This window comes from Saccoglossus kowalevskii, chromosome 1, assembly GCF_978046115.1.
Source record: "Saccoglossus kowalevskii chromosome 1, keSacKowa6.1, whole genome shotgun sequence".
NCBI classification, from domain to species: Eukaryota; Metazoa; Hemichordata; class Enteropneusta; family Harrimaniidae; genus Saccoglossus; species Saccoglossus kowalevskii.
The window spans coordinates 21,426,107-21,498,195 of NC_140641.1; the positions used below are offsets into that span (position 1 = coordinate 21,426,107).

Here is a 72,089-nt window from a genome sequence, read left to right on the forward strand (position 1 = left end):
GTACTAATTGGTGAATATAATTAAAATGAATGAATTGAGTTGGTTGGTCCGTTTTACGCCCAGTTTTCCACTAGGAAGTCCCCGTACCTCGTTTCCATGTCTTGCAGAATGGAGACCGCCGAGTGTTTAAAGTTCGAATGAGTGATTCAATGGACAATTTCCTCCCTATTCGTTACAGGCAGTTTCAAAAACCTGACAAATTTGCCTTTAGAAATCTCCTTGTTAAGTTGAGTCAGTGTGAAATGCCTGCTTTTTATTCCCCAATCGTTTTAGGGCTTTGTTGCTACCTCTCGTGACTGAACACAGACACACCGCACTCTTGTTGTTTTTTTCTATTTGTTTGTTGAGATTGGTTTCTTTCCTCCGATGTTTTTGCAACATAAACCACCTTTGTCAGTTTCACCATAGACCTAATTTACATGAAAGCCGATGTTTGTGTAGGCAGACCTTAGCCTCTTTGTTGGAACAATGGCTGGGCCGCTGCAAAACCAACTATCATCTACGTTTGTGGAGTTTTTTCTATAGTACCAATGTTGCAATATTTTCTTTACATTAAACTCGAGGCGAGTCTTGTTAAAATTAGCATGTGAAACTCTTTGATAGCGCGGCAAACGTCGGACTTGTACTCTTTTCTTTTAAGCCCCGCTTGTAACGTCATCACCAATTTCTCATATTTGCATACTATATACATGATCACAATCTTCGTCGCATGCAAAATAAAAAAAAAAAACTTAGTTTATTTTCTAATTCTCAATGTAAATAGACGTCGCCAAATTGTTTAATTCATTTTTCTAACTTTTAATTTCAAATAACAAAGTACTGACAATTATTTTCAGTTTTATAACATTATAGAAAAGTACTCTGTTCCGTCACGGTTTCGTCCATTCCAGAACAACTTCACTGATAACATTAAAGTACTACTAAAACGTTTAAAACAGACCCTAACATATGTTGTTCGGAATATGTTGTAAATTTAAGGTCCTGACTCGAGAGATTCGGTCGCTCTCGAGCTTTGGCCCGATTTTAATATCTGGCTGTCAATTTACACTGATGGCGCACATATGCTCAACGGGGATTTCACGATAAAAACGGGGTGTTATAAACAATCCTTATTTGGGGTATCTAATCGGGTGCGATTTTAATTCCCTCGTGTGACAGGGGGATAAAACAAGGATAAAATACATCTGATATTTCAAGGCAGTTAATGTTAGAAATTGACAAAATGGCTCATTTTGGGGGATAATTGTTCAAAAATATAAATAATTATATCAGTGTGGCTTCATTTAGATGAAAAATAAAAAAAAACGAACGTAATTATCGGTGCGTAAAAAAATAACGGTATCAGATGTGTTGAACTGCTCATTGGCAGTCGGTGGTGAGAGATGCGAGTGAAACTGACTCGGTCACGTATTTTGAATTCCCGCAGAAAACACATAAATAAATACGAATACGCTGGATTACACATATTCGCTTAAAAACTGGACGATCTCTATCTGGACACTGGAACCAGTGACCTGATAAATGTGATTGTAGTTTAGTGCCGCGTTTTGCAAGCGAAAAAAAATGGTGTACTAGTGTAAAACGAAAAAAAAATCGTGATGGGTTGATGTGACAGTCTGTCATGTGGAGCTTGACATGGACGACTGCTTGTCATATTATCTGTTTGAATGGCAGCGCACGGCATCGATGGTGATTCTCACCGCTGATTGGCTGGTTTGTCTGAAAAGGCCATGTGCATCTCTGAGCGTTCATGTTTTGATTCGTACCATCATCACCGCACTGTATTTCCCGGGCCTTAACTACTAATTACCTTTCAATACTCGTATTTACCACAATTAGCGACTGACTGGTTTAATTGGAGAGAAGATGATGGTATAATAAGTCATTTTTAGTCGGAGCAGTAAATAATTTTTCGACTGTTCACTTCAATTTTTTTTCCTCGTTTTTTTTTTTTTTTTTTTAAATTGTACTGCTAATCCACGCCACACAAGATTGCTAGCAAAATAAGTGTTGACATAGTGGTCGGTATGCTACCACGATGCTACAGCATGGCGATACGCAACAGGTGGTTGAAATGATATTAAAACGCACTCTTTAAATTTACGGAGTCAAATCCAACATTTAAATAAAAAGTCTTTAGTGGAGTTGAGAAAATATTACTCACCTCAAACAATCAAACATTTTAATGCAAAAAAAAGAAGATATATCCATACTGGTGCAACTTAGCCCAAATCGTTCGTACATCATGAGTACTAGTATATATTCCGTGTACGATTTTTGGCGGGTATAATGTGTAAAAAGTTCAGAAATATGACGTATTTTTCAGTCATGTATTGTTTCCAGTGGGTGATTGATTGTTGTAGTCGTACGTTTCTCTAAAAAAGAAATCAACCGTATTGTGCACAGATAAAACAATCAATGAAAACGAATCTCCCGAAAACACACACCGACTGTGAACTCCATTCGATTACGTCATTTTAAAAAAAGAAGGTATAAATGTATTTATATGTGATAATTCTGTCTGGCGAATTCATTGGACGCGTTTTATAAATACATGTCACGTGAGTGAACGATAGGATTTCCCGCCACATTATATGGAGCTATTGTGGGTAATATGTTGAACCGATGTTTTGCTGTTGGTTTATGGGATTTTGCTCGACAACACAATGTCGATGCTAGTTCAGTTTCACAATAACTGGTGATCACGTTATTGTGTGCTATAGTCACTGTACAAACACTGGACACTTTTAAATAGCCATGCTTGCGATTGTTGTCTTTTTTAACCATAAGCACATCGGATCCAATATAGAACCGATTACGAGATTCCGAGATATGCTGCTGACAATAAGTTCGGTTTACTCTTGTACCCGATTAGTTTGTTTTGGGGGCACTCAATTGCCGGCGTCTGTGTACAGCAACAGTTTTCACAGTACACAGTGCCCGGCCTCCACACGTTTCTCTCCGTATTTTCAGCCAATGAATCGAGGTTCAAACTGTTAAAAAGTTCCATCCTGCATAGTTTCTGGCGAGATTTTGGGACTTTGCCAAGACGCCTCTTTTTTTGTGTGTGTGGAACGTTTGTTCAAGATCGTTTTTTTTTCTCAAACTAAAACCCAGCATTTCCTTCCTCAGTTTGAGTAGTTGATTTCGCGTTAATTGGGGCAGGTGATTAGCAAATCCAGTGCCCTCCGGGGTCACTCAGACCTTGACAATTTGAAAACAGCTCGGCGTGTCGGCACCGAATTGTGCGAAGGACTCTGAAACTGCCGTTTGTTTTTGCCCTCATTTACGCATCCAAATATTTACTGCCTTGCGTTTTTTCACAAAGAATGGCCTCTAGCTAATAAAAGTTTGGCTTGCAGGGTAATGAAAAAGAAAAACATTTGACAATATGCAGATTTTTCGTCAAATTAAGTAGGTGACGTCATGAGAGTTGTTTGTTAGATGTCAGTTTATAGCGACGTTAGTGTAAATGTTCGAAACTTGGTTAGCTCGGATAAAGCAATGGGTAAAATGGTCACTGGGGAAAGAATGGGGGAAAATCTATTACCCCCTTGGCGGTGCATATTGCGTTGGCGTCGAATATTTGCCTGTGACACCATGCATGTACACAACTTGGCCTGGTTGGCACGAACTGGGATAAAACTGGAAAACAAAAATAGACCCCAACTATTCGGGATAAGATGATTGAATGACAGCCAGACGTATGTCCGTAAACTTTCCATCAAAGGTTCACAACTAGCCGTCAGGTATTCTCTGTCGGGCGATTATAGCGGACCTCTATTCTTTTTGGGGTGACCCGTTGATAACGGAGGTTTTGTCTCACTTTCCGGCTTGGATAATGCCATCCTTTGCTTGCCCATCAGTCCTATAGTAAATCACTCAATCGAAAACTTAAGCATTGGGAAATTCCTTTCAGCGCCTACAGATTGGGGGTCGGGACAACAATTGTAGATGTGGTCCTTACTTGGGTGTGGAGGAGCGCTCTGCGAGAACGTTAAGGCACCATGATGGCCTTCTAAATGTTTTATTATTGTGTTTATATATATATATATATATATATATATATATATGTATATATATATGTATATATATATATATATATATATATATGTATATATATATATGTATATATATATATGTATATATATATATATGTATATATATATATATATATTAAATTCGACTAGTGCTGTTATCGCAGTTGTGTGCTGAATGTTTCAGATATACTTGGCGGTAATCAAGGTTCGGCCTATGCGCATTGGTTTAATGGTGTATCATGGCGTGCAGTAAAAGTATCCAAATAGGAAACGATTCCGACACGCTCTCTCACTTTCTACCTTTTCTAAACATAGATCTCATCTCCCATTCCCACTTTCTCTGTTTTCACTCTCTCGATCGATCTGGTTTGGTTTGGTTTAGGTGTACGTGTCGGGTAAAAACCATGTTCTTGTCGCGACAACTCACGTGGGACTGATGTGCACTTAAAACAAGTCGTTTATTAATTTTCCCCGTGATTTCCACAGACTGGGCGGATGATTACTAACGCAATTTCCCGCCACGCCAAGGGGATTTTCTCATCGTTTGCAGTTTGTTGATCTGCGTTGCAGATGAGAATTGATTACACTAATCTGTGTATGCCCTGGTTATGGAGTAGGTGGAGTCCACTTTTTTCATATTTGGCAGCTAATTAACGCTGTTGTCGCATTTCTTGTATTTTGACGCTGAATCGCGGCGGCCAGGTAATGACACATTGTTCTTCTGCTCGGTTGGGGGGCGCCACCTACATTAACAACACTGTGTATTATTTTTTTTTAATTGTGGGAAGCTGAACTGAAGCGAACGAGGACTTTGGTGTCGATATTTCCCAACTGGGTGAAACTTTAACGCCCGTGCAATTTGAAGTTGTATTAAAATTATGGTCTACCTATAATTCCCACTGAAATAACACATTTATTAGTTTTACCAGAGTAAGGCGGGGCCTGATTAACCAGGTCTCCATTTCAAGTGTATTTTATCCCTCGTCCAAACTTTGATGGCATTGAAAACGTTTATAGTAAATCCTGTGCAAGCATAGCGCTAACAATGTGGTGTATTTATTTTGAAGCTGTGTGACTGAGATTGTGTGAAAACTTAGTCATGACAATTATATTCATATGGTCTGGGGTGGCTCACTGAAAAAAAAATGCTGCGTTTATTAATGTATAAATGTGATATGAACTACTCGCAAAAGTGCACCAAGTTCATGAGAACATGGGGGAAACAAATTGTTTATTTTTAAGTTCAAGTGTGAACGTTGCCCTCTGCGTCCACAAGGCTGCCAAATGTTTGACATTCTTCCACTCACTCATGCAAAGAAATGTACAAGTGTCAATCTGACGGGGCTCGACGCGCTAAAATGTTCCTATGAATATGGAAACAACATTAACACGGCCTGTACGGTAAATCTAATTAACGTCGAGAAAAGAGTTTCATTTTTGTTTTGTATGTACCCCTAGTAGAACAAAGAGGGGGCTGTTGTCACGTTTTTCTCGGAGTCGGTTGCTAATGTGAACACGGCGCTAATGAATTCGGTGGAAGCCATTAACACTCCTAAGACGCGCGTAACTCCATTCCCAGGGCGGAAACAAAAGTGTTTTTGACAGTTTTTTTTTTCCTCCCAAGAATTAAGATACCTAGTCTATACAGGTCATTTAATGTTTTCTAAAATAGTCTCCCTAATATATACATATATATATACATACATATATACAGCCCGAAAATAAATAAATAATATTGAAGAAAAAAAAAATATTATCATATATGTGTATACTAGCAGAATAAGTTAAAGTAGAAATGCATCTAAACTAAACCGGGTCGGCAGCCGCCGTAGAGTCCAACAATCACATCGTCGTTTGTATGCACCAGCTCTTACCGCAGCCCACGAACACGGGGACTAACTAAAATAACTACGCACTATGACTGCGCGTGGATTTTTATACTACGGTAGTTTTATTATGTTATTGTTGTCCTTTAGGTTTTTTTTCACCCGCGTGAATTGACTTCTGTGTGACGAGCGACTGTTTAAAACAATACATGTATCCTTGTGTGCTCGGATTTCCATTATAGTATTGCGGAGTATTGATGTATTACAACAGTAGTGAACAACACAGATTTGCTGCCCGATAGTTATAGGACAATACAACGTAGAATGCTCTGTACTCGATAATGTACAATTTATTACAATATTATTTGCCACGCTTTGTATATGTCGCATAAAACATTAAGTTCTTATGCACATAGCGGCGATTATTGGAGGACGGGCCTAGACAAAAATGTTTCCAACCCCTATAACTGGTCTTTAGTTACCTAATTTTCTACTTCTTTTTAAGGGACTTCGTTCTGGAGGGGGGATTTCATACAAACATTTCTGCTCTTTCAGCAAGGCAATGGTGGTTTATTTGAGGTGTTGAAAAGCGAGAATATGGAATGAATACTAATCGCCGTAAAGGCGGGGTCTCGCTGTGTACGGTTCCTGCTCGTATTTCACCCGTCCTGTTTGTTCTGCGATGTTCTGCACACTGAATAAGATAGCGACCCTGTCCATGCCCCGACTTTTTACTACGACAGAGCGACACGTTATATACTATTAGTTTAGATGTTCCAGCATGCAATCTCTGACGCAACGAGCGGAACCCATCTTTTCCTATTTTTTGTTTTAGCTTTATTTACACACAACCTCGAATAGAGTTAGGCGTACTAGGATGGTAAAAAAAAAAAAAAAAACTTTAAAAAAAATCTGCATTTTGCCCCTCCACATTCTAACGTAGACTGAGATGACAGCTAGAAGTACGCTTAATTGCATAGCCCATCTCCCGGGCTACGGTTGCACAAAGCAGAATCAGCTATTTTTCATTAGTGTCCGTTGATTGGCACGTGGACTGGATGTCAGTCAAACAACACGTCGGGTAAACACCTGCAGCTGGAAGTATTTTTAATCAGAATTGAAATGACAGCTCGCTTCCTTCATTGGGGTGATTATCCAGTAATTGACACTTTTGACTGGCCAACTCGCGTTTTGATTGGCTGCTGGGATAATAAAATGTAAAATGGTGACGCCTAGTCCCGCCCCCGTGGCTTAGCAACTCGCCAATTGTCACCTGGCTACGTCATCTGTCATTTAGCTAACACAGCTAAATAACAATCTATCAGAGCTGTCAACATACTCGTCGCTGATTGGTTGCCCCATCGCCTCTGCCAATCAATAACACATGGACGTGATAGGCAAACGAGCCCAAAAATAACCAGTCTTTCTGTCGGAGTAGACGCTAGCTCGACTCGCTCTGCCTTCTTACAACAAACATTATCTGCTGTTCCAACCTCTTCTACAACACCATTATCTACGTGGTAGCAGCAACATATATTAATTGTATACTATGATGGAACAAACGGACTTGAAGCAGGTTTCCATGATGGGCTCAGGTCAGATTTGCAGTTCGAACCCGACTACTCCAACCTCCAGTTCCGCCAACAAAATGCTGGGACCTGACCGTGTCAAACGTCCGATGAATGCCTTCATGGTGTGGTCCCGTGGACAGCGACGTAAGATGGCGCAGGAGAACCCCAAAATGCATAACTCTGAGATTAGTAAACGACTTGGGGCCGAATGGAAGTTGCTGTCGGAGGCTGAGAAGCGACCATTTATCGACGAGGCCAAGCGACTTCGGGCCGTACACATGAAGGAACACCCCGATTACAAATACCGACCAAGACGCAAGACGAAGACACTTATGAAGAAAGATAAGTATGGACTCCCCGGTATGATTTCACCCGGTGGTGGGGCTCCTGTTCAACGGGCCGTCGATGGTATGCAGTATCCACTCAATGGTTACATGAATGGTGGCTACCCAATGATGCAACCAGACCAACTGTCAGCGCACACATATCAACCCCATAGCCTCGCTAGCGCTCAATCACAAATGGCGCAGGCTAATGGCGGACTTCACCCGCGCTATGACATGCCAAGTCAAATTTACACACCTATGTGTACAGCCGGCTCCTATGTCAACCCGCCGACGAGTTACACTATGACAGCACCTTACACAACACAACACAACCAAATGCACCAGTCTCCGGCAGCGGTGGGAATCTCCAAATCAGAACCAATGGTGAGTGCGGCGACGGCGGCAGCAGTAGCAGCGAACCGAGGAAGGAGCTGTCCGGGCGATTTGAGAGAAATGATTTCCATGTACCTACCGGGTGATGCCAACGACCCAAATGCTCGTCAACACAGCAATGCCATGGTGGCACACCAAGAACAATATTCACAGAATCCGTCAGGAGTCGGGGTAAACGGTACGGTCCCCCTTACGCATATGTAATAACTTTATTTTCAAACTTGTCAAAAGTCACATGCCTTTCTATATAGACTGTTTTTTTTACCAAGGGAGCTCCTGCTTATTTCACTCAATTCATTGCCGCTCACCTTTGTACCCGAAATCACAACTTGGGGTATGTTGTATAAATAACTTTAATAGCTCTGTTTGATCGAGCGAGCGACTGACTTCGGCCACGAAGTTGAACATAATTTTTTGTAAAAGTCCCGAGGAAGGAAAAACTTATTGTAGATTAGAAGTACTTTAAAAAACACAGGTGAATATTTTGTAACAAAACATTGAAAAATCCAAAGGATGCAGTCAGTCACAAATGTTTATCTTGCGAACCATACTCGTCCTTATTGTAAAAAAGATGTTGAGACCGTTTTTTTATTATTTAAATGTACGTTTCGTATAGAATTCATTTTTTTTGTTTTAAACTCTGACAGCTACTTTGCCTACGCACCACTTAACGTCGCGCGGTTTGATACTTTTGAGTCCGCGCAGAAACAGTTTTGAGTCCAGTTTGTCATGTTCCAATTTCGCTCTAAGTAATTTATAGCAAGTTTTCTTTGGACCATCCATATTTCTTTTTACGTGGAAAAAATGTCTTTGAGTTAGGTTATTTTCCTACAAATGCTGTTCAGTTGTCTTAGACTATTCACTTTACTTGTCATCTTATTTTTTTGAAGTCTTATATTTTAGGCTTTTGTACAAGCCGGTATTTGTATATATATATATGCACACAGTTCTAACCAATGTTCTTATGCCAGATTGACGAGTTTCGTTTTGGAAAAGAAAAGATAAATAAATTAAAGTTTCAAAGGATATGCAATTGTTGTTGTTCCAATTCTTTGCAGTCTGAATATCAGAGGGCTTTACTCTGACTTGATATACAGTGGCGGTGAACGCGCCTGGCAAAACAAGGTTAACTATTTGCTAACTTGTTACCAACCTCTGTAGATCAGTTCGTGTAAAGCTGTCTTTTGTGGACACGCAACTGATGTTCTCCCGCCCCGAATGGCTATAAAGTAGCCTCAATTCCCTTCTCAGTATGAATACTTTATCCCAATAATTTAGGTTGAATTTGATTGACCACACTACCCACTAAATGTGTGTGCATATAGTATTCATTCGCATCGTGGCTGTTGTGAAAGTTTAGGCTTGCCAGAAAATCCCATTTTTTTTTTTTACAAAAAAAAAAAAAGAAGCACATCGTGGTTCGGATGGAATGTCCATCACTATTTTGATGATAACTTGTCGGCCCCATTGATTGGCTACGGTCATGTCATTTATATTAAGTCCCTCCCCTTCAAGATTCTATCACTTTCCCTCGTCAGAGACGTTCTTGAAGCAGATCAAGTTGGGGTTTCGTCTAAAATGCGAAATTTGAACATGATAAATGGTGAAATCTTTAATGAAATAATACGAGTAAAAACCACAAACCCATTCGAGCAAGTGAGTTCATTTGTTCCTTTTAATAGAGCATTGTGATAAGGGGGAATTCCCAATCAAAACAATGTGATAAAACTGTTTCTGCACGGTTATCGAAGTATCAACAGGGCAAGATAGGTTCGGGCAATGGCAGGGCTCGTTCGGCGATTCGAATTTTAATAGCAAAACCACTTTCTCCTAAACAAAATACATTTATTTTTACGAGTTGCGTCAATCGACTGACTTCCCTTTCCTTTAAGGTGCGGGGGTTGTTAGGACGGGTTAGCAACCTTTTATTTAAACTTGTAACACCGACGCACGTAATTTTCTAGTTTGTCGTGTTTCTGGTCCTAACATAAGTGTAGTACTGTTAGGTTATCGGCCTAAACGTACATTTATTTCGGCTCCGCTGTTCATGCAAGGAGACACCCGGTTTGTTGTACCAACGCGGTCACCGGGGCTCGGCCTTGGTACTGACACAAACTGGTGGTGTCGATCAACAAACGCCCGCCATATTTGTTAGTATGATTATGCGACTGCTGGACAGTGTTAACGCTGGAATCCCAAATAATAATTCATGACGAGTCCTGGTTAAGAGTAAGCTCATAATTCCCTCCGTCATGTGGAGCCATCGACCAACTACCTGTTGATCGTCCGAGTTCACTGTACGCTCTGCCACTGTCAACGACTGATTACTACAACCAATGAGTAGTCTTGGCGTGTCAACCAAATTTTAGTTGTGATTAACGACCTTCTTTCAGTGTATTCCAATTCGTTTTAATGCTTGAAAATTCCACCGTATTCCCCCGCACTTAAACAGCATATGTTCCCACCGTAAAATGTACGCTGTTGTCGTTTTAATCGTCGAAACTGCCAGTACCATGCGGTCTGTGGCAACGTGTAAAAAATGGTTTCGACCCTCGAGTAGCGTAATTCTGCGTGTTCTCATCTTTGCACACATTTTACACTGCTGTTTACAGTTTTAGCTTCGAGCTTAACATACTTTTCTAAATCCCTACACTCTCGACCACGCATTTCCACTCATTAAACAACATTAAGTAACGCGAAATAATTTCATACTTAATTATATTTAATCGCCGCGATGGTGGAAAACAATCCCAACAGCTTTAGTCTAGTGTTTGCACTAAGTTGACCGAACTAGGACAGGTATTAGTTCCAGCCCGTGTTATTGACAGACAACCGCCAAATAGCGTGTGGTACTCCCTATCTGTGCCGAGCCGAGGCAATGACGCACGTTTCAAACATTAAAAAACGTGTTAATTGAAAGTCTCATCTACGATAAATCGCGTAGCTATCATCGAAACTGTCAAAAATACTACGACCTGTAGTTTGTAGTATTTGTCCATTTAATTATGACTGGCATGGTGATCACATGAGCTACCATTTGCTGTTTTCCATCACACCTAACTTCGTTAGTTAGAGTCGGGGATCCCGACCCGTTGTAATTTCCGTTCCCCTTTGTATAGTAGTCGAGTCTATGTCCAACGTCGTGTTTCGGTTGTTGTTGTTTTTTTCGGGAATTCCACCGTCCCGCCAGTGAATGATCTTCCAGCATATCATACGCATGCTTAAAAAAGTATTAGACCAAGTCACGCTTGGTTATTCCTGCTGAAACCTCCCTGGTTTGGTGAGCGTCGGAGACAAAAGCTCAGCTCATTGTGGCAGAGGTCTTTTATTCCGTCATTGTTAACAACGTACTTCGCTGGCTATCGGTTTGTGTGTGTTACACTCTATCGTGCGAGTACCCCACTCCTTGTGTTATGGTATATAGGTATATATATATATATATATGTGTCTACGAATTTTGTGGACTTCGACCTCCCCATGCGTCTTTGTGTCAACTCGAAAAAAAACACGATAATGATCGAAAATTGCCGATCGCTGCGTTGTTAGTGTTGATAAACACAGCCGACATTTTGCGGTAGTCATTTCTCTCGCGTAATTGACGAGGCTAGGAAATGAATGGAGGCTTTTTGGTCCGTGTCATCAGCCATTATACTATGCATATTTATTAATACACCCAATTTATTCCCACGTAATTCTTTTTTTAAAGGCTCCAACGAAAACAGGATTTTTACTCGGAAGCTTTGTAACGAGAGCGAAACGCTCAGTGACAATATGTTCTAGGAGGAAACTAGTTTATCGACTCGGGGACTAGTTTTGAGTCTAAAAGAGCAGAAAAATAATAACCAGAGTCAGTTAAGCCTGGGGCAGTTTATGATTTCGCGCCTATGTATAAAAGGTAGACGAATCGACGGATTGCCCATTAAAATACATTCACTCGGCATTTAGGGCCAAGTTTAGTTCATAATCACTGATATGGCTAACTCCCTTTATAGGGCAACATAGCTTTGATATTTTATCGCCCACAACCTTTGCCGCGTTTAGCAATCTACAGCTCGAAAAATGTTCGATCGGGCTTGCTTTATCGGGTTATTTTCTTTCTGTGAGAAAGCGTGTCGACCTCAAAACACATGAAGCCTGTACGCTCCTCAAGCGACGTGGAAATTTGCATATTAGAAATGTAAATAACAAGCCTAAACATGCTCTGCGTGACAGGCTGTGTTAAAACTGACCTCAAAAAAAAAAAATTTAATAACATATAAAATTCACCCTTGTTACATGGAGAAATTCTACAACGCAAATTCTTAAATTATTAACGAAAACTATGTTAACGAGAAAACGAAGCTATTTGCCTATAATATCGCAAAAGCACGTGGTCATTATCAAATTATGCGTGTTTTTTTTCTTCAAAAATACAGAATAAACTAAAATGCATCGCAGAAGCTGCGTCTCTCCGCGCATTAAAACATTTGAGTTATCTGGAGTGAATATTTGTATATAGTCCATGCATTAATGATAACACTGTTAATATATCCAGTTTGATTAGTTGTATAGCTAAAACATATGCCAGGAATGAAAGAAACTGTTTAATAGTTGACGAGTTGGAAATAGCACCGTGAATTCATAACGATATTACTACAGGCACCGTATACCGAACGTATTTATTTTTAATAACGATTCTATTTTTGTATTTATTTTTAAAGTATACTACTAGATACACAAGTTTAAATGCGAAAATTCAGTAATGCCGTAGCGGTGAGGTGAGTGTACAATGTGTGTATGTTGGGAGGAGGCGGCGGGGGGGGGGGGGACTGGGGCTTGGGTATCAGCTGTTCCACAAATCGCTGTTTTTAATGAATGTAAAAACTACTCATTTCACATAGGGATCCCCAACGCGCGAAAAATTGACCACCTGGTGAGCGCTGAAACGGTGTAGGTAATTTTGTAGATAAAATGGTGAATTTTTCCTTCCAGTTCCCGTCACTAATTAGCGTGTTTTCGCTCCATTGTCCATGATAAGTGGGATTTTAACGTCCAAATTGCAATTGTTTGCCGACTGGAACATTTACACTTGAACCCTGGGCTTTCATTTTCTTAGCGGGGCTCCGATTGACTTGATTTATCCTGGTGCGAAATTGGATAATAATCTTGTTCCCCAGATTTTGTGTGTGGAGTTGCTGTCATCATGACCTTTCAAGACAAGCCTAAAATATAACATATTGGTCAGGGCAACCGTGCAGGTTGACCATATTTTAACGTGTTCATGTGAGCTCGTGTGTTAGTTTAATGTTTTTAAAACATTGCCTGCCCTGCAGTGATGTTATCCATACTAGGTCCAACTATAGCCAGTGCGCATGACCCCGTCATCAATGTCGGCCGTCTTTGTTGTGCATTGACGAACCAGTGATATATAGAATTCACAAAACAAATATTTTTAGAAGTTTTAATGGAGATTTTTAGTTTTCTATAATAGTGATTATCGGAGGTACCCGGAGCTATCTTCACATCAAGCGCGGGACTTTTAACAGTGAATAACTTGACCCTAATTAGCATAAGATTGCCTCGTTTGCATAACAGATGAAGTCTGTGAAGTGATACTTGCTCTACTTTTCGCTAAGAAACTATTATTGAAAGAAATGACCCGGCAACTGAGTATAGTGAGTGATTTCGAAAACATTAGAAATGCTAGGGGAATGGTATGTTTTGAGCATAGATCTGTTGCTCGTTAACAAATGTTGGAATTTCAATATTATTTTTAGTTCGTATATTTCCGTTCGGGTTTGAGGTTTGTAGACCGAGACGTGTTTTAGTTTACTTAGCTTAGTTACGACCTTCCTACCTTTTAAAACTGCTTTTAAATGTTTAGGCGTTCGGAGTGACCGTTGTAACGGCACAATATTGACGATCTAAATCGCACAGACAGGCAGACAGTCAACCAGTACGGCAGCTATTGGTAGTAGTATTAGGTAGCAGTCAATGGGAGTGACGCGTTGTACACAACTGATAAATAGGAAAATGGATAGTGTCCCCAATACCCTTTTGTAAACACAAATCATTATCGTATAGTAGAATAGCCACTGGTTTCTTTCTCTCTCTCTCTCTTCGCCTCTACTATCATCGCACTCCACTCCAATAATATTCATTTAAAAAGCTAAAGTGGTTTAAGAGTAAACTCAAATATCTTCTTATTCATTCACTCACTTCAAGTTCTCGTGGAACTCCACTTTTAATCATATTATTATCATCCTCATGATCACCAACCCTCTTTGCTTTCATCATTTGCATTCGCTCCCCCTGAACTTAGCACTTCATGTTGAACGTTATGCATGTGCACATTTTTTTTACGAGAAAGGGGAGGGGTATTTTTTTCTCCCCGTATGTGTATCTTTGTTTTCGTTAGAAACTAGAGACCTTAAAAGCATTTCCCACCTGTTAGATATGCGATGTGAGATCGGTCCTTATCCTAGGATTCAAAGGGAAGTTGGTCGGTACGATCATAGAAGCCGCTATTATTGGAAGAACCAACATAATGTTTTATTATGCCCCCATTACCCGGTTATAAGACCGACCACGTCCCTTCTCCCAACTGAATATTGGATAAATATTTTATTTTATATTTTGTTATTTATCATCCATCATCGGTTTTAATTTTGGTAATAGGCTTGGATATCATCGGCTGTTTCTTTATTCATTTTAATTTACGTGATGGCCAACCTTGTTTTTTTTTTCGTTGACAATTTTTCGCGCATTTAATATTGATCATGATAATTATATTGTTTTCTGCAGGTGTCTCTCACTACGACCACGAATTAAAATGAAGGGACACACAGTATGAGGATGAACGAACAGTCAAGCCCCCTGGATGAGAGCGTATATAAATGTATGCAGTTGTTTACACTACGTGTTAACCCTTTGAACGCAAAAGTTTACTTTTGTTACTTTTTCGCAAAATAAACCTGCATATATTTTGTAAATGAGCAATATTTGTAGATATTAACGGAAGTTTTTGTCTAAAATTAACAAAATATACATAACAATGTGTAAAATGACGGGGAAATGGCGGCGTTCAAAAGGTTAAAATGGCCGAACTATAGGTCACAGGGTTGTGTTCGGTGTGTGTGTGTTTTCAGAATCATATTTAAAACTATTGCGGCCCACAATTAGTTTTTCTAGCTACAGACGTACGCTCACGCAGTAATTTTGTATAATATTTAGCCTTAATATGATAACCCTTCGACTGCCATTGTATATTGTCATCTTTCACTAATTAAACCCGCTTGAAATTTTCGAAAGTTCGTAAAACAATTTAGACCTTCGGCTAATGAGAAATTTTGTCTATCTGTTCCAAAATTAACAAAGATTTTGTAAATATACATAAAATATGTCAAATGATTCACCCACATTTTGGTGAAAAACAAAATGGCGCTCGAAGGGTTAATTGTGTACAGATTAGAACGTTTTTAACACGTGACTTTCAGCCGAATTGGTCAATCCTGATTTTACCATTTGGGCCACACATACTTGTACATAGTTGCATTGCTATTTTTTTTATATTCAAAGTCGTGGTTATTTTTGTAGTGCCTTGAATTTCTAGACTTGCCTTTTATTGGGCGTTTACCTTTTTTATTGTCAAGGTGATGTTTTTTTAAAGCCCATAAGCTCCTGATCTGGTACAGCAAATTCATTTATTTTAGTCGGTCTATCATATTTTAGAATTTTTAAACAAAATCTAACAAAAGTACCTTTTATTTGATATATTTCTCAAGAGAGGAGCGAGAATTGCATTTTTATTGAATATATATTTTTGTTTTTTTTATTAAAGATGCCTGTCAACGTTCATTTTTAGAACGTTGGAATACAAAAACCTTAAACGACAATTTTCTCTGAAAATTTATTAAACTCATTTAACTCTGACAGGCTGACACATTCGTGCACCAACTGATTTGTACTATATTTGTTGAACGTTCGAAGTAAACTTACCTTGTTATTATTATGTAAAAGCATCATTAGAAGTCTTGCATGTCATTTGTTTATCACGTGATCAAACCCCCCTCCAGCATGGTATTTACCTTGTTACGTCATGATTCAGATTACCTATCGCGGTGGCGTGCACACGTATCATTCCTGCTTTTATTTTTATATATTCCAAAAAAAAACTCGATATACCATTATGATTAAGAAAAACGTTGACTGGCGTGCTTTTGTTGTTTACTACACTTTGAAACCAGACGAAATGCCGACAGTTTTGTTTAGTAGCGTCAAAAGATTGGAATGCGTACGTATGCAATATCACCCACCCGGTCAATATTTTGCATGACCCTTCAATACCAATCACCACACAACACAACACCCCCCTTCTTTCCATAATGACTGCCCTTGTCCATGCTCCCTCTCCTCGCATCGCTGATGATAGCATGTATTTTTTATCGAATTGACAGTACATAACCCGTTCATATGAGCTTGTTTTTAGTACATCTCGGATACAAAACTTTCAAATTAATGCTTGCTCTCAAGATGGTTATTTTAATGTAAAAGTCGACCGGCTGTCCATCTAACCGTCCCCTTGTCGTGTTATTTAATTAATTCGGGGTTTTTTTAGCGAGAGAGAGGAGAGACGTAGAAATGTATCATCTAATTGCCAAAGCTTTATTTTCCCCGCAGTTAAATAGCCCAAGGGAATTTTAATATGGACGAAATACGACGTTATTGGTGTCAGCGGCGTTATTTGCTCGGAACTTTGCAATGTACGAGTACGTGTGTGAGTTTAAATCAATACTCCAGAACACGTTCATCGCGCATCTATAATCATATCTGTAAAAAAAATTGAAGAAAAGGTGTTGATTTCACTTTAAATAGGCTTGTTTAGTTTTCCGGCAGCAACTTGTCACAGCAAGAGATGCTGATAACAGGTTGTGTCCCCATCGCATCAACACATATAAACACTGTTGTTATTGAATCGTTTCCTAACTGAGCTGGGAGGTTTTAGTTTTTGGTGAAAACAGACTAAGCGAAACTGGCCAACAGTTCGTGGAGTGCTAATGGCCGGGGACGCCTTTATCAGGGAGGAGTATTGTTGTTCTGTTGAATGCAACGCTGTCTTATTAGCGGACAGACCCCCACTGCGTGGCTAGTAGCAACATGAACACCCAGGGTGCAGACTGAAAACTATGAATGGTGGCACCTATTGGGCAAGTTGTCCAACAACCACCCGTAACGCGACATTCCATGCCATATTTCTAGAATGAAAGGGGGAAAAAATTAGGCACTACATTATGTCAAAAACGTGATGCTTTATCCCCATCCCCCACGTGGACGGACTAAAATCATGTTTTTCCCCTGCCTTGTTTCACGTGACCCTGGTAGCAACGCACTGGGAGAGAACAGCGATTTATATTCGTTTGAATTCTCCTATTATCAAATTATATACAACAATGAAAATGTGCTGTCAATCTCGCCCGAGAAACACAAATTATGGTCGCCAGCAGTACGACCTGCCTATTTCTAATTGCATTGATGGCAACCACCGGGAGCGACCCACTCTTATAACGCGCATTCGCAAATTATCGCCAAAGTTACGTGAAAGTTACTAAACTATTTCAAATGAGTTTCCTGAAACTAGCCTTCAGCGATATTATGTTTTTATAATTGTATATTCACGGATTACTATTATATTTACTTTTTTCTACTATGACTTTCCTCTTGCTTTCGTCGTAAACAAATAAGTAAAGTGTCGTTTGGCTTGGATACTTGGAAAAACACTATCGTTGCGCATTCAAGGCCTATGTGCCGATTTGTTAATTAGTAAACTTAATTGGCTAAGACGGGACGTGTTTTTTCACCCCATTGCTTAGATTGGTATTTCAGCAAAAAAAAAAAACGTAGCTTAAAAAATAAAGCAATAATAAAGGTTTTTTTTTTGTCAAACCAGGTGGTTGTTATTGGCGCTGGCAAGAAAGCTAGTTAATCAAGAATAAAAAAAAAACGTGTAATTTCACCGTATTTAAACACAGCCCGGCACCGTCGTCGTACCGCCCAATTAAGCTATACACCGAAACTTTTCTTGGTACACAAGTATTTCTTTTTGTATCATCGTTAATTTCTATAGTGTGTGGAGAATTGTTACACTTTCTATGACCAGTTTATATTGTGCTCTGAGAAAGGCGCATTTTTATGGAAATCCTCCACTCAATAGTGTTTTTGGTTGCTTTCAACCGCTGGAACACGCGCCACATTGTGTTCTTTTTTCACTTCTGAATTTGCCATCGTTCGAAAGGGCTGCCAGCAACAACATTTCTTTGGTGTTTCTTTTTGTTTGTCAGTTGATTAACGTTCACGCAGTTTGTAGGAAGTGTTTCCAAACGTCTCCGTCCCTAGTTTGTTTAAAGTCTTGGCGATCATGATTCGTGCTTTGTGTCGACGACTCTCAAACGAGGATCCGGCACCTAGCCCAGTCCCCGGTCCGATACGGGACTGTGGGCGCATATTGCTCATCTACAGACAAAATTGGAGGACTGGGCGGTGAGGACAAGTTTATTTGACTGCTATACTCAAGAGGGAGGACATTAAGGTAAAGGGGTTCGTTTACCAGATTGGAATCTCCGTATTGGCGCAGATTGCCACAAACAAGATGGCGACCACTTGGGAGTAAGTGAACGAGTCATCGAAACCTTGAGGTAAATAGCAAACGAAAACATCTTATGTTTGCATTAGTGATTCAAAGTGAAGGGAAAATTACAACCCAGAGCGGCGAGTGAGTAGTGGAATGCTCGTGTGTTTTTGTTGTTGTTTTTATCCTCGTATAAATTATGGTTGCGAAGATGTACACATTTTATTTTAATATTGTGCTGGTCGAACTGTTTTTGGTTGCCTTTATGAACACCTAATCAAGTTTGATGAGCGGACTGGATTTGTTGTCCACCCAGTGGCCACTGATTCGTTGAATTCTTGTGAAGCGAAGCGAAGCGTAACGAGAGGCCCTGATTTCAACCCTCTTATGAAAAGGTGCGCATACACAGTGAAAACAAAACAACCGATCACTTGTAAAGAAACTGTGAGAAAGTCCAGAGAATGGAAGCGCCGAAACTTTGGTACGTGTTAGATCTGTGTTCCCCTCCCCTGCCATTACTGGCCGGTTTATTAAACCAGGACGCTTAATAAATGCGTACAAAAGCTATAGAACCCGTTGGTATTGACTGACATGTAGACAGGCATGCAGGCAAGGAGAGGCAGTCGGCACGATCGGCAGGTTCACATTTTACTTGCATAACTGGTCTTGAAAGTTGGTCGTATTATGCTTGTTACTCTTTTTAACCAATCGTCGCCATGCCTTTTTTCATACTCGTTTGTTTGGTATCGGAACTCCCCTCAGTGAGACTTCCCCAGCATATCTCGTATGTGGGCACAATCTAAAACATGGGTGGGCGTGCGGGGGGGGGGGGTATCAATTGCTAACTTAATTCAACATAACACGTCGTCTGCTACCAAAACTTTCAACCTACCATCCACGGGAGATGCCCACGTCCATGCTCGATTCTTTAAGACAGGGAACCTAAACATCGTCCCTGTTCGAGATGTTAATAATCCTCCCACATAAGTTGAAATTAAATTATAACTTTTTTATTATAATTTTAAGTGTAATAAAACGTGTTCATTCTCGCTGATATTGACGTGGCTTCGAGAGTGAACCCCTGGGTGATGTCGGCGACGAGGTAAACAACCCCCAACCTAAATTAATGTAATTTGCTCGAATTAGAGACAAGTACCATCGCGCCATTCAATTTAGAATGAAAATAAAAACCGATACCACCACCAGATATGTTCTAGACACGTATTCTTTTAACACCGTCGTTTAAGATTAAATATCATTCCTACCAGTGGCACCATGTAACTCTCGTAACTGACTTTGCGAAACAATAACAGTTCTCTGGAAACAAGGAAAGAATTAAAATGAACTTAAACACAGACAAAATTCGTCAATTTTAATCTTCATATACACCAATTAATTATATTAATAGGGTTGTTGTTCCACTCACGTTCGAGATGTGTAGGTATGACGTCAGCAGTGAGGTATGTTGGAAAGTAATACCACACTGCCCATGAGCAAACGGACACGCTCCTCTTCAAAAGTAAATATCGAAATTTTAGGGAACCACTTGAAAGTGGGCGCTACCCCGAAAAGTCTCAAACACGTCGACATCACCACTGGCGAAATACTGAATCACTTGTAACGAGATGGATGACTCGAGAGTTGTTGTCACTTTTTTTGGGTGTGTTCCGGTTGAAAACAAGCCGTTTTTAGCCGACGCGATGTGTCGTCACCCCTATCACTGATTAGACTACAGCGAATAATACAGCGGTTGAAACCACGTGGTCTTGGGTGGTACGCGGTGAGACGCTACTGGAATGTCAATGATTACCTGTGTAAAGCGTAGTCGGCCGGCATCTTTGAGAGAGGTAGAGAGAGAGAGAAAAAACAACCTACCGCACTACGAGCTCTCTGAATCGAAACATAGATGATGATTTCGTTTCACCAATGACAATACACACACAAAATTGTATTTAGATTCTTTTTTTGGAAGAACCTTTCGACCCGCGTGTTTAATGAAATACCTTTTCAAGACATTGTACATTGACGAGAATTGGCTTTGACTTCATTTCCCCCTCTGCATGAGGGTAGTTTTACTAACACAGGAGGAGACCCGAAACTCTGAGATGGTCTCCATGTCAACCGAATTGACATCATTGTTTTCGATTTCACTTCAATAAGTTCGTCTTGATTTCTTTCTTTAGCTGCATGTAGCTTCGACATCCCGATAGAACCACCGTCTGAATGCACTTCCATGATTTGTCAAAGCCATTCTACAAGACGAGGAGGGGGGGGGGGGCAACATGCACGCATCTATTGTTGGACATGCTCCCATTCCCGCCAACTTGTTTTCAAACATTTGACATAATGTTGTTTCCTCGTAACCTTTCCGGAGAGTTTATATCTCCAACAGCAACTCCTTGTTCGAACACTTTTGGGTTTCGTTGCTCGCCGGAAACAGTTTACTCTCCATGGTCGCCATTTTACACATGACAGGAAGTCACTGAGATTGCATATTTTGTCTCTGAGTCAGTCTTCCTCAGTCATGTTATTAGCGGAGTTCACCGACTTCACTCGCCCCTATATCTCTCCCACACTTTTTCAGTGTTATTATTAATTACCCATTCCAATCAGCGAGGATAACGAGTCAGAAATTTAGTGCTTAGTTTATCTCAGATTTTGATCGACGTCACGTAGACACGTCAAACGTGCCTCGTCTGCATGCAATGGAACCCTCAGCTGTGGGTTCCCGCCAAATTTTAAACAAAAATAAAACATAAAAACGTCGTCTGCGTAAAATTATCCCGCCCATGAATGTATTTTAATGAAGTTACATAAATGATAGTTCAAACAAATGGAAACTTTTTTTTTCGAGTCTGAAAATTTCAACTTTGTGTTATGAATTTAACTCTTCAATTCGTTTAAAAAAAACAAAAACACGACGTATATGCATGAACATGACTTGGATCTGTAAGCGCCGCTCTTCACATTTTCGGTCCTATAACAGTGACACTTTTTTCCCTTCGATAAAAACGCATCAAATTTAATCGCTGAGGTGACGTCAGTGGTTGGGCGCTAAAATTCTCGCTGGTTGTTAAAGAAAACAAGAAAAATTCTTAACACGCTATACCGTGCCTGCCCAAGTTTGCCCCAGGCCACTTTGAAAGAAAAACCACCGATCCCGTTTTGTTAGATTCTACTCTCTCTTTTCATAACATCTTGTAAAGCGCTAAATTGTGAATGCATGTTGATTTTTGTCAGACAAAACGCATCGCCGATATCGACACATTATCGTAATGCGAGATCCGACCGCCGTTTCGAGATACGAGTACTGTACAGTAAATGTATTACTAGTACATGGCGGTAGCTGACAAACTCAATATATGCTCGTCAACGCAAAAAATAAACAATAATAAGAAAAAGAATTCATTCCAAATCCTAAGCTACACCCAAATACGCGAATATGACGCCACGTTTGAATGTGGATATTCCGCAAACATTTTACCAATTTCTCCTCCAGCTGCCTAGAAACGCCGGTACATGTTTTCTCTGTTGCATGACGACATTTGCCAAGCCAGAAATATCTGTGTTTTCAGTAAATGTGTTCATCACAATAATTGGAGAATACCCGGACAAGATTGGCGTATGATACTGTTATCCGCATTGTCAATGAAATTATATTGGGAATTATTCCGTTCGCTGACGTTGTTTGTAAATGTCGGGCATCCTGATCTTGCTAGCCTGAACGGGTGACGTTGTAAAAACAATAATGAAGGCTGGACAGATTGGCATTACTACAACGACAAGGCAACATATCAATGTGAGATTATATACATACATCAAAAACACACAACAAAAAAACAATAAAAAAAAACATTGAAACCAGTTCATGCCGTCGTTTACACGTAATCAAAAAATGAACGAATATCCCAACACATCGCGATCATTGCGACAAAGCATAAACAAAAATCACCGAATGACTTTATTTTCAACATTTATTCGGTTGACCTAAACATTTTTGAAGCAGGATCATTTCCATCGCAGTGAGTTGTTGAGAGCAGGAGGAAGTTAGGACGTCATTCAATCAGACTCTGCCCAATAATAATCACGGTGTTCGCAATTACGCGGGAAAATCACAAGCGGTAATTTCTGAAAATGTTTTTGGCAGAGAGATAGTTTTGGCTTGTTAGTCTAGTTTACCCTAATTGCTGGTATTTTACGGCATAAACCTTTGGGTAATCGGAGCCCAATAATGACAACGATAGAGGAGCTCAAAAATCGGAAATAGCTCTCTTCGACCGTCATCAATATTATTTGAGAATTAGCAGTCCCTATGTCCTTATTAACCGGCCTGACTTGCAGCTATGTCAGTGAGCGAGTAATGTTCCAATCTCATCAAGTTCGTAGTATCAAAACACGACAATGTGTCAATTCGGCACCCTGTTTGTTCCCAGGCGTGTGTACCCACGCGTGTTGTTGGTGGTGTCATGGAGGAGGGGGTGATGGCATGTAAACAGAATTCCGCCTGGAATTATCTCTGCAAATTCACTCACTACCTTGGATCACGTGTTTAATCAAATTGTTACCTTATATCTTGAATAAAACGGGGGAATCGTATATTCTTTAAGAGTATTAACGATAATATAGCGGGACAGACTGATGACTTCTCTCCCCGATTACCGATCCAATCTCTGTCGCATCCCACGTCCGAATTTCTCAAATTGAAAACAGTATATGACCTCGGCGACAATATTATTAACTGCGGAAATAATATTAGAAATGATTCAGAAGTTGGAGCGTTCAAACAAATTTGACGCGTGTTTTGTCTTTATACATGATCCATCGCGTTTTACATTAATTTTGAAAATTTACTCGACGAGATCTCTCATCTTCTTTACCTAATTTATTCCACGAAACTGAAACTAGATTAGCGCCGATTAAATTTAAAAACCCTTTCCTTTTGGAATTAGTTCATTACCTTTTCGTTCATTTTATCATTTATTTTGCAGTCTCCTGTCTTTTCCAACCATCCCCACCACCATACAAATACTACTTGAAATATGTGGCAGCCGACCTTGTTTGATGAGGCGATCATCACCGCAGCCAGGAAAATGCTTGCCTTGTCACCGAGATATGATTTATGGCCGTTCAATATTTTATTGTTACATGCACCGGTACAACCGTACCTTTAAAAAAATTCACATCAAACACCACAAGTAGGAGTAAAACCAACATCGTTTTTTTGCTCACTTTGGGATAAATATGTTTGAACTTTAAATAATAAAAAAAAAAACGTTAATGTTTGAGTATGATGCTGTGTGCGTAGTACAGAAGCCATGGCAGATGCGTAAGGGCGGTGGCAGGCCGTAAAGCTTAACACGTGGGGAATGTGGATTTTTTTTCCTATTAGCATGTAGTATCTCCGGCTATCTATGCTCCTGCGTCGGTAGATGACGACGCGAAAAATTCACAGCATGCTCACCAAACCGCTATATGTACATACATGCATACATCTGTTTGCTTAGCAATTTTGCGACCATACCGCGCTTGATTTTAAACGATATCAATGTTTTCAATTTATTTTCCGTATTCTTCGACACAATTAACTCGAACGCGAACGCTATGAGGCTTATTGTCTTATAATTGGGGCGAAGGAACACATGGTTCGGGGGCACCGTAACAGTTGTTGACTGGGTGACAGACGGGACTTCTGTATTACGGCAGCAGGAACCCTACCCGATTACGCTTGTAAATTGTCTCAAATCGCTTTAATTGCATTGTCATGGAAAACAGACTACAACCCTTACGTAACATTTGTCTATTATCTCTTGATGGTGATGATTTTGGTTATTGACAAATAATATCCCAAAATACACGTAACATTTGACACGGTTCCAATCTTGTGACAATTGGTAACACGCCCATAAGCTTGGTTTTCTCTCTCGCCACGTCAGTCTCTCCTACTTCAATCTCCCAGTCATACTTATCTTGGGAATTATTGATAGTGAAAGTACATTTCATTAAAAAGTTGTCCATAACATATTGATAAAGCATGTGTAGGGAGACATGTTTGAGTGGCTGTGTGTATTTATCCTACAGACAGGACGTTCGAGTCGAACTTGGTGCGTTGGGTATCATCATGTATTGATTCCTCGTATTAAATTCTATCATAATCTCTCTCTCCCCCAAATCAAACATACAAACGAACACCAAAATATCTACATGAAGTGTTAAATTGTACGCGACCGTGACGAATCTTGTGTAAAGTTTTCAACAGTATTCAACTATCAAAATTATGAAATTAAAATGTACACCTCTAACAGGGGCAGACTACTCAACATTTGTGCCATATTAAACCAGGGACGTACCAACGTCAATTCCAAGTTCGACCCATTCCCACACATGATGGCCGCGTATGTGGGGGCCGGGATTCCTCTAGATGAATGTCAAGTCGTAGTGGAGGGTACTTACATAAGGCAACATATAAAATAGTGGGAAAAGTAGCAATGTCTGTATTGTGAGAAACTCTTCTATTTACCGTAACCTGAAGTAGTTTCCACGTGGATTGGACTTCTCAAAAGCCGCATAGAAATCGAATGACAAAGACGCGTCATAATAAGGGGGGGGGGTCTACGAAACTGGTACATGCATTGCACATTCAATGCGAGCGTTGTTTTTAAAACTGAGAAGGGATTATGCACTTCTTAATAGATTAAATCTAAATACTATTTCGGATTTAGAAGAAAGGTGGGAAACCTACGTGTAACAGTCGACGGCACGTCCGTGTACGTTATTGGCACCGCTAGTCTATCTTTTCACATCGAGTTCCGTTCTCATCCCGGGGGATTCTATTGTTTCAGGGGGGGGTCATTGAAAACAGACTATTGACTAATTGACCATTGATTTCTTGAGAGGTGTTAATCCATTTCCCACGGCATCTTTACGTTAAAACAAAACATGGTGTACAGCGAAAAACAAAACGTGTGTATCTATCTATCTATCTATATATATACAATTGACAACACGGTGAACGAGGAGGAATAGGTTTCCACTGCAATATTGCCCATCATCATCAGTGGGTCCGCTTCCGCAATCGTTTTTAAAAAATAAAACATGGGAATCGAGAGTTAAGCCATAAATGGACGAGAAAAGTAATTCATCGCAATTGTGCGAAATACATCTAAATCCAACATAAGCTTGGTTAAATCCACCCTAGATTAAAAGGATAGATTTTGATGAGTTCGATTGGCTCTCCCATAATCTGTCAATCGGTACAAATCTCCCTGTAGCCAGGGCCACTAAGAACATGAACGTTTCATTGCGACGCCTGCGATACACATTAAATAATGTATCCCCCAATAACGTCTTACGGCGTTTACTATAGTTCACTCATTTCTTTTTTCGACTCCTTCGACAGGGTGTGTTGTAATGTATAGACGTACGTTGTTTTCGAATACATAATGCATGAACTACAATCATTACTACAGTTCTACCACTCAGCTCCGACATATTTATTTGTGTATCTATGTGTTTACTTAATTATTATTATTATTAATATTATTAGTATTTGAAACTGAAATACTTGTTCGGATGCTACTTCAAGACACAATAACGTTATATTATTATGCCGTCCATTTTCTTCTCTTTCTTTCTTTCAAGTGAAATATTATCAGTTTAGCTAATTAGTTGAATATGAATATCTTGGCTAGGGTTGATTTATTTGTCACAATTGCGGGTAACTATGGCAATACTGCGGAGTATATATACTGTAACCGTACGCCATGCACACATCTACACACGCTCCAATCTCCTTTTCACTTCTCGCCGAATTCAACTAAATTGGAAAATATACTACCTCTGGTGGCTCAGATTTCGTGTTTCTCTTATGTTAGTAACGGAATGTATAGTCATGGTCAAGGAGAGAGTCGAATTCTTTGTGGAATATCGTTTTCAGGGCTCTATTTACCTTAGAGTTTTTTTTTTTTTTTATATCACCGGCGTTTGTTTTTGCCTACATGTGTTTCGCTTCTGCTTCAACCTCCAGCACGCATAACGTTCACTGGGGACATCTGTAACTTATATACCGTTCGCAAGCTTCCAAGTCCTTGGAGAATTCAATGCATTCACGGGGCTCCTGTCTCTTGTTCTTGTGGGCGTTTTTTCTAACCAGAAAGCGTATTTGTCAGATTACGCTGTGCGTCCTCGTTTGTACGTATCTCTCTCTCTCTCTCTCTCTCTCTCTATATATATATATAATGTGTGTGTGTGTGTGACAGTGGACAAAATTAGCAATGCTTCGATAGGCAGATGGCTGTGTACTGGCAACATGCTATATCTGTATACAAGACGCAACGAGCTTTTCTTTTCTCTGTCGTTTTTCTTTTTATAGGGGTCCGAACACAACAACTTTTCTAATGCCCAATTTCGGGTTACAAATGAGTACTTTTTATATCGTGTCAAAAAGACCACAACAAATCTGGCATCCCATACAACCTTTTGTTGTGCTCGCTACCACACTCTGCTACTCTTGCGTGCATGCCCACACTCTCGCTCGGCAGGCAACGGAGAACAATTAAGGGAGGGCGAAAACGCGGAGGGAAGGGGGGTGGGGTGAAAAGGACTTATTTGAACAATCGTGTTGACATTATGGTCTCCGCGTTAAAATACGTACTTAATTAACTATTTCAAATGTTTATTAAAAATGAATGAAAATAATAAATAATAAACTGAAAACATATGATTGGAAGTATGGTGAACATGTTCACACACGTACGGCTTTGCTGCTACAAAGTCTGAAACACTAAAATAATTGTTATTTTCAAAGTCGTTCTTTATATTTTAAGAGATTTAATTGCCCTGTTTTAATGAAAGAATACATCAATAATACGGTTCTTTTAATGAGCAATTTTTAAATATGTCAAACTCATTTCTTTTTGTCGCTCATTAAAACCTCCATGTTGGGTTTCATTACTCTGGCTTGTTGGTTTGCTCCTCCCCTCTTTTATTTTATAATTTAATTGAAACATACATCTGGGAGCTTCAAAGTTCTGATATATTGTTTTGACTCGGCTAACTGGGCGTTTTGTATGGCATAGGAAACAATGAAACAAAATAATAAAATAAAAAAAAAACATGTCCCGCCCGGACAAACCAATTCAATAAAAAATCCTTGTTCATTTTTTGAATGCAAATTAAGAAACAACTCCCGATCTGTAACTTGATCGGTCTCTGGAATACCGTTCGCAATGTATGTACTTCCGCGAGTGGAGGGGGGGGGGGGTATTTGCTGAGTCCGAAGAGAACACACAGTCCTGGCGATGTGTTGTTCCAATTGAAGTGTTCGTGTCTCTATTGACCGAAGCAACCGTTCTTAGTTAAATATTAGGAAACGCGGTAAAAGCCCTTGCCACTTGAAACTATGTTGGAAATGTTGACTGTAACCCACCGTGTCAACTGAAACACACACACACACACAAAAAACAGACGGAATATGAAAAGGAGTGTTGCGAGGGCCAGCGACTGACATGTCGGCGATTGATAGTCCACTGAAAATCATAAGTCATATCTGGAATATTAATATCACCATGTGAAAATTGTCACTTATAATTGCTTGCAGGCGAAAATCGATGGCATCAACCTTTGGCAGCACAAAATACTAAAATTCACACATCGATTTTTCTGACTTTAGCAGGGGCAGCTGTCTACGACGGCCTATCTAATTAATACATTGAGACTCGTGGTGTAAAAACTGTCATCACTGTACTCCTATAGCGTCGTTCCCAGTTGCTTCTGACAACGCCACGGAATTGTATCGCATCCTACCTTCGGATTGACTGTTATTAAGATGAACCGGCCATATTATCACTCACAGAATTGCCAACCTTTTCATAAAATACATCTTTCAAAGTTGAGATTTGATACTCTGCCTTTCATGTAACGTACTTTTTGCTGAAATAGTGAAATAGTTCAAACCATTTAGCGTGGCTCACAGAAAAAAAAAGTGGAACCTTAAAATAACTGGTACCATGTGAACGGAGAATATAGCATGCCATGAATTGCGTGCTCACCACCAATTCCCAACACGACAGCCTCGTTAATTTTGATTTACATAATGATAAATTACAATCAAATTAAATTGAATTAACTAATTAATCAATCAAAGAGCACTGGAACTGGGATTGGTAGGTAGATGCAAACATCACCTTTTTGTGTTGTTACTGAAAAACTCGTGTTGCCGTTCCGTGACACGGGAGACTTTATTCCACCTTTGGGGACTGGGGAAATCAAATCAGGGCATATTTAACTATTTTGTGCGTATACAACACTGAATAGAAATGAACATTTCCTCCTCGCCTTCAGCATCGCGTTTCTTTTGTTTTGGTCGGTTTGTATATGAGGCGTGTATTATAATATTATAAACCACAAAGGTTTGACACAACCCAAATGTGCAATACTTAGTTAAATAAATATGTCTTTTGAAGATAACTAACATAGATAGTATGTAATACTTGTTTAAAGAAACCGGCTATATGCCAATACTTTAAATGGTCAAACGTGTTTCCCAGGCCAGTTATGCCAAACAAACACTCGTTTCGCAATGGGCATTTACTCAACGTGCGGAATACAAATTGACTATGCGTATTTTTTTTTTTGTTGAAAATTTAAAAAAGAAAATGAAATAGAATACCTCAACCAGCCAAAACGTGTTTTCAATTAATTCATATTTTTCGTGAGTTCAAAACGAATTTAAAATATTTTAATATCACTTACTCTTAAAGGTTTAACAACCGTGACTCGTTTTCAAACTGTGCATATTTTTCACGACTTTCAAATATCTTAATATTATATAGTCAATGTTATCACAATATATTTTTCGCGAGTTACAAACAAGTATAGTTATTTTAGGTCTATATTTTGTCTGTCATTGATATGAAATTATTAACGTTTTTAAGACATTCCCCATTTGAATATCTATTTGATCAGAGACTCGTAGATACCTGCCCGTTATCGGGATACATTCACCGTCAGTCAGGCAATCTTTACACGTTTTGTGTTGTATACCTCTTGTTTCCGTAGTAGTTTCATCATATGCCAAAATGGGATCTTATCTCGAGCCATTACGCAATTTGCCTGATTTGTCTAAACACACGTCACGTGATTGGGAGAGAATTTGAACTGTTACACTACTTCGCAATGGGGCGTAGTAGACCCGTTTTGTGAACGTTCTCGTGAAATAATGTAACATGTTTGGGTCACATGTTTTCGTAACACGTTACTTGTATTTTTTCTAAACATGGGTCCCCCTTTTTTGTTACTACTACAGAAAAATCGACAAAGGCTTCCTGCATGCTCGTCTTTTCACTGTATTTATCTGAAGAGGAAACCAGCCTTATTTATTTCTTGTTTGCATTGGTACCTTTCAGACTATGAGTGAAAATTACCAAGGCGGGCTGCCTCGTTGAATACTTGCAATTCAAAGGGGTGCTAGCTTCAGCACACACCAAACAATGATGGAGAACGAGCTCTTCTATTACAACAGTTCTGTTTCTTTTTACTTGTATTATCTATCCTGTGCGGAGCAGGGCTTTCAAACCAACGGGGCGCACGTGCCGTGGAAAAACATCTAACCGAAAGAATCTCAAAGTTGTCATCAGCCAATTGCGATCCATTTGCATGTGAGTCGCGTCCGTCATCACTGGTCGCCAACTTTTGCTTTCTCTTCCAGTGATTCTAGCGACACTTGGAAGTGAATAGCAGTGACAAGCAGAACTTGTTGAGTATGACAGCTGAAGCATCGATGTGCTCCCCATTCAACCAATGAGTTGAGTTCGCGGTGTTATTTGCTTTTCGCTTTACATAGTTCGCCTGTTAGCGTCCACGCCAAATTGCCGAGGTTATAGAGGTCACTGCGCCCAGTATTCACACCCGCTTACAAATGGGCCCAGTCTATCGGCGTTTCACTTCCGTCGCGTTTTGGAACATCGAACTTTCTGTTTCGGAGTTTTTCGAGAGCACAGGAAAGCCCAATGTAACGGAAAACATTCGGGGAACGATTAATCGCTAGTTTTACTGTCACCAAACACCCGCATTCCACCTTCGGGACAAGTCGGAATTACGTTCAACTCGACTCCTCCCTTTTAAATTGGAGAGCGTAAAATAGATCTTTGTGTCGAAAAACAACTGGGGAATAACAAGATGGCGTTGGGCGAATCGGTTCGACGTTGAAAAATAAAAGTCGGCGCAACAATTGGGTGGAGTCCCTATAAGTAACCAGACTCAACTGCTTGAATTCTAGAAAGTGATTTAAGAATGCCATGAATTATTTAACATTGAACGAGAATAGAACTTGAGGACCATTATATGAGAACATCTAGTATGCATTAATTATAGCCAACCAAGCTTTTGGCCCGCCCTGGATGTCCTTCAAAAAGGTTTCCTTGCAGCAGAACCGTGTAATTATCTCTGCGATCAATCGAGTGTCCAAACTCCCTAACCAAGAATATGTATTCAAAATTAGCCCACACCCGCAGTTGCTGAACAAGCTGATTACAAATCTCCTGATAGGGTAGGAGGGCGGCAAAAGCATCTCGCCTTTTTCGGCGTTCCACTCGCGGTAAACCAGGTGTACTGGTTGCAAGCACCGGAGCAAATAACCTCCCCCCCCCCCCCCCAAACGCATCTTTTCAGACGCTGGCTGACAGACAGTGTACGGGCGGGCACACTTTAATAACTTCAAACATTTTCAGATCTCCGTTCGGTTCACTGGTGGTAATTAACCGTGCTGGCAAAATTCCTACTCAGTGAAACGAATAATGTATTGTTCTTGACCATTGAATGGTCCTTTCCTCGTCGGAGATTACTCGGCAATGCATCGCATAAGTCGCAGAGAGTTATACGCGCTCAAACTCTCGTGCCGACGGGATTCCCATTGCTGTTCAATTGCATAGAGTAAACTTTGAACAGTAGCGAGAAGGCGCTGGCACGGTGATGTGTTACAGGCAAGCGGCTGTACTGCTATACGCATTAATATTTAAACCCCATTTTGTTGAGTCAGTAATGGGACAAGTTTGTGGAGTGTCGAGAATTAAAACAGCGCCAACTTTGAAATGCCTTATAAATAGAACAGTGAAACATCTGAGGCTTCGATCCATGATTCCTGTGGGCACGGGACATAATACAAGCCTGAAAAGTAGGAGGGGAGGGGTGGCTGTTTATCCATGTCTGGTTACTAAACTTAAAGTTTTGTAATAGTAGTTGAATATACGCTAAATTTCAATCCAATGACTGGGCGAACGCCGGCAATTGGGTTTTCTTTTAAATGGTGATTCCCTCGCCCACCCGAGACCCAACTTGCAACCGCACCATATGCACCGTTTTTAAGTCATTTAAATTATTCAGAACTGAACAAACATCCCTAAAAGTAAGATGCTACCTTAAAAAAAAGTAACGGTATGTTCGTGCTTTCGCTATTGGCGTGACAACACTTTATGATGAAGACAACTCCCATCCTTTCGTCGGATCCTGCCCAGACAACAGTAGTCAATTAAATGCTGGTAAACACGTCTAAAACATTCAGTTCGTCTGAAAACTGAAAAAAATTAACAACCAAAATGTGAATAATTGCATCAATTGTGGTATGTCTTGTATATACCCTCCATGGCACTCCACCCCACATTTAACACCGTGACTGAATGTTTAAATACTCCCGTTAACGATGAGCTTACACTAAATTTTCTCGCTTATATTTATCCCCGCATTCACAAGCATATAAAATAGACTAACGACAATGTTGTTATATTTGTGTGTATTAGTACATGTATAAATCTTGTACATATATAATTATAAACATTACACGGTAACACTAGGTAGCAGTCGAGAGGTGCCTCACTGGTTCATAGATGCGCTCAGGAACACATGTCGTGAATTTACGTTTTACAGTAGAAAGCCTGCGTCACTGAGACTGCAATATAACAAGGTTTTTGTTGGCTACTTTTAATTTTAACATGAAAGTAAAGTGTTTTAATTAATGAGTATCAAATTGGAGTCCTGTTAGAACACGTCTTCGCCCGTATTTATTCTAAGTGACACGGGGTACCAATTATTAAAATTACATCAATTGGTGCTCCCATGTGTTGACAGTGAGATGGTGTGAATATTTCCACGGCGGCGCTTAAAGAGTTTGGACCCCAATCATCTTAGTTTCGCGACATATTAACGAATTTTTGCCTTTTAGTTGATTTTATCGATGTCTGGCTCATTTAATATTTAAATACTTCAAACCTATCACATGTCGTAGTACAATGCCACTTTACTCACTTAATATGGGCCGTTGTTTGTGGACTCTATATCGACCCATTGTGGGCGCACATTAAACCAAGGGAATCTATAGACATTTAATTGTTGCCTGCTAGTATTTTAAAACTCTCACATCGAGGCTAGCATACTTTTAGAGTGGCGTTCACGCACGTGTCAGTCATATTCACTTTCTGCGCTTGGCAAACTTGTGTCGTGAGAAAGATGTAAAAAAAAAAACAAAAAAAAAAAACGTACGAAAACAGACCACTATGACATATAGCGTTCATCGGTATTGCTTCTTACTTTAATGAAAGTTTGTCATTTTTACCCGCACTAATATTTACTCGTTATTTCCTGCCGAAGGTGAAAAGTTTTACACAAACTATGGGAAGTAAAAACAATTTCTCTACGTTTGTTTGCTAACACACAGAATAAAAGAGCGGAGGAAATTGTGTCGGCAAACTTCAAAACGCAAGCTCCACCAATCGATCGGGTGAAGTTTGTTCTGTAGAAGTACGCACGCGATGTTTTTGCTTAATGGGGACTTAATGTAAGCCAGACAGCACGGGGGCTACCTACGTAATACCAGTAGCACTTAGAGTGACGATTACCTAGAAGAATCGTAAATTCCTCCACTTTTCGGACACCATTTTTTCAGATCTTGAAATACCGATGGATCGACAAGGCCAGGTGCGCTTTGTATGTGTTTTTACACAGAGAGAACGTTAGCGAGCACATTTTGCGGCCGTTTTAAAGCTACCAAGTAGTTGTTAGAAAGGTGATTTTGTTTTTCCCCTATTACTTTTCGGATGCCGCTTTTGCCTGCGGACATTTGTTCAAGCCTGTTCGATTCAGTCCCGCTTCCCACTGCCCCGACAGAGAACTACATATGTCGCATATATGGACGCTACTGGAGCATATAGAAGCGACAAGTGAAGATGTTTTCGCAATAAGATAGTTAGCTGAAACGAAAAGAATATTTAGTGTCGGGGTTGATGTCAGTGTGTGATATTCGGCGAGATTGCGTTGGCGGAGACCTCGACTCCCACGTTATGCGCATATTACCGTAATTACTGATACAAGAAGACAATCTCACTACAACTTTCAAGACCCTATCGCGTCGTTGATTTTTGTTGTCGATGTCCCAGGTAGCGCTGAAGGGTGAAAGCGTTCGAATCTCCAAATAAATTGATGTCGATGCTACCGCCGTAAGTGGTTCCCCCATTTTACTTAATTAGTTGTTCCACCTTCCGGCAATGGTCCGGCTATGCATCCACACCAGCTAGACTATTGTCGCACGCTAACACGTATGTAAATGTAAAAGTAGCCTGGGGCGTAAAAACGATCTATGCCTCGTTGTAACGTCAGTATAAAGTTTAAAATGTGAAAGTAGCGAAGTGTTTTCAGTCGTCACTTATAAGCCACCGTAGAAGTGGTCGATATGTTCCCCGTCTTGTGAATTTTAAAACGCAATTGACAAATAATTGGGCTACTATACTACGTGTTGCTGTTGTGTATATGCGATGATTGTTATGACGTCATAATAGGACTTATACTTGTTACGGGCAACATGCAATGTTTTTTTTTTTTACACCCACCACTGCGCCTAACCCATAATGCGCATGCGTCCGATCGATTTTCATTCGGGGGCTTTCAGTTACCACTGAATAAATTGATGTAGTTCAGTTTGTACTAATTTCGTTGGTTGTCGTGTCGATACATGTACGGTTCCATGTGCCTCGCTGTGGGGGCATGCAACGTTTGATATTAAAGTTTACGGCACAGTACACAGGTACAGTGACAATGTTTAAACCGACTGGTCCCAGTCCACCGTGAAATAATTGGTATAATCCGGTGAATCCATATGTCTCCGCGCCTTAAGAGAGGGAACGGCCGGGGAAGGTGTGTGGGGGGGGGGTAACACAAATATTTTTATTATCGTTAACTGTTATCATTGATACTGTTTAATAAATTCATACCCATACTTATACACAATTCGCGGTGGACCCCCTCATAATGTCGGTACACGCTTACTTAAACGGATGGGGTTGAACTGGACTCCGCAAAGACGTTTATTTACTTATTGGTGTATGCAATATTTTTTTCCCTGCCTGGCATCTGTCTTGCTAAGTATAGTTGCGGCTCCGCGATCAAAGGGAATAGTTTAAACATGTAATGCAGGGCCGATGAAAGGCATGGTTCGATGGTGTTGGTGCCCTCTTTTGAATGGGTGATGAGTTCTGTCGTATGCAGCGGTCCCTCTCTTTGGTCGCGTTAAATGCTTATGTGCATTTCCTTTCGAAGTCCGCCAAGCGTTGTGCCAACGTGACAAACATACAATGCCCCTTGTTACAATGTTACAACTGCAATTCAATAAAAATACTAACCACTCCGTTATCTTTTATTTATGTCTTGTAGATCGGTTGCGTTTTCTCCAGATGATGGGTTCGCCTTATGATGAATAGAAGATGGAGGCAGAAAAAAAAACGCGACATTTGATTTTCAAGTTCCGTCGAGACCGCGGTTGGATATATTTTCTATCGTAAATAAATACGGATTTTGCTGGGTGGTATCGTTTCGGTACACAGAGAAACGGACCCACGTAGGATGGGGAAAAACGAGCTCCACCACACCTGTACGTAATGGGACAGCTTGAGTGGTTAAGAGTGGGCCGGGGTCAAAGGTGACGACGATTGACGCTACCGTGTTACACGCGCGGGTGTAGTATATCAGCTGCCCCGACCGAGTTTGATCCGAGTCTGAGTCTTGACGTATCACTCCTGTGACGTCAATCACACATCCAATAAACTTGATGCAGTGGCGAGGTGAGAGCTGTCCCCCACTACACAACGCACCGACACTACCAAGGGAAATCAAGTCAGAAACTCTTGTCGTCGGCCGCTGTGTAATGTACTCATCACGTTTCTGTGAGTTGATAAAAATATGAATATTAATGAGAATTGGGTATATGTTTTATTGTAAAATGCCTCATCTGTCTTGTCAAATAAAATGTAACAAATTTAATTTTTGATTTCTTCTTTTTATTCCAAAATGCAAGAACACATAGTTGTTTTACGTGACGAAGGGGTTACTCATGGGGACGTCGAAAATCAACACGTTGGTGCCGTTCGCTACATGAGAATATACACGAATTCAATGTCATTAATTCCACCCTCTACTTCACGATAGTAGCGAGATACTCAGAAAACTGTGAACGATTTGGAAAGAGGTCATATGCTTGTTTAAGTGCTCGCAAGCGATGTGTAGAATCGACAGTCGGAGCCAAGAGCACGTAGAACCGTAAACAAAACGTTGCGTTCGTCGGTTTTTTTGCTTGGATGCTGGGAAGGGGGTCTTGACCTGCGCACGCTAGATGGCGATTTGCCTTCCCGCTAATAGGCTCATTTTGCGGTCTTCTTTATTAACTATCACACTAACTCGGGATAATCGCACCGTAGACGTGACATAGCTCTGTGTCAAGCTGACTAGAAAGCGATGCGATAGAATCCTCATGTTTTGCTTCTCTCAGTAGTGAGCGTAAAGAGTTGGCTAGTTGAGAGCTATTCAGGGCGCACGCACAGAATACCAACACGACGAATCTGAGCCATTTCGATATTGTCTATGGGCGGGATCTTCTGTTTGTTTGGTGTCCTTTCTCTCCACCACATGGATGTTATTTTCTGTTTTAATGACCCGAAAAACGAGGAGGGAAAAGATGAAATACGCTCGGAGTCCGTGAATGGAAAAGATGTAAGCGTATTGAGTGTTTTGGAATTGAAAATTAATACTACATTGTGTGAATGGGGTTTAACTACATTCCGTATTGTAAAGGAAGACTGGCTAATGAAATAGACATTATTTACAAAGAAATGGATATAAATAAAATATAAATCAATTACAGTGCACAATAGTGACAGAATAACTACCAGTGACTTTGCGGCTGTATTAACCAAATCTCATTCTCCGTGTGAAAGAGTCGCTACAACTTCTTCCGGGTTAAGTGCATTTATTTCCGCCTCACTCGGCTTGGTTGAATATTGTCGAAATTGTTCATATGCGTCGTGTGTAGATAGCATAATCACGCCTCTTTTTGGTGGGCAGGGGCTATTTAGCTTCTGGGGTGCGTGACCGCGCAACAGCGTTACCATCGAGTCAAGAATTTGCAAAATCGAAAAGGGTTTGCACGTGAAGTCACAACTGTTTATATTGGGAGGCTGTTATTATGATTATCCCGCCCGAATTCCTGACCAATAGTACTCTCACCACATGGTCATTTCCGAACGGCACTCAACGCGATATGGCAATTAGAAAACAAGTCCCATGTATGTACAAATACTTGTCGCCATAGCAACCCCACGTTAACTAATATTTACCTGTACCGATGGGTGGAGGCAGACTGCTGCCTAAATGTACACTACGTGCCGTGGTGTTCTAACCGAGAAGCCAGACAAAGTTAACAAAACACTCTCGTACATTTGGACTTTCATAATGGAATGGCAATCGTCACGGACTCTGCGGCTGCTCCGCTCATTGTTTTCGCCTCAACTTGGTTGACTGAAAAAGTGTCGCTTCTCGTCTTTCCGACTGGAGGTATACGCTTACAAAAAAAATCTCCTAGAGCGAGCGCCTTTTCAGAAACCTTATGAAACAAAAATAGTGAACAACATCACATACACGGGTGAATGTCAGCCTTTTGTGTGATAGTACACATCGTTGCTTCAGATTTCTCGTTCTGACCGGGGGTACTGAGACAACCGCTCAGGAGAGTCGCTTAAAATGTCATTTTGCTTGGAGGGTGCGAGCGAATCAAGACATAATTTCGCAGTCATCTTAAGCTTTTGAAAGGCGAGACGCACGCTGCTGCTAATGCAGAATGTCTAGGAGTTGAGTTGCATTGTGAAAATCCGACAGGAACAAATAGTTGAGCCTCTCAAATGGGCAAATGCAACGTCCCTTCCGGGGACGCCGCCAGCGGTGTCAGTTCTTCTCACGTCCCGCAAATCCCTTGATTGCCTATCGAGTCACTTCAGAAAACTGTGAAAACGACGGCTATCCTTAGCTCATATTCCGATAATTATCATTAACCAAATGCCAAGTTTAAATTAACTTCGCCTTCGTATTATCAACAACAAAAAATGGCGTGTGTTGATATATATGAAAAAATATATGAGAAACGTCAGATGAGTACCGCTGAATGCAACTCTCGATTTCGCAAGTAAACTAAACTCTATTTTAATTGAAATCCCGAAGATCGGTAATCGGCTAGCAAAATATAGGGTTGGGTTACAGCAACACAGAAAACAGGCTTCTGGCTCTAGATATGTATTGAGATTAAGATGGTAACGAGAAAATGAAGCGGGGGAGGGCTGATACAAGCGGGGGAGGGCTGATATATAGCTCATGGTGTAATTCGTAGTTTAACCATTCCACACATATCGACAAAGCTTCCTGATGCAAGACGGATGGGTGTATAACTAACTCCACATGCAAGTACGAACCGCAGAATCTGACTACCAGTTTTGTCCAAGATTTACAAGGTGTACAGGCTTTCAGCAGCATGCGCATGCACCCAGTCGCCGGGGACGGTTGTTGTCGGGTCCACTAACTTCATGGTGGCTTTGAAACATGCGATATCGTATTTTTAAAAGATAGGTTTCAGTTATCTCGACACGAAAGCGAGGCAAACTCAGCGCTGATCATGTTACTAGGTGTGTAAAGCCCCACCCTTTTCTCAACTGGTGGTTGTATTTTTCAGATACACATATCACCGGGAAATAATATTGAATTAAAGGGTTCATCAGTGGAAAGTTTTGGAGTATTCTTTTTCGAGACAAATTACCGTATTGTTGTAACTGGTTTGGGGTTAATGACTAGTAACTGGGACACACTTCCATATATATCAAATAATATTAATACCGGCAATCTACCACAGCGCGAAGTGAAAGTTGTCGGTTTCCTTTGACTACAGCAAACGTTGGCAACATCGTGGTGTCTCAATCAGCTGATAGCGAGAAGAAATTGGATAAAATGATAGCGATAAGTAGATACTGTAGGGTACAACGGAGCGAGAAGAGACAATTGCAGCAAGCCGGGGAAAATTGGAGACACGGGGGCAACAATACACAAATAATGACTGTATTTTGTACGACAAATAAGTGTGCCAGTGACACAGCTACGGGCCCGGAAACGGTCGCTAAGTTGCCTAAACGTTGCTAGGAAACGCGTAAGCAACCATAAGTCGCGCTGATGAAGAGATGTTCTCGACAGCCTGGGTGATGTGGCGATACAGACATCCAGAGAGCGGGATAACTTGGCGCACCGGAACGAGTGGATTTATTTATCAAAGATAAGAGAGTGACGATGCGCGCTGCGACCAGGGATGATTTGGCCTGAATTATTGATGACGTCGAGATGAAAAAGATGTTTTTCATCCAAATTAGTGAATATGGAATGGTAATCTTTCGCCACATGTTTATTTCATGAAGTAGCCGAGAACGTCACATGAGTGAAGAGATACGACTCAACTGGGAAATAGGGCAGACGATCATTTCTCCAATTAAAAACTGTTCCTAATTCACCTAACGCGCGCTATCTCTGTTTTTCATATAAATTTTTGATGTGCTGTCGGGACATCAAAATTTACAGCGAAAAAAAACCTACATCGGGCTGAAGCGAATAAAACGAGCGATGCAATTGAATGTTTGTTTTACATAATTCATAAGTGTAGCCTGGAATCCACGTCTCAACTGCCTACCACTCTCACTTCTGGTGCATAGAGTTACGTATTATCCCTTTGCGGTGTCCCAGCAACCGTGGCGTGTAGAGTCGATAAGCTGAAATGCGACTGCATTGATTGCTTCGTGTAATCACTAGACACCTCATCATTACGCCGTATTAACGACAAGGTTTTTTGTCTTTAAAAATAAATCGCGATCATTTCAAATAACCCATTTGGCATGCATTATCAACCAATTAGTCAAGTTTCATTTCATAAGCGCTTAAATTAAGCTGAATTCTGTTTTAGGAGTTCGATTAATTTCCCACAGGAGTGCGTTTATTATTGCCGTCGCTGCGGTGACATCTCATCCCGCAACCGTTACTTGATACATAGTAGCTATCTTATCATCACCCACCCCCTCCAAAGAAACATCCCTTCTTACGTCTATCTCCTGATTACAACTTTTTTTTTTCACTTTTCACTGGTACCGGAATTGATGAAATTGACAACGCCAGGAATGAAATGTAGCATTACGGCTGATTAACTGTCGAGGTGATGCCACTGATTAAGCCGATAACGAGACGTAGATCTTCAAAGTTTCACATCCACATTTTCACTGAGTCGCCCATGCGCCGACTGTCATGCACGGCACGCCGGTTTCTCGCTCTCTTCACTCTCGCTCTCACTATCTATCTTTATTCGCCGGATGGGCGATTGCACGCGATGATGATAGGCAGCAGTCGAAGGACTTTGTCAGATTTGTCTCGGCACAAGAGGGGCTTCGGGGATAGAATTTTGTAGTTAGTGTGAGCAGCTGGTGAAAGTGTGAGCTAATCAGATCACCCCGTTACTACAAGTCAATCCCTTGAATCTCTTGAGATGGACTACAGCGCAACGGGTATCAGGCACTTATCGATGACGAGCATTAACACACGTGTCACTACAAATTAAAAGGGAATAACCCCCGACGAAGCTACTAAATCCGTCTGGATATAACGTCTCAGATATTGGCGATAAGATAAAACACATAACAGTGTTATATGGCGTGTTATACATAGAAAGCGATTCGGGCATGACATGTTTTTAAGTCATCGGTATGACGTGTTAACAGCCAGACGCGCTCCGATGACGATGAAGGCGTTTTCGTGTCATAAAATATGACACATACATTATGACCTGTAGTTATTTCTACTGTTAGACAGTGGATCAATTTCTCATCATCAGATGATCCTGCAAACGTTGGATGAGAGGGTTGACACCTCGGAATCTAAATATTTACATATAGGAACGAGCTATAATACAAGCGCTTCAGTTGAGCACAAAATAACAGTAAAGGATCCCCCCTATATATATATATATCATTCATGATACTAGTATATATATATACTATAGTATTCACACACATACATATAGGTAAATATTGTTCACGACTCGGAGGGCTCTGGTGTCTCACTACGATTCATTCGCGGAAAACGTTGTTGTTTTCTCTCGCTTGTTTTTAAGCGGTGGCAGCCAGGCGGAAATACTCTAAAGCACTACCTGGACAAATTCTATTGACGCGAGGGGAGAGAAAGGAACGTCGCTTTCAATCGAACAAATGAAAAACCAGCAAAGCGAAAAAAAGAAAGAAAGTATCATCGTTTTTGTTGGCTTGTTAGAAACAATTACTGGACAAATAAAAGTACAAAAGCCATACTTCCCCTGTTTGTTTTGGTTCTACGCCTCCGTACGTTCTACGGTTACTTCACCACACGTTCTAAAAATTGACAACCGATTCATTTTGCTGTGTTCAAGCCTAATGCAAGTGCGTTCATGTCCTCGCTCTAATATCTAACAGGGGTTATTTCTCCCAACACGTCGAAAATAAATTCTGTGAATCAAGACAAATTGCGCGCCATAATTTCCAAAGAAACTAAACGACGCATGCGCGGTATGTTCTCCCGCTTTGTTACAGAAAAGCGTACACTATCATAACGAATCAACACTTCTGGTATCGGGTTATATGACGAAAGAATATTTTGTTTGTATCCTGATAACACGGAATGAATCGTCTGCTCGAGTTAGTAGGACAGGGATGGAGTACCTGCAATTCGGTAATACTTCGATAACTTTATTGAGATGCCCTTCAACTTTATGAACCCCGAACTTCTTTTGGTACAGTTTTGTTATGCGTGTGTTTCTAAAGTTGTCGACGAGATATGATATTTACTTTTGCGTAACAATAATAATAATACCACTTTTTCTACTACTCCGTGCCGGATTATATTCCGTCTAAATATGCTGACCGGAAAAGCGACTTTCTTTTTTCACTATTAATTCTGCCGCAAAGCTTTGTTTTCTTTCAAATTCCACTTGGATTATTGTGGTTTCGCTCGCTACTGTTTGTAAGCCAGGGAATGCTTAGTGGTTTCATGTTTGTACACCGTGACTGAAACACCGTTAACGAAGTAACACAACCTCGCTTTGACCAGTTGATGACTTCCTATATAGATTTTACCGTATTTGGAACTCACCGGAATGGGCGCCACTGTAACAAATATCTTACCAATTCAGATAATTTTATGTTTTGTTCCGTAAATAACGTTTTTGTGGTTCCCAGCGACACGACGAGTGGGAACAACGCAGGATGATGGGCACGGCGGCGATGACAAAGGACATATATTATCAGTTCATTCAAATCTTCACTTTTCCCCGAACTATATACGTACATCGCTCTCGAATCTGTTGTAACCACGTGTACCCGTAGTAACTACGCATCAGGAATTGTCACCAGTGCCTCTATCAGTCTATCTGTGATTTTGCCATCAAATACGTCATGTACCTTCTCATATATCAGCCGGTCGAATGCCAATGGGACCCTCACAATTACAACGAGGCCGTTTACCACCCTGAACACGCGTTGTGCTTACTATAAAAAATCATGATGTATATAATAAAACGGGTTTCTTCAATTAAAAAAAAATCACTCCTGTATGTTTGTTTCCATGGATGGGGCGGAACATTATCTTTTATTAATATACCCGCCATTTAAATGTAGTTATCATTGTTCTTTAGTAAAATTGACAGAACCCAAATCATCAATCTAGATAGAGTTTCCCCAGACAATATTTTTGTCAAGTCTCTCTACATTGGAGTCACGCGCTTTTCCCAAAATGACCTCTGACCTTTTTAATGTATCTTTATTGGCTGTCGGTTAATTACGATGGCGTCTAACTATAGTTTGAGTGATTATTATTTCCCCTTTTTTTATTATTAATATAAATGATTGATATCTTGCTTTAATAAAAACGTTGTTTATCTGCGTTTTCCCACAAAAAATAGTCAATAATTGAAACAATCTCAGAATCCAGAACTTGTGACATTGACATCGGAGATCAGTATTGGAGTTTAAACTTCGGATCATCAATGTGTTTTTCTTTTAAATCGAAGGAGGGTGCCAAGTCCATACGTGATCGTCTTGTTGGATGTGTTTTTTGAACGTGGATGCGTGTATCCGGAGGACAAACTGCTGTTAACGATCAGGTCGTATGTACGATATAATGGTATCTTGTAAGTGGGGGGGGGGGTAGTGTATGCCTGCGTTGCAGGGTACAGGATGTGTCAGAAAATGATGACGACATTATCATGAAGGCCATTACCGATGGTTGGTCGGGGGAAAGACACGACAAAGGCTAATTGAAATCAATTATCAGGTTTCCACTGCAGGTGAGAAAGGAATAACGAGTATAATTTTCAAAGCAGAAGGAATCAGAGACGAATTAGACGGAAACGAATCGGACACAGTGACAGACACTGCCGGGAAGCCGAGAGTAAGGGTGGCGATGGGGGCAACTGAAATGGTGCGGATTTAATTCACGGAGTATTGGGGTGCACGAAGCAATCTGGGGTTTGTAGGTAAAAAACACGCGCGCGCGGCGTGTAATTTGTAACCATAGAAACACCAATCCCTCGTGAAAGCTGAAGGGAAATATACGAGATAAATATAATATTAATGCCCCGTAGACCTTTAATAGAAGTGGAATATTGTGCATATATTTTGAGAGTAATATTTAATTTTTCTTAAAACTGTCCTACTTGTATGGGTGTTTTTTTTTTTCGTCCGCTCTTCCCGATCGGAAATTTAATAGAAAGACGCGATTTTATTTCAAGGACAGCGCTCGCCAACCCTACTTAATTGGGTTTTTCAATATCTCAGCGGGTGGCGCCCAGTTCCGCCAATCTCACTCGGCCATATGCTTCACCACTTTGCAAAGTTATCGTGCAAAATATTACAATAATAAGGGAAAGTACTTCACGGATGACCTCTCGCGCGACAGTTTCATCATTTTCAAGGTCAAACCACAAAGTTAACGCAAACACACATTTTTTTGTTTCATTTCATAGAAGCAATTAAATCTTAATGAAAAAACACACCGCCATACCATCCCCAGTAATAGGGGCGCGAAACACTTGAAACAAAACAAATGTATAGATAATCTGCGAGATATTAAGTGTTTAATTGGCCTCTTTTTGACAGCAGTTTTCGATAGGTGTTCAATTCAAGCACTCGGAGCTGGCCGCCTAATTAGTGGAAATGTACTTCGTGTTGCACGCGCCGGGGCCCTTATCACCTGAGATCACATCACGCACATAAAGTATTGCGGGTAATTTGCATCATGTTAATTGCACACCTACTGCGATACTTCGAGGGGGTAGCTATAGTTAGGGGGGAGGTGACGGCATCAGTCGATGTGTACAGCAAACAGCGACAAATATGGCGTAACCAGTATGTTCCTAGGCAAACTAACATATATTTCACATAATTACGTGAACCAAAACAATTACGTAATCGCGGCAACGTTGAACAGCTGAAACATACGGTTTGTTATGTGTCCACCGAAAAATACGTTAAAGATCGGTAAATCACTATTCTTTATAACACGTGGCAATTGTAATATTTAGTAATTCAATAGTTTTGTCGTGCTACATTTCAATTGTCCTATTCTACACCCTGCCGACTGGGTGAAGCGTTCAAATGCTTCGCCGTTAGTGAAATGACAGACAATTACACACGTCACCGACAAGAAATTGTGACTGTTTCAATTTCCCTCGAGTTATTCTTTTTTTATTCACAAATAAAAACAATTTATCTAATAACCATGTGTTAAAAGTTCATGCTATCAATAAAACAATCAACTCGTTAAAAATCGACCCTTTTTAAAAAAAAATGAAACAATGTAAAAAATCAATGCACTTCTTCCAGCCAATTAATTTCGCCCTGGTCGCCAAATGGTCAATTTAATGGTAACATAATAAAAACATTAAAAAAAATCAGGGAGTATTTCCCAGATCATTAGAACGATTCTCGTATTTTATACATTGACAACAGCTGAACTAAAATCGTCTTAAATTGACACCTTTCTTGTTAATTTTCGGTTTGGATTTACAATAAATGATGGGGATTTGTTTGGTATTAGTGCGCCATATTTTTTAACCACATATAAATGCCTCACCTTCCCCCGTTTTACTTCTCAGAAATCCATATAAAGATCTTACTACTAATCACCCTCTTCCCATCAGATTTCCTTTTATTCCGACGAATATCTTAACATGTCTGTTTCACTGTCAGTGCCCAGCGTGATTGACACTTCTATTCTCTGCACTGATCCCTGTTTTGCACGCACCTCAGAAACTTTTCATTTCCTCCATGCAATGAGAAAAAAACAAAACTAGCTACATGGTTCAAACTCATGCAGATACAAGATGATAGCGAAAATCGATTTTAAATAGAAAAAAAAGGATAATTTTCATACAAGCTAAGTTTCGTTTCGCTGGGAATGTGTGGATGGGTTGATGGCAGGACTGTAGCAAGTTAAATAACCAATTATCAACCAGCCAATTTAGCCCACATATTATTATTATTATTATTATTATTATTATTATTATTATTATTAGATAGAAATGCTCGTTAAAACATCATTTTACTTATTCTTATTTTTCAACGGTTCCTATTAACATACATTATTAAGTCAATTGTGTGTGTTTTACTTCTAATTAGCGTCGATCTTATTTAAAAAAAACGTTAATGAGAACCTTGGGTTAATCATTGGCGGGCTGGAGATTTTTTTTTACTCATTAATCCATGCCTACGTGTTGTCACTCGCTTGTCATTTCGCTTTTTGTTCATTTCTCACAGGATGTCGTTTCGCTTGTCAATCAAATTCGTGCGACCTTCTACGTATTCCTGCCTGTATTGTGTTCCTCACGCGGTATTGTGCGCGGCCATCGTGCTCTCGTAATTCGACGACAACATTGTTGTGTATATGTGTTTCTTTTTCTTCTGAAGATGATGAGTGTGAAGATATCCACAAATGTTAACAAGCCCTACTTATCATTGACCGTTGGTCGTTTTATATCGTGCTCACACATACATCTTTCAAGTGGCTTATTCATACCACATCACTGGATAGTCACACTTTTTTTTTGACGCGGATTAAATTGTTGTTGTCTCAAAATTACAGTGTATATTCCTATTTTTTACATTATTTTTAGTTTTTTCAATATTTATGTTATGTATTCTATATTCTCCAGGAGCTTTCTATACACATTTCCCAACCCATGCCTCTAAATTGAAGGGCGGTGGTCGTCGCGCTGCGTCCTGTTCGATGTGGGACTCATACCGACGTATACAACGGGCGTAAAATACTAGTACAATGTCTATTTACATAAATTCGAACACGCGCCGCGTGACGACCGCGCCCTTTGACTACCATATGCGCTTTTCTCGTCCACGCCGCTCGATAGAGACCAAGATTAAGTTCGGAACATAATAGTGCGTATGTATGATCAAATCGTACTGAATGTACAGTTCTGAGTGAAATTCCGAATGGACTTGATATAATATATACAACCGACTAATCTGCAAGAAGGATATTTTTCATATTTCTTAGTCGTTGTTTATTTATCTCTCTCTCCCTTTCTCTCCATAGTAACGTAAAGTATTCCCTACGTGCGTATTGGTCTCAGTGCACGGCTGCCTCCACCACCTTGATATGTCAACGTACTATGAACACATCGTGCAGTTAAAAAACGTCGTTAAAATATTATAGCCCCGCGGTGCCCGTTTCACTATCGATCTGAAAAGTAAAATTGGAACTTTATTACACCGCGGCAAAAAGCGGGATGTGTGGCTGTTACCACTAGCTGATTGGTTGAATGAAAATGAGGTCACCCTGCTTGCTAAAAAAAAGAAGACACGTGTTAGATTTGGTTTGTTTCTTTTGCTTTTCATATATGATCGCGAAAAATCTTCTACTAAATCACGGATTTCAATAATATGTACAATAAATATAATATCTTTTTTTAATGACTCTGGATCGGAAGAGGTGTGGGGGTTATTGTTTGTGTTTGTGGCTATCGGGACAACAATGACAACGACAAGCGCCGTTATTATGACCAAACAAAACGAGATGCAACGCATACTTCACGGACGACCAGCCCCGGTGGATTCTGACACTAGATCAATCCTGCTTCAAGTGTTCAGAGCTGGGCATGTCAGCGTCATGTAGACATAATACCAAAGACAAATGACATGAAATCTGGTTAAAAAAAATAGTTATTAAAAATTCCATTTGTTGCCTGATAAGGCAAACAAATCGCATCGATTGTTTTCAGAAGGAATTAAAACCTGATTCTTGTTATTGACAGATGAAAGTGTGTGCCTGTAAATGAGTGGAACAGCTTGAATCGTTGGGGCCGGACTGATGAACCGTCGGAGGCCGTACATATATGTATCGCCTATGAACATAAGAAGTACAACACACTCTGATCAATTCCTCTGGTCTCGACTCTTTGAAAAAACACACACCCACTGTTCTTTTATGGGTCTGCATAGTGTTTCCAATGCGAGCTGTGTCCACGAAACACGCGTGTGCACCCGGCGATCAAATGAACTGGGGTTCTTTTCTGTTGTACGTATCGCTAGAATGGGGACGATGTTTACTCGTGTACGCCCCGCTACGTTATAAAACCCAGGGATTGTTAACTGCTCACTGCAGTGTATCAGCGCCTTGTGCGGCATAATACCCCCTGTATAACACTCTATAGGCCAAGTCATCGATTCAGTGATTCGACCAAAGAAAGGAGGGATTCCCCACAACTATTGTATGCCGCCCGATTTTATTTACACTCTGTTACAATAGAGAGAATTTCCTTGTTGCATTTCGCAGTGAAGCGAGCATTGTGGGCAGAAGTGAATTGCGATGAAAATCATCAATTCCGTTGAAAGGGGGCACTTCATCATTCTATTACATTTTTTTTTTGGTTATTTGAGGGTATTTGTTTTTTGTTTTTCTTTCACACCTCGTGACACGACAGTTTCCTGTGGTCGTTTCCGCACAATTCCTTACCGTCCACGAGTGTTTCAAGTAGTGTATAGTCTGCGGTTACCTGCCGTAAATCACATTTTTTTTTCCAAAAAAACCTTTTATTTATTTTTGAAAAAAAAAAAAAAACCAAAAAAATACGCTTAACTATCGTATCATTTAATCGCACCGATTTCGATTTCAACACGTCATATACTACTATGTCACATACATCATTTGGTCACAGGCAAGCTGACGCAATCGCTTTTCCCTTCTTTTTTTTTGCGCGCGCGAACAAAATTATTGTCAGCGAGAATTTGTTTAAAAATGAATCAGCTGATTTGGATAATTTCATGGCAGAGACAGTTGCTGCTAACCTAACAGTTAACGGCGACGTTGATATCAGCAACATCGGTAATACTAGGACTACTTACCACGCGTAACGTCTCCAGGATTATAGCAACGTTTGAACTTAGTGGCGCTTTGCACCTGCTATACAAGCGCGGAATAATTTGTCAATATATCTAATTCTAGTCATGCGCAGACATGTGAAAATGCATTACGGCTTTTCGGCGTAGTAACCGGAGAGTATATATATCCTTCATATATAATTTACAAGATTATTTATTTATTGTATGTACATCTTCACACTGGTCTTGTGACTTTGTGCGCTTACTGATCTTATTGATTTAATACCAACCAGACTAAACGAGAATGTGCAACAATATTCAGAATGATCTCCCTATTATCTATTACTTTATTAAACATATATATATATATATATATATATATATATATATATATATATATATATATATATATATATATATATATATATATATATATATATATATATATATATATATATATATATTGGTCTCTATGTACTAAGTCTACGCATCGCGATGTCCACGGAGAACGTTACAATGGCTAATAACATAAAATACGACAGATAAATAGGTACATTGTTTCACCTGAATTGTATGTGTGGGATATTTCACTATATAATGTTTTCCGTTTTCGCGTCTTTTTTTGTTTTTGTTTTTTGTTTTCCCGGAAACCATCTCATTAAAATACATACAAGTCACGTGGTTGTATGTATCACACTGCTGGGTTAATATTAATGAGTTTGCGCCGTTTTTGGGGGTTAATTAATGTGGAGTGGAAACAAAATGATATATTCTCCGAGGGATGACTGTTGAAGCTCCGTCTCAATCCAACAAGTCCGACGATGACGATCGCAAATTACACAGATCGTAAATACCCCTCAGCTTGTGTCTCTATTTAGCGCGGAAGTGCAAAAGATGAGACATAATAATCTCGCCCATGGCTGTAATTCGGCTATCAAAACTATTTTGTGATTATGGCGCTGTGGAAATAACCGTTATTATGAGACACAGGCAAATCGGGTCTCGTCTTTTCTCGGGGAACCTCCAGTCATTAACTAAAAGTACCAGAGATTCATTGCAGCCCTGTTTACGATACTACTGAGTGAGGAGGGGGGTGTGAAATTGAGAAAAAAGTGACGTCATTATCAAATCCCGGGCGATGCTGCTAACATACCGTGCACGCTCGAATGATATACTAGTATATCATGATAGGGTTGAATACGCTTCACAAATCTACATTTCCAACGTCTGAAACAAAGTGTAAGAAAATTATACTGAACAATATAACAATGAAATAAAAAATAAAGGATTTTGTGGATGATGTGACAACTGGCGAGAATGTCTTATTTACAGGAAAAACTGCAGAAATAAAAATGTACATGGTCGAAGAATACCTTTTTATTTTACCAATTATCCAAGATATTGGCCCAGAAAAAGTAATACGAGCATTAAAACGTGTTAACATCTCCGCAAAACAAATCCCTTTGCGATTCGGTCTCTTCTTTGATGAGAAAGCAATGTATCAATTAAAAGGGGAGTATTTTTCGCGCGGATTCTGTCCCCAATTATTGACAACTTTCCCGCTCACCGCTCTTATCTTCAACATCATAAGATCGTTAATCTCTCCCGATTGATGACATCAAAAACCAACCCAATTTTCATTTTTGACAAGATTTCGGATTCCGTCTATTCTCTAGGTATCTCGTTTTAATAACTAGACTCCGACTCAACTCGCCCGTCTATGCAGCAACTATCGGCTTATAGCAGATTGTCATTTTCGGCTTTAGCAGTCCATTTATGCTTACGTTGCCCCTGGGGGGACTAGCACAATATCGTTCGCATTATCAGTATGGCACCATCGTTAAAAGCTAGTAAAACGCTGTTTGTTGCGGCTAACAATGCCTGCACTGTTTACGATAGACTCTTGCGCGTGAAACCATTCTCACCTCGGCCTTATTATTATTTTTTCCTATTGATTATCCGAACGACGATGTATGCAAATCGCATAGATCGAAAACCTGGTAGCAGACAATTAAAAAAAAAATGTTGACCAGTATGCTTAGTGAAATCATGGAATGTTGTTTTTTTTTGACGAAGATATTGCACGCTTATAGTTCATTATTAAAAGTGATATTGAAACAAAACAAAATAAAAGTTCTGTGTTCATCCATACGTTCATCCAATATATATATATATATTAAATATATATTAAATATATATATATATGTATAAAATCCCGCCCACAAGTTAACCCTGCGTATATTGAAGAGACACATGCGTGGAATGCTCCCATCCCCCAACGCCCGCCCCCTGAATCATATATTTTTGGCTGAAATCCAGCATGCCGAACCTTTCTCGTCCAATTTCCCGAATCAAACCCACGCGGATTACATATGTTATACCTTTTTCTTCATTAAGGGGTTACATGGTGAATTGCCGTTGCAATGAAAGTAAAATTGTTGATGTAACGAGCTTGAACAAGTTGTGCCATTTGGTCCAGGTGTACATGCTGAACTTACTGAGTAGACTAGTCGCCCACTAAAAGTCTTGAAGTTGAGAACAGTGAAACCACAAAATCTCGGGTCAATGAAACTCCGACCCAACCCCGAAAGTTTTCCCCACGGGCTATCCCATTTAAATCCCTTATTAAAAATGTTCGCTTCAGATGGCGGAAGAAAATTCTTAAGAGTCCTTTTTAACGACACTTGTTGACCTCCGGTTCGGAAGGCCAGCGATACCATGGCAACGGGACATCTAAACAAACAATGTTAATCGACATCTATTTTTGGGGGAGCCAGTAATCGTGGTGAATCACGTGACTACATGTGCTGATGGCATATCTGTCAAAAAATGGTTAATTTTGCGTCGTATTAATATTGTTCACGATCGTATATGAATCCAATTCGACGACAAGCGAAGTGTTTGGACTCGATGAATGTAGGTTCCAAAACTGTTAAATGACTATTACTATACTTAGCGTAAAAGTTACTTACTCCGGTAGCAGCCGATCATAATTACTTAAGTGAAGAACTAAACTGGGGATAAAGTTTCGCCAATTAAGGACCTATGCTTAAAGTTCACATAATTACCCCTTTCCAGCAGGCAGATCCGTCGCGGGACCGTACTATAACAACCCACACTTTGGGTTATGAGGGGTTGGGGGAGACGATGTTTACAAACTTCAAGTTGGCAATCGTTGTTCATCATGATTACTTCGCGAAAAGCATTCTTTCAGCCATTATTTGGGTCGCGACATCACTTGATTCTTAATGGTAACATAGATGACAAAGTAGCGAGATGGGAAACAAAACCCCCATACCGACAACTTGAACAGCTTCAATGCCGCGGCGAAGACACGGTGTTTTAATTATTTTTTAATTTTTATTAAAGTTCTTTTCAGTAAAATATCTCCGCTGTTGTTAAAAGTGTGTCGGAAGACACGAGGTGAGGGACACCTCGATTTGAATAGATAAAGACAAAAGTAAATCTGAAATGAGTAACAAAAAAATCGCTTTCAGATTTTTCCAATGTATGCAGTACAATTATATTTTATATTTTAAGTGACGTTACTTTCTAAATAGTTGCTGCTTCCGTTGAATATCCGGGCTGAAAGAAGTGGTAATTCTTGTTGAAACTGAAGGGACATGACAAAACATGTTTTGTAGAGGTTGTCATCATTCACATAAACGCGTGAGGTATATTTATAAAATATACATATTTTCTCACTCTCTCTCTCTCTCTTGCTTTCAACGTAAAACAAGAAAAACAAAACACATTCGCTCTGATGGGGCACATTCTGTTGATTCCGGAACTGTGTGTGTACTATTGGTGTGTCGCCATGGCCCGGTGCCTGAATGCGAGTCATGACTTGTAGAAGTAAAAAAAAAAAAACAGAAAAGGGCTTCACTTTCAGGCTCCACCCATCATGGAGGTGTGGCTACGCGGTAGTAAAAAAAAGTTTGATGTGTCGCATTGCATGTCGGGAAGGCATTGACCTGTAGCACGATGGAGCTCTAATTACATGCATGATTGCGCAGGCTGAAACATTTGAGATGACATGCAAAATAGGAGGCTCTTACCTTGCCTTAAATCAAGCGAAAATGGTATGCGTGTATCGAGTCAAAGTTAGTGCAGGTGGTCACAACAAACAACTTGCGGAGATTAGGAATGGTGGAAAAAAAATAAGTTTCCCAGAGTTTACCTTTCCTGGCTTGTTAATGAATATGGGGAAATGACATAACGGACAATTTGCGAACATCCATTGGTTTTCCAATTTGTAATGCCTTTCAGAGAGCCACTGAGGCACAATGGTCTTTCCTTACACCTCTTGTCAATTACAGGAGAAAGCGCTGAAAAGAAACCATTCAGCCCGCTCAACCACTGCCCTAATAACGTACTGTTTGGTTCACAAAGAATTATAGAAATGCTAAACAATGCGACTGGCTTCCCTTGAATGCGACCTATTTGGTTTTGCTCTCGCTCAAGTATGTGTCCGGGAACTTAAATAGCAGAGGGCTTCCCCCTCCACAGCTCGCGGCAAACGCGCGCCCCACGGACTCGGACCGGGCGCTCGGAAGCTGGGCCTCGGTTCGTTTATACGAGTCGCATTTCAAGATGGACGTGTTGTTCCAGCACTTCGCACTCTGCTGTTGGGTGGTCACCGAATGTGTATCCGCCATCGACGTGAAGCCCATGGGAATACTGCATGACCCTTACTTGGTATGCGGTGCTTGTCGTTTGTCTCGGCTGGCTGAGTCCCATACATTGATGAGAGTCACGCCTACAAGGCGGCAGTAGCAAAACAGCTGCACTTTTTTACCCCCGTCAGAGCCCCCACCTAACTTTAAACATCATCACCTGTGTTTATTCGACGTAGTTCATGACACTACTGTTGCGTCACTGTTCAAAACGTGTACGTTTCAACTCGGATCACTCGACAACCTCCCCACCCCCTTCAACCCAGTACCATCAAGAAAACACGAAACTAATTCTCTTCCATTTCGCCACCAATTAGATGCTGTTTTGGGTCTCTGATAGCTTTTGTTCGGCAATACATCAATTTTTTACCCGGTACCTTTTGTGACTTGAAGTTCTGCCGACTTTTACTTATAAATATTTATTTGCTTCCAAGCCAGTGATGATTGTAAATAAACCTTGGCGATAAAGAGAATACTAAATAAGGCATGACCATCTACAACTATTCTTCTACGGGTGTGTGAGGGGAGAAGCGGGGGTAGGACAAGTTCACAAAACACCGGGATCATATAGGTGCAACGTACTAGCTAGGGTCAATGCTATTGGGCAGGTGTTAAACACCAGGCAAGCACAGTGTGGTCTGCAACTGGCCTGCGACCCGGAACGACGTTTTATAAAAGCCTGTTTCTGTATAAACTCAACAAACCTCTATAGGTAACGGAATTTACCCCAACTTGCCATTGTGTTTATTCACCCCCGTGTGTATTGTTTACTTCCGTATCCACAATATGTCGCGTGAAAAAATGATAATTACGTTTGTCATTCATTCATTCATTCTTTCATTCATTCATGATGTTGCTCGAGGATTCATTTGAAACCTTTCAGTATCGACTGAGGTGAGATGGGACGTGAAGTTAGGTGGCACTGTCTACTGTGAACTTTTACTCCACTATATTGACACGTTGTATTTTCGACCGCATCTCAGGTTTCATTTGATGTGCCGAACTTCAATACCTTACCAGAGCCAGCCCGGAGTTTACCGAGATTCTCGACACGAAGGCTGTGCGGGGGGAAGAAGTGACAGACTAACCTTTAAGACACGGCGACTCGCGACATTTATTTAACTACTATTTCACAGTTCCCTGGTTCTTAAGGCACGGTTTACGTGGTTAATGATTTATCAGCTACCTAACCCAGATATGATATGAAACCGTGTGTTTTCGTGACCCTTGCTGACAGGTGTTGCAGAGGTGAAATGACGTCAGCTCAGCTGTGTCGTTCATCATCAAAACAGCCCTGTTAGAGGAACATATTTTTTCCTCAGCAATAAATCAAAGTCTGAGCAGGGTTTCCGCAAATGAATTCTCATGTCGGTTGACAACCTAACAAGGTCGTCGATGGCCTCAGTCACCAGTCCGCGAGCTCTTCTTCTTGTAGCATGTTTGTTGTGTAAAGTAAAGCATTTTGCCCGGCCTGTCAACCCCGCTGTCAACTCCACTGCCCACTCCCCGGTGACCAGGCTTCACCGACATCGGCCATGCAAAGCGTTCTTTCAGAGGTTCGCGTCACCAGGGTAACTGCTGGGCGCCTTCTGGTATCTCCGGAAAATCTTTCTGTACCTGGTCAGAGCGCGAGGAATATTGATGTGCCAGCAGAACGTTTCCTAAGAGTTTCAGAAGAATGTTTTCTAAATTTAATTTTGGAGAGAGAGAGAGAGATATTGTCGTCACATGCCAAGGAGTGATTCATGACGCGTTGCACTAAGTTTTGACGGCTGAAAGATTGATGGTGAAATAGATCGATTGACTGACGGCGGATGCTAGACAAGATGGCGACCGACAGCCACGGGCAACAATGCGGGAACGCGATGAAACTTTAAATTTATGGCGGAATATGTGAAAATTATTTGACATTAACACAATTCGTGTTAATGCGAGCCACGAAATTAAAATATTTGTAATCGTCCATGTAAAATAAGAATGATTCTTTATGTTACCGCCGAGTGAGGGAGACCCTCTATCTTAATGTAAATATGCGGTGTTTCGTCGCCATCTTGCTGTAATTGATAGCGTCTACTGTGCATTGCCACTTGTTTGATTCGTTAAATACTCCTGAGGGAGCCATATAGTCATAGATTTAGTAACGAAGTTAGAGATCCGTGTTCTCGTCACTTTACGCATTCCATTCCCACAATGCAATTATCATATCACGAAGAACACACCAAATATAACATACCACTCTGCATTCCCAGCAGACTACCAGTAAATCTCTCGTGGTGAAACATAACATTAGTATATATATTCTTTCTATGGAGCACGGCTTCATCGCTCATTTTGGGTCCCAACCAAACATATTACAACATCGATACAGATACAAAAATAATCTATGAGAGAGAAGGAACAAAAAACAAAAAACAGAAAGTTGTTTTATTATTATTAAATGGTAAAGTTGCGCGCGAAAAGTCTAAATACCCGATCCCCAATAGCGCCGGCGTTAATTGCTCGTGAGAGAAGTGTCATTAAACTTAGAGATAGTGAATGCTTTTAGACGGCACATAACTCATTTGGTAGCGGGATGAAGGCAGTGGGAATCTGCATCGCTAATAAAACATTATTAATTCACCAATCTAGCCCAGATCTAAGAGCGATTACCGTTCGTCTCGGCACTGATTTTCCCCCATAAAAATCTGACATCTCCCGTAGTTAATAAAGAAATTATTGCTCCGTTGTTTCCGTTGAGGTCTTTTTTAGCTTCTCTGTCATTATTTATATGACATGACGTTCTTCATACTTGTAATTGAAAAAAAATCAGAGGGTAATATACACACGTGATCATTACCCTCGTTGTCCACCCAAGCCACAAGTGGTTCTGATCCGAAATAACACTTCAAATGAGAAAAAATAATGCACACCTTCCAAGCACTCCACATTATTCCGTTAAACGAGTAGAATTTGCGGCTGAAAGACACCTTTGATTTTTGTTTGACAAGAGTAACACTTGGTTGTCTCTTGTATTTATTAAGACCGATTGGCACTGTACGCTATCGTTATGATGTAACGGTGACATTCCAAGAATACACGACGTGAAACTAACGACATCTCACCGTTTTTTTTCCTTCTCCTTCCGTACTGCCATCTACCTATGCCAATCGGTCTGAGTGAGTTTTTCATCCCTTTTTGCTATACTGATAGCGATGAAAGAACACCGGTTTGTATCTACAGTACACGTCTTAGACATTCGCTACACCGAGACTTAGAGAAATCACATAACAGTTGAAAAAGATGGCACGGAACAGCACGGAAATGCGGAAACGTGAACAAATTCGTCGAGCTTTGGAAGACGCACAATGCCAAGTCCGATTGCCAAGAAAAATGGACGACAAGCCAGAAGAAGTGAATAAGTGAACATTGATATTTAAAGTTTTAACAAATATTAATGGCCGCCATAATGGCAATTGATAATACCTATTTAAATTGTGTTTCTTCCACAAAACGTAAAAAAAGAAGATCAATAAAATGTAATGGGTAAATTAAACGTTGATTTAATGATATTCAAAACGTCGTTGCTTGTAAATGTATATAGATCACATAAAGGCGGACAAAAGGCTTATGGAATAGATGTATAGTGGCTTCGTTTTGTTTATGTCGGCCGAAATGCAAAAACAGCTTCCAATTTAACCGTCTGTTGACACATCTCTAAACGGAATGGGGGATGAAATTAAATTTTTGACACCATGAACGCATTTTGAAAATTCATCTCCGAGAAGTTTATCTGTCCTTTAAAGTAACCGTTCAAAAAAAAAAAAAACGATGTATTGTCACGTGATCTACCGGAAAGTTAGCAGAATGCCGCGTGTAGATTTACTATGATGATAGGATTGTTTTAAATATTTGATTCCCCACAACGACTACATATCACATACATCATTATAATTCAATTATTTTTTTTCCCGCCAAAACTTGCACGTGACCTCTTTTCACTTTTTTGTTCTGCTTTGGGCTAATTTTGGCAAACGTTTGTCAGCCTTGAATAGCGCACTTGCATTTTTTATTACTATGGCTGATGGATATTTGCGATATCAAGTTTTTAACGGCAAAACTATTTGTATATAATCTTGTGGTGTATCTTAGTCCCGTAATGCTGCCAAGGAGAAATACTTTAACCGGATTTAGAGCTAACCTATGTGACAAAGACAAGCAGGTTTTTTTTTTTGATCCGATGCCAAGAACCGTCATCAACATGGTGAATTTATGACATCTTTGCTCATAGGCAAATTGTATCTTGTAGTTTCGAAGCTACAGTATGGGAAAATTTGGAAGACAAAGGAGCGCGGGGAAATATACAAATTAATAGGATTCGTACCCCGTAATTAACATCGCCTCTTTAATTGCTCGTCGCGACCGAGAAACTAATCAACCCCATACGCTTGAAAGAACGCTTTTACAGTAATTACCCGAACGTCTGTGGAATTAGTTGAGTGCGTACACTGGGCTCTTTTAATTATGTAATTCTCTGATCCGATGTTATATGTACCAGCCAAATGACTCGGACCAAGCCCCCGAGTTTACAAAACACCAGTTGAAGAAAACCCGCCCTTCACAGCGCATCATGGTAGTTGCTGGTGGACTTCTGAAAGGGTCGTCTATCTTATTACCCAGTATCCCGGATGTTAAAGTTCACATTTCTGGACTTAAAGGCAGCTGTGCACGTCCGCTCAACTACATCGACATAACTGAGGCACGACTAGTCGTTGCTGGGCAACGTTAGCCCATTTGCTTAGATACACATCGCGGTGATTTCATCCTTGCTCTAAAACGTCATATATACCAACAATAAATAACTCCGTTCGTAGACACACTCAGATTCTTGCAAATATACTACATTTTGAATACAATAAATATGTTTTAATTTTTTTCTTCGAAATTAACCAGCTTGAAAGATGCACCACGTTTAAGTGAAACGCCACTGCAGTCAACAAACAGCGACTTACGATTCACTCACTCACGACATTCACATTTAACTAATACCTCGGGGAAGGATTTCTAGGTGTAATCCCAGACTTACTGGTGTTTCCTTTGGACATCTCATTTTATCCGTTTGAAAACTCCTAGTGGGAAATCGCGTTATTTTTACGACACATTTGATCGTGGCCAGGGGCAAAGAGTCGGCAGGGAGGAACTTGAAGAGCGAATTGCAACAATAAGTCGTCCGGCTATGACATCACCTGGCCGGGGACTCACGGAACTGTATAGCCAAGGCAGCTGTGAGATAGTTATCCACGTACACACAATTGACCTCCCCACAACCGGGTCTGACATAACTTTTAAACACACAGTCACACCGATATCTGACACGCTCATATTCTAGCCGAATTTACGATTAGCTGGCCCCCCATAAAACACCCCGTAGAACTAGAAAGTGTTTATGTGCGGAAATATGCAAAGGACGATGTGTCCACGTTGGGTACTGTTCCCAGCCTCGGCTCGTAAAACAAAAATCGCGTTGCCATAGTAGAATGGGCGAGTCGGACTTGAAAAAAAAAATCAGTTCTACTCGGCTGAATCTCTTCCCACTTTCTAATAACTTATCTCTGAGATTTAATGTGTCGTTTAAAACAAACTTGTTCCAGATCACTGAACGAGCCCTTTCACTCATTGAGAAGTGGGAAAAAAGCAGCGGCCCGCTTCCCTCGTGCTTTGCCAGTAATGACCGCATTACTTATGTTGAGCGCAGTGATGTATTGGCAATCTACCGTAGATGACTATCTAGGGATGTCTTATTCGCCTGTTTTGCTTTATTAATTTTACCCGTGTTGGGGCAATTACTCATCCTTATATTTTATTCATATCTTCTCGCTACCGGTAACGTTCTATTTTTTGTTTTGTTTTCACTTCTCGTTTATTTCGGAAGTCCTCGATGTTAGAAACATGCGTCACTGCGTAATTCCGGTAGTTCACACTGATAAGCTCACTTGCGCCTTTCAAGTTTTCTTTTACCCCTTTCAAATGTAAACAAGTACCCCCACACGTTTTTTTATCCTATTTCCCGCCAAAACCCAGGCCCGACGGTCTCGATTTAAAAGTTTACGTCTCATCCGCTGGCTGGGACGGTTTCCCAACAAATTAGTTACCTGGAAAATTTGTCTGACAACGATCCGGTATTTTAGCTCGTATCGAGCGACAAGATTGGGACAATGACGACCGATAATCCACGTAGAGTGTCAGTGTGTCCGTGGAAAGTTTGACGCTCTTGGTACCACCCAATGGATTTAATCATGTTCATTGGCGAGACCCGACACTCACGGCGCAACAGAATGCTGGAACTATAAACAGTAAACTACGCAATGATTACCGGACTTATTAGTGCCACAAACAATTTTAGCTTCCACTCCGTGATTTGCTTAATGCGGCCTCGCTTTAGAAACCCGTATTACTTTGCCAGGGATACAGACTGTGTTTTAGCATGATTTCACCTCAGGCAAATTAACTTTGCACCCATACCCCTCTTGCCACTTCCTGACCACCTAGGTAACGCCAGCGAAAAAAAATTAAGACTATACTTTTTAAGCGACCGACAGCCAGGTCCACGTGGACGTCAAACATTGACGGGAGGAAGAGACATTATGAATAACTCGAAGGGTGTAACTTTCGTGTTGCTGCGTCATCGACTCAGTGTGTGGAGATGACGGTGGTGTCTGCGCACGTGTTGAGTTATTGAAGTTTGTGAACTTGAATCTCGGGGATAGTAAAATGTAACCACGGTCGATTGTGTCACAAAGTCCTCTTTCATAAACACACGGAACTTGAACACATAGTGATTCGCAAACCATCGCCATAGTGGCGTGGGATAGACGAGTGTGTGTGTGTGTGTAAAGGGGTAGCATCACCGAAATCCCGTAGTAAATTATTGTAACAAGTCGGATGTGGGGTGAACTTTTTGTGGAGTCGCCGTGCATCGCTGGGTAGCTTACATGACCACTGAACTGATTATAAATAGTCTACTGTTCCCGGTGACCTTTCATCTCAACGGTCAATTGAATATCTACCAAAGGAAAAGGCTGAACAGAACAAAATATTGAATGAATTTAGGACTTTTCTCACTCGCCTTCCAGCGACATCATATACTTAACGCGGGTGTCTATTTCGACGTGTTCGCAAGTCCCATTATTCATGTATGAAGTCTATGGTCCAACACAATATGAAAGTTAATGCAATTAAGCATTATTGATTATACAAACTAGTAATATCAGTTGTTTTGTTTTCCCTTTTCTTTTGTCTTTATGAATGTCATTCCAAAATAGTAGAACCAAATAACGAGACCTACATGATGTTCATTCGACGGGACGTCCTATCACGACCCCTTGACGTATCACATACAACTTTGCCATCACACAGCCGTTGCAACGCAGATAATATTGAGAGAGTAGGTTAAGTGAGAAAAAGGCCATCCCTACTACTCCGTGTCGTTGCGAGGAATATACAAACAAGGTTGTGATTTACATAGCGATATGAAGTGATACAGATAGCGCGGATTGCGATTGTAAGCCATGTATTACCCGTGTTTTCATAGCATTGACGTCTGCCACGAGCTCGTTTAAACCGCCAGTCCATTCTCCCTTTTTTGTACTTCACATAGTCACAATGGACAATCGCCCGGCGTATAGAACACATTCAGCGTAGCTTTTACTGGGGCCACTTCTCGCTATTGTGTGTACTAATAATAACACACAGAACTAAATAAACACGGATTTTATTGTAAAAAGGTAACCTGCCTTGTCACCAGGAAAATGTTATATAACGAGATAGACTGCGTTAAATACGCTATGTGTGTTATTTGTAAACAAACCACCCTTTCAGTTCAGTGAGAATTACACCATATATCGTCAATTATTGAAAATTAGAATGGCGAGCTTTTAGTTACTACCGCTCAGAAATCTACGATGAAATTCAGGCAAACTAAGAGCAAAATTATGAGTCATTTTAACTCTGGTAGCGAGAAATATGGCCCGCCAAATTATCACCCCCTAAAAACATATCTCGTTAAAATGCCTTTTCATGGTCGTCACATTGAAGCTGACAACGTGCGATCAGAGGCGCCATATGGTGGATCGACTCTCCCCGTATTTTCGTAGTAGGCGATTTTATATTTAAATTCGGTCTTGACAGAAGAATACACTGGTGAGTATTTATTGAGCGCTGAACAAAATCGATATTTGTTAATTTGCGTTCTGTGTTTGAGTTGATGTGTCCACGGTGAATGAAAGAAGAAAGATCAGAGCCGGTGAATTTTGCAAATGCTTTTCAATCGATGTACAACGTTTTGAAGGTAACGGTTCTGTTGTGGAGCGCGCCCTCTTGTGGCAGAGCTTGACGAGTTTTCGTTTGCGGTTGCCTGCAGATTTGGATTTGTCACGGTTACATCTGTGTGTGTATATGCATGTGTATGTGTCGACAATCGAATTGTATAAATGAAGGCCATCTTTATTTTGTATATTGTATTCTTAAGAAAGGATCCCTTTCAAAGACGTGGTCGTTACACTTTCCCTCAGTTCATTCCTAGAAGCAGGCTAATAACATCAGTGACCTAATTGACAGGTCAAATCGACTTTGCACGTGAGTCCAAAGGCTGCGTGAAATCATTACCATCGTATCCTAATAGAAGAGATCCTCCACAATATTATTACTTATGTTAATAATCAACTGTACGAGTTTCAACGCGTGTATTCCCCATTGCCAGTTTTTGTTTTGTTTGTAGATCGATATGTATGTTCCTATGATGCAATTAAATAAGATGTAATTCTACACGGTGCTTTCTTCTCCTCTTTTCTTTGCTGCGATCATTGCAACGACTTTTTCAACTCGATCCTTCCGTGACAGTGGGATTTTTTTTTTTTTTTTTTTTTTTTTTTTTATAAATAACTGTCAATTACTGAGCTCGGTCATGATTTGTTCAAACCAGATTTGAAATAAATCAGACGCACGGATGATGCCGCCAATTTCGTTGACTATGTTATCCGTCAAAGAGCGCGGCAAGTCGATAGTTTACTCACACAACCGAGTTGCTAGATAACACGTTTCAAGATAAGACAGCAGATACAGCTATCGTTCAGCAAGGTTCAGCGATGTGGCTTCCTCCTCATATCGCATTCCCCGGCCCGACTAGACATATTTGGAGTTTCAACCATGGGGGAAGTACGTTCCCATGGCAACGGAAGAGATGGATCGCCCATGCTTCTCATATACAGATAAAAAAAAACAATAATAAGATATCGGATGAAATATTCATCTTACAACATGTCTACCCGCGGTGATCTGTTTAGACTGATCGCCTAATATGGCCCCCAGGCCGAAATCTGTCGACGTGCTTTTTAAACTTTCATAAAAACGCTTTTGCTGTTTTTATCCTGCTAAGCGTTCTTATCTACATCTACTAGTAACTTGAAAGCGTTAACAGCAGATATATGCAACGGGTTAGGCTAGTGGAAATCACGATAAAATATCAGTGTTCGGGGCATGAAATCATCGATCATTCCGCGTTGAGCGGAACTATAGTGTTGGCTCTGTTCCAGCTTAATAAACGGGTTAGCCTTTCTGACGACTTTCGATGACTGCATTTCATCCTCATCAAATTTAAACGTTGCGCTTAAATTCGATAGAGAGGGAGGGTGGGGGAAAGATCCTCGCTATTTTCCCCGTTTATTATTCCCAACCAAATTGAGATGATTTTCAGAGAAAAGCATCTGTCAAACACCGTGACTACCGAAGGTCGATAGGACGCTCGACACTCTGATTATCTGCGCTTCGACAGGTGAATCACCGAGTCAAGAGGAACGAACGACACAAAAGCGTGACCGCTTGAACCTCTCAAGCACAGATAATAAAATTTGCAGAAACATCCGGAAGTGTAGTAGAAATAGAACGAAAAACGAGATATTTAAATTGCAGTCCAGATCACGTCAAATACTTCTTAATTGGTGAACGCTGTACGCAGTTGGAAGATAGAAACCCTGAGATCAAAGGTCGCATTGTATGCATATAATAATAATAATAATAATAATAATAATAATAATAATAATAATAATAATAATAATAATAATAATAATAATAATAATAAAATAATAATAATAATAGTGGTTATCCAAATATTTCACTAATGAAAATTCGGATGTCATATCCCCGCTGCAACCGTGGAAATAGTCTTCAATCACGTTTAATGCTCTCCGAAATGTGAAAAAAATAAACTCGATACTTGATATGATTTCGAGGATGAAATGGTGCGTGATTCTCACACCCACAGGCAGGTGAGCGTTACGGCGCTCAGTACAGTCGTGGCGCATTCATCATTAAATAAAACAACGGCTGCGCGGGTTTGTGACGAGATCCCCTGATAATGGCTTCTAAGCTGCCGGATTACGGGCCTGGATTTGGTGAATATCCTCTTAATAAGATGCTATTATTAACCGTGTATATATACACCTGTACGAAATCCTGCCTCGTAACCTCTATCTCCTCAGTCGTCACCACCTGCCCGATCGGACTAATCCAAAGACATGTAAAAGATGGCATACTCTACGTATCACTCAAGGTGTAACTATCACTTGTAATTGGGAAAAGATATCATCCATCTTAATGCGCGTTCCCGAAGCGAAAACAAACTCCTGTATCTTGTGTTTTTCTCCTTCTTTTTTTCTACATACCGAGTATCTACAAACTTTCAGAAATAATTTTAAATCATAAATTTTATTTGGGCTTGGATAATCATTGAGGAGGTTTGTTTTTCACACCGGGCTAAGCATTCCCTATGTAATAATACTGTTAAGAATGAATGTGATACATGTATATTGAAGTGAATGGCGCCAAGCAAAGACGAAGCAACGTGTAGAAAACGAGGTCTTGCGAACAACGCGTCGCCGCTTCCCAAGTCTCATATAACGCGACCAGGGAATTTAAAATCCCAATTTTAGTAGTATTTTTTTTTTATAAACCAATAATCGTTGATATGAAGCAGTGAATGAGCGGGTGTGATCAGTTTTAATGCTGAATGCGTTTTAGCAGTTCTCTGTGGTAATAAATTTCAGAACTCGGGGGAAGAGTGACGGTCTATTTCTAATAAATTCGCCAACGTATGTCTTCGCTCTCTATTGTTACCGCCATATCTCTCTCGTTTTTCAATTAATCTTTGACCGAAAACACCTTGCATTCGCTGTGTTGTCATGACGATCAAAGTTATCCACACCCCGAGTCATATCTCACAAAACACGTGACTGACAGAGATACGACCCCCTCCCCCTCCGATCGACCTGTTGATGGTTGGCATCGCTGACGTGCCGTATCCCCGCGGGCCTGATAAAAATAAGAAGTTTTATTATAACCTTTATAAAAAAAAATACATTATAAATAAAGTAAAGTGGTAATATATAGGCTAGGAATCACGGTTCAGCATGTATTGAGCATGTTACTAAAAATGGGCTGAATCATAGAATTATTAAAGTCAGCCGACCGCGTTGTCTATAACAACACGAAATATACGCGATCTATAATATACGCGTAATCACTGTTTATTTCATTACGCCAAGCGTTGCTCACAGTCTTCCATCTATGTTATGAGTCTTCCCACTGTCAAAAAGAAACGCTGGTTTTGAACCGCCAAGTAGATATTCACAATACTATTCTCATCATCTGTCAGCCAAAATGACATGACGGCGTCAATCATTTTTTTTTCACGTGAATAAATGTTCTTTTTCTTTCGTCAGAAAATAGCAACATATTCCGTATAATAAGGTAATGGCGCGGTGGCGAGCGATGTATCCTCGTATGTCCTATTCATTCCAACGTGGCCGGGTTTTTTTCTCCCTTTCTTTCTCTCTATTGGATTAAATACGAGTTTGGTGAATTGACCCGTAACCTCGACAGTACGGTTGAAACCAGTACTGCCTTATTGACTTACGAATAAAACTATTGAAAGAGTCCGATTATACCCCGCCTCGTTCCATTCACTAGTCCGCACGTATCAATTAATACAGAGTTGCCAATCACAATTTAATTACTACGCGCCAAATGAAATCAGAAAAGAGCTCGTCTCCAATCTTGCTATGCTCGGCCAATGTAAATTGACTTGTCGTTTCGCTTCTCTCTTATTTTCAAAGCCGAGACGGACAGTCGCAGTTCATTGTGTGTGACGCGTGTCATGCCCCTAGATCGATTGCACTTGTTCTTACTAGTATTCCTAATGGCAGGGGGGGGGGGGTGATGCGAATACACACAAATCGACCAGAAAGCCCCCGACTGGCTCCGAACTCGTACGACTGGATCGCTGCGTGTCAATCACCCATGACATTCAGGAAGCCAACGTCGTCCGATGCTGCTCGGTTTTATGTCATTTTCTTTCCTATTTATTGGAAAATTTACCATCGATCGATGTTACCTTCCACGATTTGTGTGCTTTCATCCCCGAAGCACACGAAATCAGTTGGAGGGAGAAACTCAATATGTACGCATGTTGACATTATGAATCTTGTAAAGGGGGATTATCTCGTATTGTAATTAATAATCCCAGCATGCAACACAACTGCCAGCGTTTGTTCTGGGTGGAGTGAATTATATGTTTATATATATATATATTGTGTCATCGTCAAAGGAAACATTGCGTTCTATATTGATTTAAAAGCCTTGCAACATCGTGACGTAAAAATAAAGTCATGAACAAATCCACGAAGTAGACTTTAAGTGATTATGTTGCTATGTTTTGTGTAAATCACGTGGCTATGTTTGAAAAGACGGAATTTTCTGTAAAAACAGGGAAACAAATAGAAAAAAAATAAAAAAATAAACTTGCATTCCAGTTGAAGAGAAAACTGTTCGAATAATGTAAATCGCGACATAATCAAACAAACCATGTTCGTTAGCCTCGTTCGCGCACGAACAAAAAATGTTTCTTTTCAAAGGAGAACAGTGACGTGACGTATTCGAGCAATTGCCAATTATTTCACCGTGCGGCCACAGTTAAATTTGCTACCAACATGATAGTACCATATTATGAACACTATAATGCATTTCACACAAAAACAAAATGGGCACCTTGACACATCATCGTTATTATTGTTCAGTAGCTGAATTTAGTTGAATTTCTGAGAATCACCGTATCGCCGCCATGCACAAACGACCGCAGTTTTATATTGAAACGCCAACTTTAAATTTTGCAGTCAGAGTTGACAGCCTCGGGCAATTAAAATAATAGCGACAACTTATTTTCACACTTATTTTATATAGTTCGCCTAAATGTCACGGAGACTTGTTCCCGATCATTCTACATATATAGGTCGCTTCGGGAAAAACGCGCGTCGACGTTACCTGCGAATGACAGGCGTAGTTATACACCGCATTAGACGAACATATGGTGTTTTACGGTCATGAATTTAGTTAGTAATGTGTAACATTTTCGACTGCGATCTGTGTGTTTTTTATTTGTTTTGTTGTAATGCGGTAGGCATACTCAATATCGAGGCAAGGGTACTTTTATCTAATTTGCAACTGAAAAATGCGTGTTTATTGGACCTCGGTTATGCCACGTAAGTAATGAATTGGTGAAACACCACTCACTTTAATGTTCCAGCTCACTGGGTTCTGTGCATAGCTATATTGATGTACTTGCCGTGTAAGCTCAAATTAAGCCTAAACGAGTTCGTCATTTCGTTAATCGTACGCGCCTGTCAGAAATATGTACTTAAAGTTTTGTAGCGAGATTCCACTTTGCTACAAATCAATGCGTTTGAATTTTGAAAATGGTCCCCACTTCCTGGTAAATGCCGCGGGGTGCCGCGAACGAAAGTAATGCGACAGCCCCATGAGAAGAAGAGGGGAGGTGTTTCTCGGGTAGCGTGAGAAAGCGCTCTCGCTTGCTGAGCAATTGTGTCCGATTGTTCCGCCGTTTGCGGTTCTAATTAGTTTTGAATTTTGAAGCAGAAATCCGCAACCAAACCACATGCTCAGGCTGAAATAAAAATCAAGTGACCCTTCAGTCATAACTTTACGCCAAATCAGCGCCCTTCCCCGGAAAACAGAAATATTAGAAGCGCTGTAAGGTTCGGTAGACATCTTGACGATGGAAAGCTAATTTGCATAATAAGGTTATAATGACCTTTTGATATATCTCCTCCCATATGCTAATTAGATCTGTCAGTCGGAAACCATTCACTTTTTTACCGTAATTACCTATCAATCGCTCTTTCTCAATATAAATATAGCTTACTTAAACTCCATCACAGGACTTCGCGCACATATACACAAACAGTTATATTAGCGTGCTAGTTGGGATCCTGTATAGTTTTTCAAATTCGCTCCAGGGATAGGAAACGTATCCCAGCTGCCCCGTCTCAGTCTTCCTTCGCGTCGTTATGTTTTAATGATTGTATATTTTATAAACGTTTTATGTTCGTTTAATGTTCTTGACATTTGCTCTTCGCGACTTCACGACCGTTTGCGTTTTTTTTTTGTAATTGAAAAAACAGTCTCACGTGAAGTTGATACTGCTATTAAAACGTCAATATTAGTCAGTGGAATGAATATATTTGCAGATTTCCGGACTTTTCTATAATTATTTCAAATATCTGAAGCATCTCTGAATTTCAAGTAAGCAACCAATTTTTTTTGTTTTGTTTTTTCACACACGGGTCGTATACATCTCAGAGGACCCATATCCAATATCAAACCCTTCGCGGAAAGAAAATCGCCATTTGTTTAACTATCAATAGAACAGATCATTCGATTTCTTTGACTTTTACAATACAGGCATTCCAAACTATTTATAAATTTCACAATTCAAGCTAAAACGAAACATTTCTATCGGCCGATTAAATAACGTTGGAACGTTCTCAAACGTCATCGTCTTGCACCGAGCTTGTTGATTGGCTGGTTTCATTCAACTGCCATTGAACTTTATGAATAATTATAAACATGAATGTATGCCTTTGTTGCAAAAAGAGTATACTGAGCCCATAACACACTCGAAACACCCATGAAAATGTTGGATTTTGAGCCATTTACCATTGGTTTCTATGGATAAATGATCTCAGAATTTCATTCGGTGACAAAGGGTGATTACTTGTGGTTGCCACGAATTATTAAAGGATTCTTTTGTAGCTGCTGCAAAAATGTTTTTTTTTTCTTTTTTTTCAGACAGTTAGCTTCCATCATTCAAATAGTTCACGTTGAGTAAAACGTTGATGACAATAGTCCAAATAAATAAGTTTGTGACATTTTTTGAACACAAGATTGTGATATTTTTTCGTCCGCGCATGTCCGCCGACAAGAGCGACATGGTCATGGTTCTGTGGGCAAGTAATCGGGGATGGTCTGTCTGCTATGAGAGCTGGAAGGTGTCACAGAGCTGAGGCGACAGCAAGACGACAAATGATATTAGACTTGAAATTGGGTTAGACCTACTGTTGAGAGGGCCTCAATGTACCTTCATTAACTAATATTACTAAAAAATGATTTTTTTTTAACAATCCCCGCGTGTAGCCAATTTCAACGGAGATGTTTTGTTTGATCGGTAATTAAGCCTTCAAAAAGAAACACGTTTGTTTTTGGTATAGTTATTGGTTTTATTATTTTTTTAGTAATATTCAGATACTGTAGCAAAAATGTAAAGTGTAAAAATACAGTGATTATTGTAATGTCTGTCAGTGGGAGAGTGTCACGTGACCAAAAGAATGTCGGTGCGAGCACGTATAATATCTGTGAATAACACCGTGACGAAGAAGACTGACCTGTGAAGTGAAGACAGATTAGATCGTTTTTTTCTTGAAATCGAAACTAGCACTGGATTATATTGCGTAGCAAAAACAGTGTCAATGGCAGTCCTTCAAGTTATTATCGTACAGGTACCTGCCTAGCTACGTAACCACTGTGTAATCAACAGCTAATTTCGAATCCCGGTCCAAAGTTCGGCATACTGGAACCTCAAATTCAGCAATGAGCTTGATCCTGATGACGCTATGGCGGTTGATACAATATCAGAACCCGTCGTTCATCATCACCCATCCATCACCGCTGCTGTCACCGGCTTTCTCTCTTCCATTCCTGTCGTAACAGGTGCATTAAAGTAATTACAACCCGCCTTCAAGCGTTTCCTCAAGGCTCTCCTGGTCTCATATTTTATTGTCGCTCTATTTCGTTATGTCGCTTGTACTTTCCCCCAACCGAGAGGGTGTTACTCTCCGAGCGTTCTGACAGAGGTGTGTTGCATGAACTTTTGACCGTGAACTGTCAAACTACCACTTTTTGCACTTCAACTACCTCTCGATCATTTGTTGAAACGAACTCCGGAATGAACTTGGATCGGGTCTAATGGGATATACTCGGAAAATTCCGAAGTATAGCAAAATGTAGAACTGCACGTTTCCTACTACCAAGTCTAGAAATATCAACAAAGTTGTGTTAATCCTGGACGTAAATATACCCCATAAATTCGACACCTCCTTGTTATAGTGCGTGCCTCCCTCCCCTACCAGAAGAAGCTCGGCCATTAACGGAAAGCATAGAGTATAGAATACAGCCAAGATAATTTTTCCCAACTTCGGAATCACTAAATTTCGAAACATGGCGAGGCTGGTTAGCTGATAATAATTACTAAACATTTCCATTTAAGTATCAATTATATGATTACTAGTATATGATGGCAATTTGCCACACACACACACACAATAAAACTCTCGGAAACTGTGCGGATAAATGTTAACATGTAAAATAAGTGGAATAACGACGTAGTGGGATGTGAATTATTGTGAACGCCAGATTAACAAGAATAAACACCCATATGTATCAAACAATCACACAGCATGGAACTTTTAAATGTCTTTTTTTTTTTTGCAGATAACAGCATATTCCTTCCGTGTTGTTGCCGCTTTAAATGCGATTTGCAGATTCCTGTGAGTTCAAGGTGATTGGACATTTGTGCAACACAAACTATGGGAAATCCAAAAAACAAAATGGTCGCCCAAATTGCTAAGAGGTCAATGACCCAATGTAATATAACATCATTACTGGGCATTATTAATGATGTGATTAGAGTGATGCGAGAAATTAAAAATGCTTATATTGCAATATAAATGCGTTATTATCAGGGCGGTTCTTATATGTTACGATTTTCATTTGCAACTGCTTAAAAAACACGCGCAGTACGCAAGTTCCTTAGTCGCGCGCGCGTGTGTGTTGTTAACGACACAGCTGAAATAACTTTTATCATCACCTGAATCCTGCCCATAGTCCGGTTGCTTATTCTGAATTTTTAATGAACATAAATACTATTTTAATGCGTTCTTACTGTTTATGCTTAATAGCCAGTCGTAAAAAAACAAAATAAACTAAGTTTTACAGCCTTCCGAAATGTTTGACTAAACGGTAGCTTTCGGGGTCGTATGTTCGACTTTCCCTGGCGCCATATTTCACGAATTTGTTTCCATGTCAACGAAGGTAAAAACCGATATTAATGGGAGGGCGTACATTAATTTGCATCGGTTAGGTTAAACATAGTGGGTTTTTAGTGGACCAGGCGCCAACTTAGCGTCTGTGTAGTTGAAGCACTGGTCTCCAACGCACTTGGATTTTAATAAAAAGCCCTGTGCATTTAGATAAGTACGCAATTTCCCCTCACTTTGCTTAATTGAGTCAAACCCAACAGCTAGCCGCTCACTGATGAAGATAAACAGGGAAAAAAATTGTCATATCTACCACGCGGCTCGGGTACTTGGCGAGAAGCGCTGATAATAGGGAGCGCTACTTAGCTCCAACAATCCCACAAGGATTGGGACATATCTGTTATTGTTTCAATCACTGTCATATAAGCACGACAGCCCCTTGTGCTAAAAGACACATTTTGCGTGAGATTTCGCCACTTTTGTGCGGCATAATCGAGGTCATATCACTTGACGCGTGCCGTAGTGTCTTCGTTATCTCCGTGAACGGCACGCACTGTATTCCTCTTCAAGCAATTTTGGAGTTGTTTTGTTTTGAGTAATGATGTTCCTTTTTTTGCCCAATTATGGCGCATTCAGGAGTAAAACCAAGCTTGATACAGCAAAGAACTATTGAATAGAAAAGAATAGAAAACAAATCTTTGCTTCAATCATGACGGAAATCTTTGGCACCACGGCGATCAAAACAGTCGTCACGTATAGGGTATTTTACATTCGCGATTTTTTTTTTGCCTTCAGATTGTGCGTAATTTTCAATTGGGGAAAAATAATTTGTATCGATGGAGTGTCCTCTTTCACCGACGCAGTTCGAATCCAATGTTCACTCGTAAAATGTAATATTACACCCGGGAAAATTGAAAAGCAGATGGATCAATCTCATTTAATAGTTGAGAAAACACAGCTAAATTTTCTAGGTAATTGATGTTTTCAATTAAAAAACAGAACATGAATGGAACTAAATGACATATTTCAACTTTTAATAACATATTTTGTTATGACACGGGCTTAATATGAAAACTGCCCAACACCGGCAGTATTGTTACATTCTAAAATTGTTAATTGTGATAATTGCGCTAGTGCGATGCGCTATTCAATGTTGAATTCCGACCAAGCTTTGTTGAAAGCCGAACGATCCCGCCAAATTGAAACAAAATTATGATGAGAAGTTGTGGCTCGACAATTAACGAGTGGTGAGGTAATCGGCGCTGTAGTTTTAATGAAATGAACCCAACCCTGCCTCTGAGCAAAGCAAATTTTGTTGCTTTCAATTGTCTGCCCAGACTAGACGACGTACGCGAGGAATAGATTTTATTATCGCCGGTTATGTGAGACGGGTTTGAATGATTAGACCCGTCATTGCTTGAAGCGATATCGTTTATTTTGTCCACTTGTTGTCTCGTTTCGTGCAGCTTGTCGCTGGCTATTATTCGCAATTTAGC

The 72,089-nt window shown here is 40.3% G+C and overlaps 1 protein-coding gene across 3 annotated transcripts; it reads left to right on the top strand.

Annotated features, from left to right (window-relative positions):
- Positions 1-7,228: 7,228 nt before the first annotated feature.
- sox1/2/3 (SRY (sex determining region Y)-box 1/2/3-like) lies at positions 7,229-36,057 on the top strand. Of its 3 annotated transcripts, XM_085493832.1 has the most exons (3): positions 7,229-8,334; positions 12,857-12,913; positions 14,940-16,156. In XM_085493832.1, the coding sequence occupies exons 1-2, from the start codon at positions 7,416-7,418 to the stop codon at positions 12,865-12,867; spliced, it is 930 nt and encodes a 309-aa protein (XP_085349958.1). In that variant the 5' UTR covers positions 7,229-7,415; the 3' UTR covers positions 12,868-12,913; positions 14,940-16,156.
- The last annotated feature ends 36,032 nt before the right edge of the window (positions 36,058-72,089 follow it).

Excerpts from the sequence above, each read along its gene's own strand:
- sox1/2/3 (XM_085490398.1), top strand. The coding sequence starts at position 7,416 with ATGATGGAACAAACGGACTTGAAGCAGGTTTCCATGATGGGCTCAGGT. Across the intron at positions 8,335-35,451 it reads GTCAGGAGTCGGGGTAAACG|ATCGGTTGCGTTTTCTCCAG; the intron begins GTACGGTCCCCC and ends TATGTCTTGTAG.